This window comes from Anguilla anguilla, chromosome 2, assembly GCF_013347855.1.
Source record: "Anguilla anguilla isolate fAngAng1 chromosome 2, fAngAng1.pri, whole genome shotgun sequence".
Lineage (NCBI taxonomy): Eukaryota > Metazoa > Chordata > Actinopteri > Anguilliformes > Anguillidae > Anguilla > Anguilla anguilla.
The window spans coordinates 37,621,783-37,693,283 of record NC_049202.1 but is presented as its reverse complement, the minus strand read 5'-3'; the positions used below and the strand labels follow the sequence as shown (position 1 = coordinate 37,693,283).

The 71,501-nt window shown below is 45.5% G+C and overlaps 3 protein-coding genes and 2 long non-coding RNA genes across 7 annotated transcripts in view; 1 reads left to right on the top strand and 4 right to left on the bottom strand.

Moving 5' to 3' along the window:
* LOC118219456 (SH3 and cysteine-rich domain-containing protein 2-like) overlaps positions 1-14,948 on the bottom strand; it is a 47,145-nt gene extending 32,197 nt beyond the window's left edge. The window contains exons 1-2 of one of the 2 annotated variants that reach the window (XM_035402620.1): positions 14,853-14,910; positions 14,185-14,325 (exon numbers count right to left, since the gene is read on the bottom strand). In XM_035402620.1, coding sequence (XP_035258511.1) covers positions 14,185-14,274 — 90 coding nt within the window. In that variant the 5' untranslated portion in view covers positions 14,275-14,325; positions 14,853-14,910. Of the gene's footprint in view, positions 1-14,184 lie in introns of both variants that reach the window. The other variant, XM_035402619.1, reaches the window with a different exon arrangement.
* Positions 14,949-30,808: 15,860 nt separating this feature from the next.
* fbxl20 (F-box and leucine-rich repeat protein 20) lies at positions 30,809-49,063 on the bottom strand. Of its 2 annotated transcripts, none has more exons than XM_035405055.1 (15): positions 48,439-49,063; positions 45,841-45,902; positions 44,069-44,123; positions 43,723-43,797; positions 40,345-40,439; positions 39,191-39,259; positions 38,475-38,570; positions 38,032-38,158; positions 37,175-37,249; positions 36,193-36,323; positions 35,675-35,735; positions 32,643-32,687; positions 32,481-32,537; positions 31,772-31,984; positions 30,809-30,948 (listed from the first exon to the last, which is right to left on the bottom strand). In XM_035405055.1, the coding sequence occupies exons 1-15, from the start codon at positions 48,478-48,480 to the stop codon at positions 30,841-30,843; spliced, it is 1,311 nt and encodes a 436-aa protein (XP_035260946.1). In that variant the 5' UTR covers positions 48,481-49,063; the 3' UTR covers positions 30,809-30,840. The 2 variants fall into 2 exon arrangements, with proteins under 2 accessions (XP_035260946.1, XP_035260947.1); XM_035405056.1 differs by lacking the exon at positions 48,439-49,063 and adding an exon at positions 48,338-48,358.
* Positions 47,045-50,062, top strand: LOC118220804. Its single transcript, XR_004764012.1, has 2 exons — positions 47,045-47,131; positions 49,355-50,062. It is a non-coding gene; the product is annotated as an uncharacterized LOC118220804 (long non-coding RNA).
* Positions 50,001-65,607, bottom strand: med1 (mediator complex subunit 1). The gene is made up of 18 exons (XM_035405054.1): positions 65,593-65,607; positions 65,241-65,410; positions 64,462-64,568; positions 63,900-63,978; positions 63,499-63,553; positions 63,227-63,359; positions 62,273-62,301; positions 62,039-62,110; positions 61,345-61,419; positions 60,760-60,833; positions 60,176-60,265; positions 59,938-60,049; positions 58,818-58,942; positions 56,878-57,002; positions 56,055-56,256; positions 55,500-55,595; positions 55,021-55,126; positions 50,001-54,838 (listed from the first exon to the last, which is right to left on the bottom strand). Exons 1-18 carry the CDS (start codon positions 65,595-65,597, stop codon positions 51,034-51,036), a joined length of 5,460 nt encoding a protein of 1,819 aa, XP_035260945.1. The 5' UTR covers positions 65,598-65,607; the 3' UTR covers positions 50,001-51,033.
* A 3,160-nt stretch (positions 65,608-68,767) lies between these two features.
* On the bottom strand, positions 68,768-70,546 carry LOC118221454. Its single transcript, XR_004764109.1, has 3 exons — positions 70,009-70,546; positions 69,398-69,754; positions 68,768-69,138 (listed from the first exon to the last, which is right to left on the bottom strand). It is a non-coding gene; the product is annotated as an uncharacterized LOC118221454 (long non-coding RNA).
* Positions 70,547-71,501: the final 955 nt, after the last annotated feature.

The following is a 71,501-nucleotide window of genomic DNA, read 5'->3' as shown; positions in this document are numbered from 1 at the left end:
AAGAAAAAGTAATAAAGTTAACTTGTCATTTTGGTATCCAAAGTTCAACTCAAGTGCAGCTCCAAACGCTGCAGAGCAACTATTGCTGACCCAGTCAAAATGTATGATAGATTAGTCTCTTAAAAAGTTGCTTGAAACAAGAAAAAAAAGCAAATACACAGAAGGGCATGCTGACATTAGCAAAGCACACGTCATCTCCCAATTGTCCATATCTACCTTTGTGTAGCTTGCACTAAGTGCTACTTTTTGACAGCGACTGCCTAAAAAAACCAAGCTCGAGCAATGTGGAAGAAATGTGACTGTTCAGCGACATTTCCCAGCGTCCTCCTTGCACTGCAGCTGCAGGGCCTGAATTTCACTTTCTAAAAGAGGGAGCGCGGTTCTTATCAGTCGGCAAACAGAGCAGTCTTTCAAAATCTTGGGAACAACTACAGAAGAAGCTCACGTACTAAAAAATGCTTACGCAACTAGTACATTCATGAACATAACACGTATACGTTAAAACATTTTAATCATGACGTTACAGTGCATAGCATTACAGTTACTTAGGAGACGCTTTCATCCACAGCGACGTACACCAGTGGAGGACAAAAGTAATTCTGCATTACTGAAGTAAATTTAATCGCTCTATGTTTTCTTAAAAGCAGCCTTCCTTTTTTCCTGACGCACAGGCCCAAGACCACAGCTAAACGTTAGTTTTACATAACTTGAAATAGTCTCTCAAGAAACCTCGGATACCTCATACATATTAATCTCCCTACCTTTACGTTGCAGTTATTTTCGCTCTTCTCCTTTTCTCCTTTCTGTTTTCTTTCTTCTTTCCTTCTCACTCGCCTCCACTTGGAGGAGTGCATTTGTTGAGTTTCCATTATTCAGAGAAAGTGCAAATTTAAAATCCCCCCTTCCATTCCACACTTTTTCCCCCCAAAGGAGCACCGTAACACCGCGTGGATGACTTGTAAACTCAACTGCCGCGGTTAACGAGTTTTAGCCGAGCATTTGCCATCCATTCCGGTAAAAAGGCGCGTGCCCTCACCACCTTCATGCCGAGACTTTCACTACCAGCAGTGCTCACGTGCACCGGCACCTATCTATCACGCTGTTCTCCAGACGAGAAACGGTGCGCTTGTTTCACGCCCCGCGTGCTACTTTATTTAACTAGCGGCGACCTCACTCTTCTCGGTTACAAACCACGCAAACCATCAGTCGCTTTCAGCCTTTCCCCTTATCTTAACGACAAAAAATCATACTCAGATTAATTTAACTTCATCAACAGAACCATTCATTTCTCACTCACAGGCCACCATGCGCATAATGCCATGCTGAAAATAAATTAGAAATCGTAATTCGAAATTAGAAATCATAGCATGTTAAGGAATCTGTTTTCGAAAGATACAGCATAACCAAACGAAAATGTGTTTTCTGGGAGTTTCTCTCTCCACTACGGTCTAATGAGTGGGAATTAAAGATACCCGCACAGTGCTTTTTCCGTGCTCTTTAAATTGCTGGAGGAAATTAAATTATATGATCCCTTTGTTTCCCTCCATAAGTCACTGCAGAATACAGTAATAAAATAATCCTTCATGGCTGGCTTGTCATTCGATGAGCAGGAAGACTGCTTGAAAGGTAGGCTCCGGTTAGACAGTTCCTTTCATATACACTGCAGGTGTTGATAGACATGTCACAGAGTGAAAAGATTGTTGTCTGTAAGTGAGAGCACTTGAGGCAATGAGGATAAAACAAAAACCTCATTACTATGGTAATATAATGGGGCTGGTTGACATCAAAGAAAGGCTTGCTATTATTATAGTAGCCTAGCTTCAGCTACACCACAATCTGACCATTAATTTGGCTGAACATCTATTGTATGACTAGAATATATCAGATATAGAATTGGATCATCCTTTCGTTTTAATGCATTTATGCTGGGAATATTAGCTTACTTTTCAAAATACAGGAGTACAGATAATTCATTAGATAATTAATTTTTGGGAGTCTTATTGTACCAAATTAAGCTGCGCCAACTGCATGAAAATTTGAAAAGCTCTTTAACAGCTGCCCTGAATGGCTGGGCAGAATAAATAATGTATTCTCTTGGCGTACTGCTGGGCTTGCAGGTGGAGGACAGAGAGGCAGAAACAGGCACTACTTAGCCCTAATCTGGGGGAGTGTGTTTTATCACATGGTTAACGAGTCCTCATTAAAGTATTGATGTAGCTTCCAAAAGTCCTAATTGTAAACTCTTGACATTCCACAGAGCACGCTGACATTGACTTTCCACTTAAACCCATTTCACATGGGTCTGATATTGTCAAGCTTTAGTAGAACACCGCTATCATATGCCATGCAAATTCAAAAAAAGACAACAAGAAAGACCAGCTCAGCATATTCTTTCATTAGCAATGTACTGCTTTGCTAATGAAGAATGTGGAAAATTATCATTTTAATTGCGCTTGGATTTTAGTAGGCAGGTGACTGCGGAGGGCATTTGCCTCTTCATTGTTCTGAAATCTCTGGACTTCGCAGAAGTGTCAGTTTGTCCTTTAATTAATTTCCTGCCTCTTCAGCTCTTTCTCCTTCTCCCTTCTCCTTTCAGCCAAACGGTGAGATGTTTAAAGGGTGAAATTGACCTCTTCTGACAGATGCTGTACCACAAACATTCACGCCCTGAATGTGCTTTGCGGGTGTGCCCCGGAAAGAACTGGGTACAAACTATTTTTTACAGTCCCTGGGTACAAATGAAAGACTTTTCTTCTCAGCTATGTGGTTAAAAGCTATATGCTGCTATCATCACTACCATTGACTATCGTACACCACGTTCAAATTGGAATCATATGAACATGCAGCTTATGCACGGTTCCTGCAGGTTTTATTAAGTGCATTTTAAGACTTCTTAAGCCTTTTTCGATTCCACACAAAATTAACTTCAAGGCCCATTTTTCTACAAAAAAAAAAAAACAAGTGAAAAACCAGTATTCACAACTGAATATACGAAAGGTTCTGAAATTACTGTCAAGAACAGCACAAGTAAAAAGACACCAGTTAATTATAGTTTTGGCCAAACAGGTTGATTAACGTTGGATGTAGATTCAACACATACTACACCACACATACATGCTGTGACAGTGTAGAAATACGCTCATAACATCTGCCAGCATGTTGGTTACAATATCATGCTATTGCTGTAGGTCAGGACAGGTCTGGATAAAAGAAAAGGTGTGCAGTAAAACACATACTAAATCCTATCACCCTGCAAGTCACATTGAGTCCCAACAATGGGAGAGGCAAATTCACAGTTAAAGAATATAACACAAAAAGGGCAAAAACAATCTACAATTATATTCACGACCAGATCCTAACGTGCCGTTTTTGTGCCACCATGTTGTGCGACTTGGAGCCGGAGTCTGCGCAGTGAGGAAAAGGGGGGACCCTTATATGGTCATGAAGTCTGGGCCGGGTCCGGGTCGTCCGCTAAGCGCGTGACCCAGGTGACGCGGCAGTGTCCCTGATTCGTCCACAAAACATAAAAATATTTTGAAAATGACGCAGTTAACTCAACAAATCAACACACGAGGAGGCACGTGAAAGATCTATTTGTTGATTCATTCATGGTGGCTGAATGCTGTAAAGCCATGAAACATGAACGAAATATCATTTGTGTCTTTTATATCGGATCACACCGCGTATTGAAATCTCTGGCCTGCCGATCAAGGCTTATTTTCCCCGCACAGCCTGAAAGAGCGGAGCACGATGCATGTGCGGAGGCCTTCTGCAGCCGCTGCGAAAACCTGGCGGGTAAACAGAGACCGATTCTGCTCAGAAATCAACGGCGGCGGCTGCGTGTAGCGCATCGCGGCGCGCAAGCTAACCGCGCCAGCTGGAGCCCCACGTTTCTGACGGGCAGAGACACCTTCCAGACAGCGCTCCTCGTTACAGACGAGCGCGGCCCCACGCCGTCAGCCGAGACCTCGTGGAGAGAGAGCTCCGCCGCCTGCCCCCCCCTCCCCCCGCCCGAACGGCTTAAATCAGGTCCCCGCGCTCTCCGAAAAACCAGGGAACAGCACGCGTGGAGTTTCCAGCATTAGGGCTTGCGCTCCATCTTGCTTCTTCTGCACTTGGTCTGCACAGGTTTTTTTCAGCGATTTCCCCCATCTCTGTTGTCGAACCTTACTTCTGACTGTGATGTTTTCAGACCAAGCATTGAGCTAAAATTGTTTTCTAGACTTCCAATTCAAAACAAAGGCTAGACAATTTTCCACTGCATTGCCTCTCTCCTTAACCGTCATGGTAGAAACTGTAGAACAGACACAGCCTTGACTGCGGCAGTTATTTCAAACTGTGGCGCAAGACCATGTGACCTGAACATCACAGGTAACATTATCCTTTTCTGCTGCTAGCGCTGCAGCGCGCGTTGCTAGCTGCAGGTGCCTGCACACGTACACGCTGGCTGCTTCAGATAATACAAAGTACATCCAGGATAATCCCTTTTCCATTAAAATATAAATGAAATTCAACGGGGCAGAAGGAAAGTCATACCCTTATTCAAATAAGCACGGAGCCTTCTGTCGCATCTTTTGGTAACCCGACGTGCATGTGTTGAATAGATGAAATCACACGTTGCTCAAAACGCACGTTTTCTCTTTTTGAAACGCGCGTGAAATTCTAGCCACGTCTTGTAGAGATTAGAAACGCCCAGCAAACTCCTGTTCGGAGTTACGCTTCATTCTCGGTGGCTATGTTCCAGGGTACCTGGTTCACAAAATGTCAGCCCAAAAGCCAAACCAAACTGCACTTTTCAATTTCATTTCTAAATCTCCATTCCATCTGCATGGCAGGTCAGCTGGCCCTCGTACCAATATGTGAGATTCCTGAAAATTTCACATTGTCCTGACCGGTCGCTGAAAAGAATTTGGGTTCGAAAGTTTGTTGAACGCAGAGGACTCCTTGATGAAGGCAATGAGAGAATTAAGATACTGTCATAATACTGGCATAATTTAGTGTGAACCGCAGTGGGCTGTGGAGAGTGTGTTGATTGCTGACTAATTGATTACACACATAAGTTCTAGGTACCTCTGATTAGGTCATCAGCTATTAAATTAGACTTCATTTGAAATGCAAGAATAGCTTCACAGCAAGGTATTTAGAAATCTGTTCAAATCTGAACCTTCGAGCAAATGAAAGGCTTTGCGTCCAATAATCAATGCTGTTTCATTTCTTATAAGCCCCAATGGTCATTTAAATTAGACACCGGCATCTAATAATAATCATTTTGAACAGGGACTGAGGGAGAAAAGGGGTAAACGAATGGGCATTAAACCTACTATTACCCCGACTCAGCTTTCTGTCAGTAGACCCCACAATAATAACCTCAAATATGGCTGGACCAGCATCCAAAATATCAATTCCAATGAAAACAAAAATGGCATCATACACTTGGCTGTAAAAGAAAATCTGAAACATAACAGAAGGGCAAAGTCATTGTGGTTCTATATTTAATTAAGAAAGCTGGGTGTAGTCTATCTCACAATCCACCATTTTGGGATGAGCACAGGTAGAGCGGTTTCATAAGTGGAGACAGCTGAACTCTGATGTGATTCCTTGAGGTCTTCATTTAAAAGACAAGTGATTACACCATCTTCACAAATTAGCTCCTGTCTCCTGAATGCCTTCTATCACTTCTATTCAGCCATCAGGTTTGCTACTCCCGAGCTCATTTTGAATGGCCAGAGTACAAATGCGCTACAGGAAGCACTATTCGTAGGTCCTCTGCATTGCGCTCTAAGAACAATGTTGATGACTGTTACTCCACAAAACATTGTGTGGTACATGACCTGAGAGTATTATGTTTCTGCTGCATGAAATAAAAATATTGACATACAAAATAAAAGCTCACCATTTAAAAAAAAAAAAAGGAATTATTAAATTGAAATTGAAAGTCCATAACCCTATATATGAAGCATGGTACAAAGGTCATGATAAATGCTTGGTGTATAGCAATCTGTTTCTGGCATACATAAAGCTCACATACCCTTGAAAGATACTCTGGGGCCACATTGTCCGGCCTCTGTAAGACAGTGGAGTCAGCAGCCCAATCTGTACACACGCTCACCCCCAAAACACACTGACACACACATACACACACGCACATGCACACACACACACTCTCTCTCTCACACACAATGCACACAAACACCCACACTCAAATACACACACACACGCACACACACACATTCTCTGTAATACAAACATACTTATGCACACACTCGCTAAGACCAACACACTCATGCAGACACCCTGCAATACACACACACACACACACTCTAATACACATACTCATGCACACACTTCGTAATACCCACACATCCATGAAGACACTCTGTAACACACACACACACACAATTTCTCGCTTACTGTCTGCCCGTGGGGCACAGGGTGCTGGCTCACTATAACACACACACACACACACACACACACTAATACACACATACTCAAGCACACACTCTGTAATACTCACACATTCATGCAGACACTCTGTAGCACACACACACACACAACTTCTCGCTTACAGTCTGCCCGTGGGGCGCAGGGGGTTGGCTCACTATAACACACACACACACACACACACATACACACTAATACACACATACTCAAGCACACACTCTGTAATACTCACACATTCATGCAGACACTCTGTAACACACACACACACAACTTCTCGCTTACAGTCTGCCCGTGGGGCGCAGGGGGTTGGCTCACTATCACAGACAGCGGAGCTGCCAGACTGCCTGCTCACCACGGCCCACGTCTCTCTCTCTCTCTAATCAGTCAAATGGAAAAAAAAATCAGGGCAGAGCGGATGACTAATCACCCTGCAGACCACGGCAGCGCCACACAGGAAGCAGACCTTGGACACCTGCCACCGCTGAGCAAGACTGATACCGCCCGGAATCAGACCGCAAACACGCGCTCCGCAAACACGCGCTCCGCTCGCGAGCGCCGTGGAAACGGGGCGCGGGCCCCGCGTGGCCCCCCGCGGGAGACGGCGAGCTCGGAGAACCCGGCCGCGCGCTCGGCCCGCTCGCGAGACGCTATCAAAGGGAGCGATTACCGCGCGCTAATTAGATTCACGCGCGCAAGCCCAAAAATCAAATAGACCGGCGCCTTATCTGAGCGCCGCCGCGAGATCTTAATTGCAACGCTTCCGCGACTCATTTGAAAAGCCCCGACACGGATGAGATTCGCTCGTGCCTTTATATCGCGGTCAATCAGCGGACTGATATTAAATTAAAGTCGGCCCGTACGCTTAATGGGTCGTCTCAGTTCAGGCTGAGTAAGAGGATTCCCCTTCCTGATCCACTGAATTTCCTAATTCACTCACAGCCAAAACATTTGAATATAATTCCACCCGAGAAAAAAATGAATATGTTGCGATAGGTTACAACAGTACTCTTCTCGCTATATATGCTACCACGTGGCAATATTATCCGGGCACAAGGCGTAGAGTTCCACTGTTATGCGGACGATACACAGATTTATATTTCAATGAAACCTGGCGAAGCACTGCCGCTTGCACGGTTAGAGGCCTGTTTTGTAGATCTCAAGGTTTGGATGCTTTCAAATTTTCTGCTCATGAATTCGAATAAGACCGAAATGTTGGTTTTAGGTCCCAAAATATTAAGGGAGAAAATGTCTACTCTCACCTTAAGCTGTGATGGTTGTTTGGCTGAACCTAATATGGTCGTTAAAGACCTTGGTGTCACCATTAATCCTGATCTAACCTTTGATACGCATATAAAAAACATATCCAGAATTGTCTTCTTTCAGTTATGCAACATAGCTAAAACCAGGCATTTCCTATCAGGTGGGGACGCAGAAAAATTGATCCATGCATTTGTTACCTCTAGGCTAGATTACTGTAATGCCCTGCTATCTGGCTGCCCTAATAACTCATTAAAGAGTCTCCAGCTTGTGCACAATGCAGCTGCTCGTATCTTGAACAGAACTAAGAAGTGTGAGCACATTACTCCAGTGCTAGCGTCGCTTCACTGGCTACCCATTAAGCATAGGATAGATTTCCAGGTTTTGCTCCTGACCTTTAAAGCTCTGCATGGATGTGCACCTGTGTACATAACTAACCTGCTCCTACCTTATAAGCCCACAAGGTCACTCCGATCCCAAGACGCAGGCTACTTGGTAGTCCCAAGAATCTCCTAAAACCTAAAACGTGGTAGAGCTTTCTTCTACAGAGCCCCACTACTGTGGAACCGGCTTCCAAAATTTATAAAGGAGTCAGACTCAGTCTCAATATTTAAATCTAGATTAAAAACACACCTCTATGCTCATGCTTATAATCAGTTATAGTCTGGAGACAGGGTGGGAGAAGTCTGTAGTCATAGAGCATTGTGAGGTGGCAATCCTTTCCTTACTGTCACCTGTCAGTCAGCTGTGACCCGACTTTACATAGGCTGGCTCTTGATAGGCGGGTATGGTTGTCCCCCCCTCATGACTGCATGGGCTATCCATCCCTGTCCTTGTAGCTATGCAGCCATATATTACTCCTGGCGGGGTCCCCCCAATTCATGCTACTGCCACTTTACCCACTGTCTGTTATATTGCAAATTCCCTAATTGCCGTTTCTACCCTCTTCCCCATGCTGCCGGCGGGGCTCTTGCCCAAATCTTCGAGAGTGCTTTGAGAGTCGTCTGGTCTCCCCCACCACTGCCCACATCTGTCGCCACCTGCTGTTCCCCACCGCTGCCACCCAGCCCCGCCCATCATCTGAGCCACATCATGGACTGCATTTATATAGCGCTTTTATCCATCATAAACTCTGTAAACCTGACTGACATGTTGGTCACCAGTCGGCACCCTGAGCCGACAAAAGGAGGATGGGTTTCCCCCTTGAGCCTGGTTCCTCCCGAGGTTTCTTCCCATCTGCCACAGGGAGTTTTTCCTTGCCACTGTTGCCTTAGGCTTGCTCCTGTGGGGATTTAGGCCAGGGTTGACTGTGACAACTGCTGTAAAATATGCTATACAAATAAAATTTGATTGAAAATTTGATTGAATAGGTTAACGTTTGGTTGAAAAGTTAAAGTTTTCCAGCCGACAAGGACATAGCCAGGCTGTATCCGGGTAAGGCCCGAGCTAAATTGGAGCTAACCTAGTCCATTTATGTCAAAACATCTCTCAACAACTCTGGATGTCTAGATTCTGTCTAGGGTTCTGACTTGTGCTCACTGGCTGGGCCTAAATTTTCTTTCTTTAGCAAAATTATAGAATTTTCTATTATAAAACTACAGAATTCAATACCTGAAAATAGGAGACTCCAGCCAATATGTCTGCTCGAACTGAAGAAGACACAGAACAGTGGGATCTAACAGTCAGGGTCAAAGCTATTCATAGTTCATAGCCACACTATCCGCACGAGGCCCATTTGAATTACGACCTTTAAAAGCAATACTATGCGTTACAGAGCAATTCAGCAGAAGCAGCTCCAGTCTTCAACACTGTGCTTAAGACCACGTTCAGATCAAATTGTTCAGAAGCCATTGATGATGAGTCATGCGGTTAACACTCGAAGGAGGAGGACAGAACGCAGCCTGTCATTCTAGCACTAACAGTGCCGATGGTTCATCCGACAATGACATATGGTACAATCACTTTCTCGGAACCGTTTTGCACTTGATTTTTCATCATCGCCGCAGATCATTTCAACAACATTCTTGTTATCGGGATACGTTACTTTTTTGTCGAGACAAAAGTAAGCCTATTAATCATCCAAGGCTGGCTTTCACTTTTGTGCCGATGCGTATAATTGATGGACGGTTACTTTTTAGAAAAAGGTGTGGCTGGCAAAGGCAGGCTGAAGAGCTGCAGGGGTCATACCTTCTGCAGGGACACCTGTATGATCCTTCTGAGGCTCACACGAAGACGGGACTATTCGAGCCAGACTTGCACAAATACGTGACTATTCGAGCCAGACTTGCACAAATATGGGACTATTCGAGCCAGACTTGCACAAATATGGGACTATTCGAGCCAGACTTGCACAAATATGGGACTATTCGAGCCAGACTCACAGAAATATGGGACTATTCGAGCCAGACTCACACAAATACGTGACTATTCGAGCCAGACTCGGACAAATATGGGACTATTCGAGCCAGACTCACAGAAATATGGGACTATTCGAGCCAGACTCACACAAATACGTGACTATTCGAGCCAGACTCGGACAAATACGTGACTATTCGAGCCAGACTCTGACAAATATGGGACTATTCGAGCCAGACTCACAGAAATATGGGACTATTCGAGACAGACTCACAGAAATATGGGACTATTCGAGCCAGACTCACAGAAATATGGGACTATTCGAGCCAGACTCACAGAAATATGGGACTATTCGAGACAGACTCACAGAAATATGGGACTATTCGAGCCAGACTCACACAAATACAGGACAATTCGAGCCAGTATAGATTTGTCCTTATATAAGCACATATTACTCTTACTAACATGTCAAGAACTTCCACTCCCCAACTCACAAACCTAACATACTTGGCTATCTAACAAGCGGCTTCCAATCAAATTTGTGAAAAAGAAGATAATTCCTAATTCATAACCAATTCAAGTTAAAACCGAATAAGTTTTAGTTTAATTTACATCATCAATACGTTTTATTCATTTTAACAATAGGCCCATATCACAAAGGTCACAAGATGACATTTATCACAAATATTATGCACATATATTGCGATGATAGAATTGCATTTCACGATTAAAAATATAACCCCATACGCATAAGAGTTTACACTCCCTAGATGTAAACTTCCCTTGTTTGCCATTTAAAGTTTCAATTTGTGACATTTAAAAAAATGAAAATAAACTTATTCATTTGTTCTGCTGTCAAGACGAATACAAACGCAGCATTGCCTTAGCTGTGACTGTAGATTCCAAATGCATGTTTACAAATGAATAACAAACAAATCTGCATGCATGCAATTTTATGGAAAGATAATGTGTCACCAAAAGTTTGGCATGATTGCATTGTGAAGAGTATATGGAGATCATACAAAAAGGAATGAACCTTAAGTCCAATCACATACAATAACCCTGTGTAAACAGTATAAATGAGAAATGGCTGCATTTGACTTCTGGTTCTGGGTAGAAAGTGCTCCAAGGCACTGAAGCATAGTCTTCTAAATCAAACTTTCATTATTAGCCCAATCTTTTCATGTAAATAGGTGAAAATGACCCAAGGTCATTGCATATTGCCACTGCCTTGCTCTCTCAAGGCTTCTGGCTGCTGCTGCCTTGCACAGCTTAAGCTTTTTTCGTGTAGTGAAGACATAAGTTGCTGTGCTGACTTCATGGGAAATATTTGGGCAGCACAATGTCTTCGGTAGGCTGTTTCTGTCTTTTGCTGTGATTATCATCTGTACCAGAGGATGATGTTTGTTGACGGAAGGTATCTTTGCTCTAAAATAAACCCACAGTTCCCTTTGGAACAGGTCCTTTTTATGAGTTATCTCAAAATGTGCACTGGCTGTCTCAAAAACTGAGCACCGGGCATATATTACCCTTTCCCGTGGCGGCACTTCACTGTGAAACGGTGAGACTGCCACCCCAGGGTGAGTCTCTGCAATATAACCGGAGCTGGAAAGCCTCCAGTCAGCCCAATAAAATCATGTAGTTCGCTCTTTATTGCCTCTAGTTGACAGTCCATAGCCTGTAATGACTAATCAACCCTTAGAAGACAGCAAAGCAGTGAATGCAAGGATAACGCTAAAGCACAACGCTATCCAACGCTATCACTCGCTCCACTAACACTCCTCCACAGAGAGTTAGCACTTAACCGACCTGTAACTGTCATTGAAGGGATAGTTCAGTTTCTGGTGTTTTTAAGTATTATTTTCAGATTTGAGAGTGTGTTTTCCATTGGCCCGAGTAGTTATTAAGTTCCATGAAGGATATTTTCAACATTAAGCAGAGTTTCTAACCACCTACTGACTGTACAATGCCCGGTATAGGTCATTCGGGGTTTATGCTCTAAAGCAAGAAAGTACACTTACTGTAACTCCAGATTAATTTAATAGATCTCAGGTTGCATATGTCTCCACCCTCAGGAGGCATACCATCACTTTAAGGCTACAGGCTATAACACTATTTTAAAAAGCCTAAAACAAAAACTGACTGTAGCACAAATCCTCACCCTAGCTCCTGAACATAACCCAAATTCTGCCTGAGTCATAACACTAGCCATATTCCTAACCCCAATTCTAGTTACAGCCATAATATATATATATATAACTATAAAACTTACCACTAAAAAAAGATGCTAAAAATATGAAATGCAAGGAAATAGGAGATCTTGACCTTGTTAAATGTATTCGGCAGCTGCTCACTCTGAACTCCCCTTTCTATCAGTACCTCAACTAAAGGTGTTTATAGAAAACATCCAAATATATATGCAGCAATTGATCTTACATAATTGCTTCGGCTGGTGCCCCACCTGTGAACTAGGTTGAATTTGCTTAAGCTGAATGACGTCAGAACGTCGCCCAGAAGACTGATAAGAGCTGGTGCAGTAACGCCAACTTCGCATCCTTTTTCTTCTAGAATCTTTCAGATTCAAATGGTGACACGACATGGATTTATAATTCTCTGTCCTCTGTTGTTCAGCGTGGCATAAATACTGTACCTCGTGTGTGAACTTACGCTTAAGACCGACTAGAATAGACACATTTAACCGCTAAACCGGCTATGCTTCAGTCGTATTAAGAACTAGGGTCCAACGTATAATGTCCCTCCCGTGTAAATAAACACGTGACTACAGCAAAATGTAAACTATGTTACCTGCGAGTGTCGGACTGCACAACACAGTAAGTGCAAATCGTAGGATAGTATAATAGTCTCCACTGATGCAAGCAGATTCTGAAGTGTTTCATTCTCAGCGTTAATTGCAGAAACATACAATTAATTATAAAAACTGACATAGCCTAAATGTAACTTCATATCTGGTCCAAAACATGCTTCTAAAATCCCTGTTTTCTCAGAGCAGCGAACATGGTGGGAAAAATCACTAAGGCAAATTAGATGCCGAGGCGCCTTGTGAAGACAAACTCAGATGACGACTCTCTAGACTTACATCAGGGATCACACCCTCCGACTCCAGTTGTTACTGTATCATTACATACTATAGCCTATACTTAGCGCAGAAATTGTTCACCCAGCATTTCTAATAAGCACTAATTTGCGGGTATCATGATGAGTAACAAGCGAACGGTGTTACCTCTGTCTTTAGAATGAAGGGGCATAATCCTCATTTAATAAGAATTATGTGGTTAACGTTTTACTAAATGTAAACGTAGACATTTTCCCCAGGAAAATCTATTTAAGGTAATAATAAAATCATAAAACCGAGATCGTAAATGGCTTTCTACAGTACTGTGGAGACTGGTCGAAGCTTATATATAGATGTATGTTGACATGATAGACTGCTAATAATACAAAAATGCTTTATTCTCCCTTTTAGTGACACTGACTGACAGAAAATAGGCCCACACAGAGAAGATTTTACATACACGGAACTCACAAAAAGCATATTTTAATGTTGGTTTGTTGCTATTAATATAATTAGCAAATATCAGGCATGTTGGGGCTGTTCTGTAGGCAATTATTCATAAAAGCGTAGCATCTTTTTACGCCCGAATAATTAGGATAGTAGGCTCGTTTTGATAGTGATATATTGAAGAAGTTATTGAATCTCTAATGACTTATCTGTATGCGGTAATTTCTGTAAAGAATTGCCTCCAATAGCCTACTCTATGCCACTCTTGAATGTGTGCTTTCAAAGTATTAAAAAAGAACATTTCCGCAACACAACTATGTGAGGCAATAACCAAGAAAAACACAAATGCACAACAATTTCTAATTTCTTTCCTGATTGTATTCTTCCAGTCGTGCAACATACCCGGGTAGCTTAATTCACTGAACTTTTACTCTTGCATTCACAGTGACTAACCAATACTAATAGCGTGGGGACCCGCAGTTACACGTCAAACCCACCAGGTAGTAGGCTACCAACATAGTTACTATCACTGGGAAAGACAACGCACTACTGTAGGACTACTCAGCAGTATCGTGTGGCATACAGCAGTATAGATACCTATATGGTCTTACCTTGGACTCAGGCTGTACGGACATTGTTCCAGGCGACCGCTGGAAGTCCCGGTTCTGCGGCTCATTCTCCTTTTCGTTGTTTTCCGTCATTTTTACTTTTGTCGGGACAAAGAGTAGAACTTGTCTGGTCCAAGAGAGGGTCTGTGGCCAAAACGAGATGTCGCCGTATTCCCACCTTGTCTCCACTTGGCATTATAATGTATACATTAGTGTTTTCCCAGTTTCCTTATTCATAGCCAAACTGTGAAATAAGTTCGTTAATAAATAAGGTATTGTAGCGATATAAAAACTGAACGGGTACAGACGCAACGGGTTGATGTGCTTGAAAAGCAGGATAAAGCGAATGATTCGATTGTCTCACGGCAGACAACACTTCTACAAAATAATCAAATTCTTATTCAGTTGCATGTTTTACAGGCTCTGACACCTCAAAATGCTAGAACACAAACCGAATATCGCCTGATACAAACAGATCAAAGCAAATGTATTTCGATCTAAAATAAACTGTAACATTTTCCCTGACCCTGAATGAATCCGATTTTTCTTCAGTGATACCGGCTGGCATGAACAAGTCTGGAATATGCAGCCGTCTTGATTCAGTCGGTCCTTTTCAGGTGAAGTGCAGGAGTAGGCAAACCATGTAGCCTAGTTGATCCGCGGTCACTTACGCGCCTTTGGAAAGAGTTTGATTCAATATAACGTCAGACTATGCCTTCTTGTACCCCCGGATAGTCTGATTGGAGCAGGCTACTGTTGGGACGTTATTTGTGACGTTGTTCAAAGCCAAGATTGGCTGAGGTGGGAAGACGTTAGAACTGGGTGGGGCAGAGGCGCAGGTATGTTTTGTTGGAAATTTAAGGTAGAACGGATTAAAACGTATTATGGATTTGTTTCTAAAATTCTGTTTCCGGTTCTTTTCTGATTCTCTTGTTTCAAATTCTGTTTGCTGCGCATTGTGCTATTTAAAGTGACATGTAGATTTACAGTCTGCATAATATAGCCTATATGTGGTGGAAGAGACAAAGAGACAATTACAATGGCCAAACAGCGTGGTGTTCAAGTAGGCTACTCATGCGTTTCAGCACCGGAGATCTGGACAGAGCCTGTGTTTCTTGTCTTGCGCGGAAAGTTCATATCGGTAACACCAGTTTTAAGAAATTACAAGCATGCAACTCGAGCCTAATTTCTTTTCAGTCTTTTGTCCTGAGACCAATAATTTCCCGTGCTGCTGGCACGCAGTCGCAAAAAGCGACTTTCGCTTAAAAGCGAAAGGATTCGCGATTCGACTGCATTGCCATCGTCGGTTCCACGAATAGCTCCCGTCTCGCATGTAATCATATACCCCCCTCCGAGGGGGTCTTTAAATATGCGCCCAATGACTCAATTCTGCACTAAGTATAGAAGCCAATGAATCGAACACAGGATACGAAAAAAGCACAGTGCCCACACAAAAGATCTGAATGCACTTAACTTATATGGGATAGGTAATCAATTAAAATTCTAAGCAAAAAGCCATGAAGTAACGCCCCAGGCATTAACTTTTTATTATCATATAATGAACAGCTCGGTCATTGACTCATAGGACTTAAGGCACACGTTTGACCATATATTTGGCTATAATTTTTTTATTTATTAATAATTAAAAGAATTAAAAAATCGGCGTGTGGAAAACTGACCGGAAATAGATGGATGGTGATTGCGCTGTCGCAGGTGAGCTTTCATTAATCTCCTGGGCCGGATGTGAGGGAAGCTACATTTTCACCTCCTTTTGATTGACAGATATCATCAATTCTAGTAGCACAGTTGGAGAAGCATCTAGAAGAATTGACAACAATTACAAATAGTTATAATGTCTATAGTAAGCATTGAGGGGCGCTATAATTCCCACTTCTATGACTGAGCAGACTGAACCAAATGAAGATTTAAAGGAGTAATAATGCATATTCACTGTTTTTTGTTAAATAACGAAATCGCACCAGGGAAGTCAAGCACCCATTTTTTAAGTACAAAGACAGACTTGATTGAATAAAAGCTGGCAAAATATTTTGTCACACTAATCTGCTGCTGAGTATAATGTGCAAGCTGTCCTAATGTGAACCTGTGACCTCTTGAAGCGTGTGTGTGTGTGTGTGTGTGTGTGTGTGTGTGTGTGTGTGCATGCGTGCGTGTGAGCATGAGTGTGTGCCCACGTGTGTGTATATTATAGGTATTGCTGGCTAGGGGAAGATGGAAGATTTGGATGACTGTGCTGGTAGGGGGTGAGTGCTGAGCTTGGGGAACAGAAATCAGGGTGGTTATATAAAAAGCATGTTTTATTAACTGCGTGTGAGTGCATTTCTTTTCATGTGTACTCTCTTGCTTTCTTTCTGTACCCCAATAGCCTTGGAGCATTTTTGCTCTCTTCCTGGGGAATAAGTCATGAGAGAAATTTGTAGTACTCTGGGAAGTCTATTATTTATTTATTTACTTATTGAGGGGGGAGGCATGTGTATGAGTGAATTGCTGAATATAAGAGAGTGTGCGATACAGAGCTCTTTCAGATACTGCAATGATGCAGTAGGAAAAGGCAAGGATTAGGCAGCCAGCTCAGGAAAATAAGCGGGCTGAAAGCCTTTGAAAATACCTCATCCTCTTCCCCATTGCATTAGCATAACACCCTATCCCCCACCCATCTCTCTCTGTCTCTCTTTCACTCTCATTCTCTCCCTCACTCTCTGTCTCTCTCACTCTCTCTCTCTCTCTCTCTCTCTCTCGGGCCCTTATAGCATAAATGTGCTGTTATTTCTTCTCCAGGGAGTGACTTTATTTATTTAGGTACAAAGAAGCCATTTCACAAACAGGGGCATGTGATCAGACAGCGAGCGCCAACCCCTTCTGGCTCCAGGCGGCTTTAAATTTTAATGGCTTTTTTTTGTTTGTCATTGCTCTGCGAGGGGAATTGGTTCCGCCGCGCGTGTTTATATGTGCGCCGTTCACCCCTGCGCCGTGCCACACGTTCCTGTTTCGCCACGTTCGTCTCCGCGTCGTGGAACAGAACCCGACAAAGGATCCGGACGGGTAGCGCTCCTCGGCACGCGTGTGGGTTCACGCTGCCAGTCTCTGAATCAATCATTTTCAGGTGCGTGGCTGTTTGGAGGGGCTCTGCAGCACATTGCCAAAAACGTCCACGCCCGCTCGGAGTCTGCGACAACGTATCTACAAAAAAAAAAAAAAGAATTTCTGTGACTTAAGCTGACAAGTCTGCAGGGATTTCTGGGATCAGCCAGCTCTACATACAGTCTCCAGGCTGGTATTCAAAGTCATCAACCAGGAAAGTGAAAACAGATTGAGAGCACCTCACGCTCAATCGAACAGGCTAATTCCGTCCCTCTGTCTCATTAGCTGCCGTTTGGAGACTGCAGCCTGCGACGATGCAACAATTGCTGTTATTTTCCTTTGATGTTTTCCAGTTGATCCCTGCTCTCCCGTAGCCCCGCGGGGCCTCGATCAGAGCAGCTCTCCTCTTCGCCCGTTACGGGCACTTGGGTGCCAACAAGCGGACGGCGAGATCGCGGGAGCACCTCTGGACGCGCTCGGCGGCTCGGACGGCGACGTGAGAGGGCTGCTGCGCCGGCCCGCCGGCCCGATGCTCCCGGAGCTGCGGACCGCGTGGTCACGTGACCCCTCAAAGGGCTGCGCTGAAGACAGATATGATTATGTGACAAACGCTTGGAAGAAAAAGGGTCTGAGCGGCACCTGCAGTATTATTTGCTGTTCCTCTCCTCAGGTTGCGTCCCCTGGTCTGTGTAAGAGAGATGAATTGACTCTGTGACTCCTTTAGCTTCCTGCGGGACATGTTTCAGATTTGTATTTCCACATAAAGGAGCAGAGAAATATTGTTGTGCTGGGTTTCTCTGCTCACCTGCACAGGACAATAGAGGCTTTGTCATCTCTGCCCTGTGTCCCTCGGGTGTTGTGATATGCTTCTGCTTCATTGTGACGCAGACCAGAAGGCCAAATTCTCAGAGCTTCGATAGATAAGAAGTCCTGCTTCTCCACAGACGGGTTCCTGTTCTGTTGCCCCAGTAGAGGCACCCGGCTGGTCACATGGATGCACAGAAAGACAAATTTGCTGAATAATCATTGCTTAATAAGATGGAAAATGACTGTTGTCTTATGGGCCCTCATGATCTCTGTTCATTGGTCGAGGCTTTGATGAGCATTCAGCTCATTGCTTGGAGCCCATGGTTAAAAGGGGCTTGGATTTCCTCCACATCTTCTTGACAGTGAATGGCCAACCACGGCTGAACTGAATGTCATGCAGTTACTAACATCCCTGACTAACCGCCTCAGTGGGTTGAAAATGCAAAAGCATTAAAAATATATATTATCTAAACGATGTAAGCTAATCGCAGAAGGGCGATTCATTTTTTATTTATTGCTTAGAAATGTTTTTCACTGGCGGAAAATGGTACATGGGGGATTTGGTGTCCCATTTTCATCCATATTCTGTATATATATATATATAGAGAGAGAGAGAGAACATAAAATGCACATATTTGCATTTATGTTTAAACATGAGTCTACATATAATTCACATGATTTTGTTTTTGGAAAAATATTTTATTTATAACCAGAGGGGGATATTTACCTTTAAACTCATTCAAAAGATTTCATTAATAAAAACAAAATGCAAATAACATGTTGAGCACCTAAAGATAAACATATCAGTAGGTTAAAAAGTACAAAGATTAATAAATAAGTAGTTACATTCCCTATTTGAGAACTAATCTGGTCTACAAGTTAAAGTTTTCTTCCACAAAATAACAGTACACATTTGATATTAGGTTTTGTTTGTAAGTGCAGACAGTGTAGAAAATTGCTAACTGGTATTGGAAAATTACAGAGTATTATATTGAAAATCCAGCAAATTTCTCTCTGCCTTTACAAACTGAGTTCTTCTCATCAAGCTTTTGCATTGTACTGCAAGGACTGACCGGATAGTCAAGGTCACCATGTAACAATTAGCGGCACAATTGTGTGCTCAGCAAATTAACTAATTCAGATGAAGTGAAAAGAATGTGGCCAGCATATTTAAACCTGTGTCACAATGCTTCACCATATGTCACAATCTGTTCTGACAAGATATGGACTTATTAATTACCTTAAAATTCCCATGCCTTTGTAATTACGTAATTGTACTGGTCGTTTATACCTAGCCTGGCGACGTCCTTTTAGAAGGTCACAGCTCATTTGTACGTGGTTTAAAAATGCGTCGTTTTTACGTAACTCTGCCGACGTGGACTAGATCCAAGAGTAGACGTTTAGTTTTTTTGTTGATCTGGCCCTTTCTGCCCCAGCTGCTTCCCCCTCCTGCTGTCGGCACTGACCCCCCAGGCTCTGGATCAGGTTCAGGCAGTCAGCTCCTGGGGTGCTGAGCTCAGCGTTCTGCACTCCATTAGCCAGGCGCTGCTAGCGAAGCACGAGCATAGAAGAGAGCACACGCGCTATAAACGTGGAAAACGCTTTCCGTTTCTGCCTACAAAACGCTTTTGAAAATACAACGCAGAACATCTTCAATTATGTGCAATTTTGTCACAATAAAATTGGAAATAAGAGCTGGAGAAGGTCATGGGTATGTGGGTGCATGTGTGGGTGCTTGTGTAAGTGTGTGAGTGTGTGTGTACACATCTTTCCTGTTTTATGTACGAATTTACCATCTTTGCCTGCAATAAAATAAAAGCTAATTCCCTCAAAGAAATGTATAATGTGAATGCGAGAAATGAGTAGTAAAAGATCAAGCAAATTACATACCCAAACATATCTATCCATCCATCCATTATCTATACCCGCTTATCCTGGGCAGGATCTTGGGGGGTACTGGAGTCTATCCCAGCCTGAATTGGGCGAGAAATGGGAATACACCCTGGATAGGCCGCCAATCTATCGCAGGGCACACACACCATTCACTCACACATACATATATACATACAAATGCATGAACAACCATCATTAAAGTTCCCTAAATCCTAGAGAGTCAATCACAAAATTGTATTAAAGCCTTTGGAAAAACCAATATAAAATGTTCTCCTTAAAACATAAATTGCTTTTGACAATCTGATGACATGAACAAAAACAGATATTTATATTTGCCATTTCATGTAATTACGAATGTACAAGAACATTTGGATCGTAAAATCGCATTGCTAAAATATCCTCTCCTTCTGTCTTGGCGGCGTGACATCACAGCACAATAACAAGCTCTCGGGAGAAAAGATCTACAAGGCCAGCAGTGACAAAGTGAGGCGACGGGGAAGAGAAAGCGAGAGACCTAGATAGCAACCGTGCTCGCTCTACAAATACGACAGCGTTCTATATTTAGCTCTACTATTAGATTTGCTTTCTGGGCTCAGTCGGTAGAGACGGTGGGCGAGCGGAAGCTTGCGAGCGCGTCTTGGCTTTCGCGCGTGCATTTTCACGCATGATGCATAGCTATATAGGTAATAGCATTTCTTAACTGAGGTGCTCTTCCGTAACGATCATTATGTGTGTTTAAAAATCAAGAGGGGCTCAACACATGCGGTTTTATGGGGAGCTATTGCGAGGACTGTAAGCACTTGACCGCATGGCCATCTGGCCACAGAACTCTTTTACCATTCCTGCGATTCAGACCATTATTCTGATGAGAAAAGTCGTAGCCCAAACACAGTGCGCTCAGTTACTTTGTGCCATGTTGTGAGGTGCAGTTATGTGAAAGGTCCATTGCATTAGCAGTGCCTCTGTGGAGCCTATGAGAATGCGGCAGACGAAAGTGTTTCACACGCGCAAAGAGGTTTCCGCGTGTGAAACACTTTCGCCAAGGGAGCTGCTGACTCAGCGCCAGGGGATTATCGAGATGGCAACGAGGGCAAAATGGCCGTGATGAACAATTCATGTATCAGCGTTCAGAAAAGCCATCGCATTGAGTCCAATGATGGGACCGGTACCTGCATCAGCGAGTCAGCTTGATTCGCCAGAAGGACGGTGTACGTGGATGGACATGCGTGGGTGTATGAGTTTGTGGTATACTAACACTGTATACAGTGAACTTTAATTGTATTGATGTTCACATGATTTCGAGTAAACAAGCGCGAATCTGCAATAGCTGCGACCGCACACGCGCATGCACCCACGTGGGCATGCATCCACGCACACACCCTCACATAAACACGTGACCTCTTGTTTGGCTCATGACCAACCTTTCCACAAATTCTTGTGCATATCTGTGAATCCATTCGAGAGTTATGTGCCTTCTTGTGATAGGCCACGCCCATTGCCACTCCCCCTCTTGGTCAATCGGCCTGAAAGTTACTCAGCTGTACCTTCCGGTCATAACCAACGTCCATGCCTCCTGGGGCGAAAACTGTGGCCGCTACGGGGTGGGACACTTTTGTGGACCAACCGAGCAACCAAACGACCGACCGACAGGCAGAGCTATAGAGCTGCGGTCGCAGCTAATAAAACTGGCTACGGACAATAAATTAATGCATTTATTCACCGGCAGCATATTGCATTGCTTCAGAGCAGTTACCTGTTAATTCACTGACAGTATATTGCGTTACTTCAAAATTGGTACCTGTGTAAACACCCAGTTTTGGAGGAAGGGGACTGAAGGTGCCTCAGGTGGTTCCTTTCCAAGTCCCCCAGTGATGCTGAGCAAACAGTCTCACATCCATAACTCCAAGCCAAATAGCGGAGGGGCAGGGCAGATCGATTTCTCTCTGTCATCTAATAGCCTGTTTTGCAGTGCCACTCCAGAACAAACTGGGAAAAAGAGATACACAAAAAAAAAGAATAATAGATCTGCATTTGTTTTGCTTGCTAGGGGGTGTCTTTTTATGTGGGGGGGTTGGATCCAAGACGCTCTTCTGACACCCTGGGGATGAAGGGGAGGGACGCCCGTCATAGGCAGGGCCGAGTGGCGTTACCCATCATCCTTCTGCTCCGCGCCTGTTGAACAGGCACGCACATTTTTGACTCGTCTTTTTTTCTCTGGCTGATTTTTTCCAAAGCCTGCAGTTTTAACATTGCAATCTGCAGAGCTTCTGTGATTGTTTCGGTCTGGCACAGCTCTGAATATAATAACGTGTGGAGACCGCGCAATCCGAAAGTACTACTTTCCCCACTCACCCCCCCCCCCCCCCCAAAGGCTAGCACTGTAAAGCTTAACTAACTGGCAAATTGCTCTCTCCCTGATGTTCCCTTATGGCACCCATAAGCTTTCAAAGCACACCGGCTTTCCTTCTCCTCAAGTCCTTTGCCAGCAATAAGGCAACGTTTTTAACGCAGAACACATCAGAGGGTTGGACTAAAGCTCGGCTCTGATCTGTTGCAACGCATTAGACATCATTGAGATATTATCATTCGAAGAGCCGCCGCAGTCGTGTGTTTGGCTGCGCAGTCAATAAGAAAGCGCATGTGTTCTGTCTTGGGAGCGCAGAGGCTGAGTCGCATTTAGACAGCACAGACACAGACCTGATATAAACTGACTGACGGCTGTATGATACTTCCCATAGGGTAGATGCCAGAAACTCACACATCATCACTAACATCCGATTTAATCTGCAGTATAATGCAACAAATACGATATCGCCAGCATTACAGAAATAATTGAAAGCCAAAAAAAAAAATGCGAGAGCAGAGCTGAATATAGATGTGATTCGGATGTGAGGAGCAACACGGGAGAGGTGAGGTGGGGGAATGTTGGATGTTGGAAGAGGTTAAGAGAGAGAGGACAATAAAACGGGAGTCAGACAGCGGGGGAAAGAAGCGGGTGACATAACCTGCAGTCTCCGTGATTTAATGATGCGGCTCTCTGACAGACGGTTAAAAGGATTGCGACACAAATTAACCGCCCGGATGCCGTGACACGACGACAGCCCTGAGACAAGGCATGCGCGTATGCGCGTGTGCATGCGTGAGCGTGTGTGTGTGTGGCGCAAGATTTATGTCTCAATGAAAGAGAGAGCGAGAGAGAGAGAGAGTGATGGGAGGTCATGTGAACTGTGCACATGCATACGTGCGTGTACCTGTGCTGGGAACAACAAGGGCCGCCTCTCGGGCTGCGTATACCCGCAGGTGCGCGGACGGAGCGTGACTGCTTTGCCAAGGTGGCGCATCAGAGCGTCCTCTGGCTTCGTGAGCGCAGGCAGGGGGTTAACCCTTCTCTATTACGCGACAGGAAAGGAGCCGCGGGGCCGTGCTGGTTTCCTTTTGGGCTGGATGAGACCCTCGCGGGTTTCTGCCGCATTTCCTGTAGCAGCCAACTTCGGTGGAACACCGGGGACCCGAAAAGACGCCCGAAACGCAGAGGAGCGTTTCCCCAAAGATAACGCCGAGTCACCGTGCTGCCGCAGCATCCCGAGTGACTGCCTGCCAAAATGGCTCCCCCCCCTCGCAGAAATAGCTCGTGCTCCTCAGATTACACCAGTCCAGCAGAGAAAAATGGCGCTCCCTTTTCTCCTCCGACTCTGTGGTACATTGGTGCGTGCGGTCAATGAGCTGAAAATGCATGACACTGGTGCTCCCGTTGACCAGGGCTGACCAGTTCCAGTCCTTCTGGTCTTGTAGGTCATGGTAGACAGAGAACTTTGTCGTTTGTCCACGTGGGGCAAGAAATAATCTGATTTGACTGCAGCTGGCCTCAAATACATTTAATTAGACATTTAAATAAAAAATGTGCACTTGTCAGTGTCTGCTCCTCGTCTGTCAGTCCGCATGGCTCCGCTAACGCTAGCGAGCTCTTGCTGTGATGCGAGTCTGTTCCTGCCTTGTGAAACTGGTCACCACGGGCAGTGTGACCCTACATCATCACTGCACTCAACAGATTTGTAGACACAGCACACATGACCTCAGGAGACCTGAACTAGACTCTCGTCCCAGGATTAGGGGCCTTGTTAAAGGATCTCCGCCATAGACCAGGCATGTCAAAGGAGCATTTCTCTGAGCTCTTACATAAGTTCAGATGTACTTTACCACTGTCAGCCTCCCACAGTATAATCTCACAGCCCTGACAACAGGGACCAGATCTGCTTACCGAAGTCTGTATAAATAGACCAGGATCTTATACAAGCACCTATTCACTACAGGAATTAAGTGCTCAGTGCACCATTAGGAAAGATTATTTTTAACCTGAACGTGAGGTACTTAAATGGCATATTTTTTTTAGCTGCGAACTCTGATGCAAGCACATGCGTGGACCAGTGGACCGAATTCGGGCTATTTGTTTTTTGTTTCTTTTTGCCTTTCTAGTCTTAGAGACGGCAATAACAAATTCAGTGTCAATCTTTTTCCTATGAAAGGTGCAGCTCCAGGTGTCTCAGCACCAGCTGAACTGCTACAGTAAGCAAAAAATAGCAACAATAGGACGGCACTGGCAGCAGCGCTCCCCGGTGGCGTCTGAAAGGCTCGACTGCGTCACGCCACGCGTCACCTCGTTGTCGCCCGCTGTAGCGCCGGACCAGTTCATTGGCCGTTTGACTCTGGTCACGACCCGGCGTTGCGTCACAACATTGTGGAAACAAATGAAACGTTCTCTTCATTGTGAATAATAATGATGATGAAAAAAATAAAATAAATAATAATAATAAAACAGAGAAAAATGTGAGTGCGCGTCTTTCTGCCTGTCGTTAGGTTACCTGACTCGCCAGTTCTTGCTTGTCGCGCGGGCTTCGCTGTGCTGTTCTTCGCCGTCGGCGTCTGAACACGTTACCTACGGCGCTGACGTTCAAGATTCATCCCGCAGTCCATTACTGACACCATCTGGATTGTTTGTGCATTGCAGATACCACCCAGGCCTGTTTCCAGTCAGCTCGGAGGAAAATGAAGGAACTTCATCACGAGATTACAGGGTAAACAACACCGCTGCTCCCCGGAGCCCCCGAGGCTGTAACTGTGCATCATCGTGACGGTTCAATTGCTGCTTGTCAGCAAGCGGAAAAACGGTACCTTTTTCCAATCAGGAGTAGAGTGGACAGAGAACCACTGAAATACTGATATACATCACAACGAGCTATAACTGTACAACCTCTCTCTCCCTCACACACACACACACTATATATATATATATATATATATATATATATATATACAGGGAGCTCCATAATTTTGCTCCCTAATGTCCACTTGTGTGTACAAAAATAACAGATCCTGGTCAGCCAAGGAAGACCTCTCCAGTGAATACAATGGAGGGATTTGCTTGAACTTGAGCAGATGCTTATGTACACTTCAGAATTCATTCTGCTGCTATCATCAGCACTTACATCATCAATGAAGACAAGTCAGCCAGTATCTGTGGCAGCCACCCATGCTCGCCAGTTCTTGGCAGCCACACATGCCCAAACCATAACACCCCGTGCCACCATGTTTCACAGATGAGGGGGCGGTGGTGCTTTTGATCTTGCGCAGTGTCCATTGGCGTTTTGCTCTTGCCATCACTCAGATATCCACAAGACCTTTTTCCAGAACTCTGCAGGCTTTTAGATACTTCCAAGCAAACTGTAACCTGGCCATCCTGTTTTTGTGGCTAGTGGTTTGCATCTTGCAGTGTAGCCTCATTATTTCTGTTGGGGAAGTCCCCCATGGACAGTAGTTACTAACACATCCACGCCTGCCTGCTGAAGAGGACAGCCATTTGGGTTTTTTTTCATTATGGTGAGAATTCTACAATCATCAACTGTAGAGCTCTTCCTTGGCCTAGCCTAATGTTTGGCCTATGTCTCTAACTGTTTATTTCTTATTTCTCAGCCTCATGATGGCTTCCTTGACTTTCACTGGCACAACTCAGGTCCTCATGTTGACAAACTCCAATAACAGACCAAAAAACGAAATCAAAAGGCTAGAATCAAAACTAGGTACTGAAAGTTCTCTATACCCGCACTAAGGAAGCATCACCGACTAATCATTTGTCCCAAACATTATGATGCCCTGAAATGGGGGCACTATTAAGTGTTGCAATTTCTACACGGTGAAACCAAAATATATAAAAACTCCCATAAAAAAGGCTGAGAATGCGCACTTCAACTACATGTGAATTGTTTGATTACAAATTGTGGAACACAGAGCTAAATCAAGGGGGGGGGGGGGGGGGGAGTCTTTGTCCCAAACATTATGGCGCTCACTATATTATCACACACACATATTCACGCATACAGCCACGGGGCTGTATATATGCGTGTGTGTGTGTGTGTGTGTAATAATATACATGTATGAGTATATGAACTTGTAAAATACTGTATTTCGCTGTTGGGTGGTGTGTAAGTTTATGGATACAGCCCCAAGAAATGCGAGTTAATTTCTGTTGTGGAAAGGGCACAGTGGATCCACTAAAGAAATATTTTTAAATTTTCTGCTAAGGCTCTAGCAGTACATTGGATAAACTCTAGAGCCACACTTTGCTCAACCCAACAAATCACATGGCGGAACACAGAGAAATGAAAACAAAGATCTTAATAATATAGTTATATATTTATTTATACATATATTCATTTAGGTTGGTTAATTGTAAAAAAAAAAAAAAAAGAAAAGAAAAAGATTTACAATAATTATAATATCTATAACTGTTGCAGATGATCATCATACCCCTGTTCATCAGCCATACAGGTCCCAATCTCACCGTGGTGCAGAGAACGAGTCACTCTGGATCTACACTGAAACCACACTGACCCAGGATCACAGGCTTCCATTCACACATCCGCAGAGGAAGCTGCACCTCCCTCCTAGCCAGCCAGAGTAAGGAGTGCACGGATCACACTAGAAATTTCCAGAAAGTAAATCTGCTGAAAGTTCTTGTCGTTACACCTCGCGAGAGACCCACAGAAAAGGCATTCACTCTGAACAAGTTACGTGAGCAATACTTCTCCGTAGCGCACACCGTGTCCCATGAACAGCAACCCTCACGAAACAGATTTGTGCTTTTGCCCTCATTTCTTTAACGCTCTACAGCAGTGAACTCTGTACTAATTAACGGGCAGAGCAAAGGGATCCGTCCTGGAGAGGTAAAAACCAAACTGTGACTGCCGAAGAGGAGAGAGGAACGGAAGGAGGGGTCAAATCACCGGCAAGAACACGATCATCCAATTGCGGGGGTCTCGCTCACGAGATCGCGCAATCCGTCGAAAATTAACGGAACCGCACGAGCCCTGCTTAGGCTTCACTACGGTTCAGACCTGCAGTTAAACGGAAGTACACTCGAGAGGTTTTTCCATTTGCCTTGCTTTCGGCTGTAAGCTCAAGGCCCCTCTCTATCTGCAGGACGTCAATAGCGATCTGTTGAAGGCGTTGCATTATTTCAATAGAGCTCTGATTTAAAAAAGGATTGTGTAAAAAAAAAAAAAAGACCTTTTGTCTGTGAGGTGGGGGGTTTGGGGGGAGGTTGTCTGTGAAGGTGCCTGCCCATCGGTCTGTCTAGCTGCATATCTGAAAGAGACTTCTTTCCTTTGTCGTGAGGTTGTTGCCATGGAATGGTTACCATGGTGAGCAGCTATGGGGTGGGAGGGTGGTGGAAGGGTTTTGGGTGGGGTCTGGCAAGTGCACACTGAATACATCTCCTCTGAAACCCTCACATTCAACAGACCGAACCAAAAATCACAAGCCAGTGTTTGTTTTCCCCTCTGCTGACAGGTTACCTCAAGAGTCATTTAAACAGTCTTTTGTTCAATTGTTTTTTTTTTGTTTAGTTTTTTTTTTAAAGCAGCCCTTCATTCAAGCCAGATGAGACTAGATAGTTCCACTGGGAGTAAACAACACCTTGTGTTTGGTTTCTAAAGGTTTTGTCATAAGCACTTTTCTAATCGTCCTCAAATTCACAAACAATGAGGTAAAATACAGACACGCCAGGAGCCTCCTCTCACGCTGTCTCGCTGTTAGACCCAAGGAAGGAAGATGGATATTTCCACTCAAACCCTTAAACCCGCATATTCACCCAAGGACAACTTGAAGCCCTGAAGAAAGCCAGCACTTCTCCAGAGACGATCGGACTCAAAACACATTCAGCGTCACGTATTACTCGAGGGGGCGATAAATGATAAATGATTAAATGCAGGATTGCGCAAGAATCACGGCCTGGGAAATGGCAGCCATTTAAGGGCCTAGGTCTAGGCCTCCACCCTGACCTTAAACCCCATGTTACAGTATAGATGCCCAACTGGCTCTAAATGACACGAGCAAGACAATCGACGGTAGCAAACATTTCCCCTCCTCGCTTCTCGTCACAGCTAACAGTTACAGGGAAGAGAGACGCAGCTAGAGTTCTGAAGCTAGAGACCATTCTCTAGAGCACTCGTTTCAATCCCCCGAATGTGGAACGGAGAAACAAACAAAAAATATTGGACGCTGAGAGGAAAATGTAGATTCGGTGAGAAAGCGCAGGAGATGACTCAAATTCAAACGCGTAACAGGTTGCCAGGTAGATCTAGAGTCCGCAGAGCCATAACCTTCAACGTCTCCTCTACGGCGAAACAAAAAGAAATGCTCTTGAAAGAACCGTGCACAACTCCTGATCAGTATAAACGTTTGTTAAATCATACCTGCTCTGTCACCGATTTTACAAGGTTTTCAAATGCAACATTACATCCATGTTCACACACAGCTGGGTCGCATTTATACCAACTTCTCACTGGTTTACATGTTTTTTTTCCAAATGGGGACCCTTGGTTTTTTTTGCTGCTGCAATGTTCCAAGCTATCATAATTTTTCTTCCTGTTCCTTCCCATTTCTGTTTCCATTCTACCTCTGGCCTTCAATCAGGAGAAATCACACCTGCAGAACTGAGAAAAGGTGGGTGGGGACACCGGAATGGGATTCGACCCCCCCCCCCCCCAAGCCTCTGTTCCCCATGAACCAGCCGAGGGGGTCCTCATGATGTTCCATCCTTGTGTCCTTTCAAGTTTTCCTCTTTGCATCGCTGTCCACTCCCCCCACTTCCTGCCAAATCACAACCTCTAAAGGGGGCTGCCTTCATCTGTAGCCGAAACGACGTGACCTCCGACCTCTCCCTCCCCCCCTACAGGGTTACTGTATAAGCAGCTTACAGCAGGGACAGATCTTTCTCTGGTGTCCGTGGGAACTAGGGATGTTCTTTAGTCCACACCTGCAATGTGAACGAAAGCCAGCTCCTCGTTTCGGCTCCGCTTGCGCCACACACACACACACACACACATCGGCGTGGGACACTTCTGTCCGGGTGCAACGGTGGCCGGGCGGGGTTCGCCCGAAACCTCGCGGGGCTTCGCCGCTTCGCTGCAGTAACTAGTGCAAATGTGCCTCTCCTTTGCCGTCAAAAGCACCACACCTCCCCTTGCATGTCTCAGTCCTTTTCTTTCTCCTCCGTTAAAAAAAAAATCTCCTCAAAAAGAAAACAATGATTGTGTTCGGGTCAAACTTTTTTTTTTTTTTTCTTAAACGAGGTGAAGATTCGGTTGTCTTCCCTTCAACCAAGCCCACCTTCAGAGACGCGAGAAACAGCCCTCGTGGGTCAATGGGGCTGCGAGGGACATTCAGAAATGGGTTTTTTAAAATGGCGGCCACCACGACCTCTTTGAAGCGGCCAACTCTGAACCCAGGCCCAGTTCGCCATCACCACGTTCAGCCACTTTGACCCGAGGCGGCTCTCTCCATTCAGCTCCTGCCTACAGTATAGCATTCCACAGTCGGGTAAACAGCTGGCAGAGATTCCTATATTACTTACATATGTACACATTTATATTTAAAAAACTAGAATTGTAACATGCAACATTTGGCATCTCAAGAATCCTCCTTTCTTCCTCCGTCTCGTTTGTTGTCCGTTATAAAAAATATGATTTTCTTTTTCTTTCTTTAAGCACTATGGTGCTTCAAGTTGAGGATGAGGCGATGAGCAGGGCAACGATGTTCGGAGCATGGTGTGTGTGTGTGTGTGTGTGTGTGTGTGTGTGTACGTCTGAGCACGCGCAAATACGCGCCTGTTGTTAAAAAAGGTACCGTGCACTGAAGACATGGGAATCACACAGTTTTGGTTGATGAAGGGCACAAGAAAATGGGTTGGGGCTTACATTCCACTCTCTATAAAGAGCCACAGGACCAGTTATTTCACAAAGATAAAGACTACACCTGATTAAAGGCTGTGTGTGTGTGTGCACACGAGTGTGTGTGTGTGTGTGTGTGTGTGTGTGTGTATGTTTGTGTGTGTGTGTGTGTGTGTGTGAGTATGTGTGCGTGTGTGTGTGCGTGCATGTGTATGTGTGTGTGTGTATGTTTGTGTGAGTGTCTGTGTGTGTGTGTGTGTGTGTATGTGTGTGTGTGTGTGTGCCCGCGCGTGTGTAGGTGCATGAGCGTTTCTTTGGAGAGGTAAACTGAACGGGAAGCAGTGTCGTTGCCCTCGGTGACTCCGGGGTGACGGGGAATGTCGTGACGCGGACCGCAGTCCCGCGGGGAGGGGCGTGTGGGGCTCAGGAACGCTCCAGGCGTGCAGTCAGTCAATCGCATGCCGTCTTTCCACAGCGCCTGGGGCACCCAGCTGCCACACCACAGAGAGGGGTGGGGGGGTGGGGGGGGGGTGCAGGCAGACTCATGGATTCAGTGTCTCAAAATGTGGAGGGGTGGGCAGAGGTAACAGGGAGGGGGAGGGGGGAGGGGGGGAGGGGGGGGGCAGTGCCTTCAACATCATAGCAGGATACAGCAGCGACAGAACCTGGGACGACTTCCTCCCACGGAGGGGGGCGGAGTGACGGGTGCGAAGTAGGCGTGCACTTTGATATTGGGCAGGTGCGTCTGGACAGAGAAGCAGAGAGAGACAACTTCAGCGGGCTCACAATGGCGGCGGTCTGACACTCGTGTGCAAGACCGCATTAACGAGGACGTGGATGTCACTGTAAAAGTCAACTGAGGTCTCACCTATACAGTTACAGCCACAGAAATACTTAAACACCCTAAAATTAATTATTACAGTATACTGTACGGCAATTCGTTGGCATATTGATTGGGTAACATCATGTGATAGCATGATGGTATGGTCATGTGTGGTGACAGTGCATAAGTGTACAGCAATATGAACCTGTGAGGGCAAGATGGTTGATGTTGTGGGCTGTGGGGGTGATTATGATGACATGTAAACATTACGACAGTGTAACGGTTTGACAATGACAAAATGGGGCAAGTGGGGACATTATCACAGTGTGTGAGAGTGTGCAACTGTGCAAGAGTGTGAGGGTGCAAACATATGACAGAATGAGGTCCTGATTGACCACGGTCAACATGAACCCACAGCTTGTGCCAAGCAAAGGAGGATGGGTTTCCCCAATTGACTCTGGCTCCTCCAATGGTTTCTTCCCATTTGCCTACATAGGGAGTTATTCCTTGCCACGGTGCCCCTACACTAGCCTTTGTGGGGGTTTTAGACTATGTTATGCTGTGTATCATGCTAGGACGTATATTACATATAAATCCCTACATAGATACATTTGGTTTGAGGTTAAGTGATGATGTCACAGTAGCGTACGTGAGCGCGCGGTCGCGTGACGGTGCAGCGGCGTACGGAACGGGCGGGGCCAAGACCCGCCGGCCGCGAGAGGACGAGGGCGAGGGCCCCGCTCACCCGCAGCCTCTTGATGCCGGCGCGGGTGATCTGCTGGCAGTCGTAGAGCTCGATGCGGTCCAGGCTGTGGCAGGTCTTCAGGTGCTCCAGCGAGGCGTCGGTGATGAGCGGGCAGTTGTCCAGCTCCACGACCTCCAGCCGGTCGTGGGCGCAGGGGCCGCTGCCCAGGTGCCGGATCCCGTCGTCCGTGATCAGCTCGCAGTGGGACAGGCTCTGGACGAGACCGGGGGGGTGGGGGGGGGGGGAGGGGGGAGGAATGGAGAAGTGGGTCACCGCGCGGGTATGTTACTGGGATATTCGAACAATGCGTGGCATCTGAACACTCCCCCTGAATCAACCACGGCCGACCTTAAATAACCCAAATCCCGTGGGGCGCGTGCATAGCTGCATATGTTACTGGCGAGCCGATTTAAAATAAATCTAACGGACATTCTGGAATTTTCCACCAGATGGCGCTGCTGTCTCCCGAACGACCCCCCCCCCCCACCCACCCCCCCCTTCACTTTACTAGAATTAGAATAGGCGAAACAGCCACCGTTGGAAGTCTGAAACCGCTGAACCGGTTTCCGTCACGTGACTTGCCATTCGGTCGGGATAAGCTACGCCGAGCGGCACGTAGCAAGTCTATTAGCGCGGCCCCACTGTGCCTACGAGCTAATTGCCGGGCTGGAGGGCTGGAGGGCTGGAGGGCTGGCCGCTGTGAACTCACCAGGACCTGTAGCCTCGGGCAGTGGACGGACAGCTGGATGAGCGTGCTGTCTGTGATCTGAACAGAAGGACAGAGAGAGAGAAGGGGGAGAGGGGGGGAAAGAGTCAAAGAGCTGGACTCACTCCTTATGAGTCAGATCCAGGGGACACCGTAGAAGCTTACCTGGACACACTCCTCCAAGTCCATCTTCTCCAGCTCATGGCAGTTCTGATGGAGGAGGAAAAAAGTGAGATTCAGTACAGAGATTCAGACACTATAAAATGTTAAAGAACAATGACAGATTAATGGATCACTGAGCCAAGCTATAACATTTGTGCTAAAACTGAAGTGTCAATGTGTCTTTTGAGAGTTTTATGGACTCCACGTTACCCGTGTCCTTCCCAGATGAGCCGTACTATGATCACGAGTATGATTTTTGAAGGTTTAATGATGAGAACAGGCAATATATCCCATCTATGCTAATTGGTCATTTTCCCTGAGCCCTAGTGCGTATGTACGACTGTTATCAATCCTGGTCTCGGACACTCCAAGGGTCTATGTCTCCATTACAAGGCCTGGAAGGCTATTTAATGCTTTTACAGTCCCTGTAAAAAAAAAATCAAAGCGCTATTCACTTTTAAATCATTTCTTCCAATGCCTTCCGGCTCTGCTAACAGAACACAGCCTCCGTGCCCCACTATCAATCCCGTTTAAAAATGTAAACTCAACACCGAAATCCTCCTTCACCCTCTTTTTGTTGGGACACATTCGACATAGCTCAGGAGGTAAGACCGATTGTCTGGCAGTCGGAGGGTTGCCGGTTCAAACCCCGCCCTGGGCATGTCGAAGTGTCCTTGAGCAAGACACCTAACCCGTAAACCCCTAACTGCTCTGGCGAATGAGAGGCATCAATTGTAAAGCGCTTTGGATAAAAGCGCTATATAAATGCAGTCCATTTACCATTTTACCATTTACATTCGCATGACACCGACAGCAAATCTCGCGGCCCTTCCGTGTAGTTTTTAATGTTTTCGAGTGCTTCTATGGTAATAATGTAGTGCCCAAAACTGCACACAACTCAAAATCCTCCCATTTTCACTCATGTGGTTCAATGTGGCTATGATATATATCCTGATGTAACCTTGCAAGGAGTCATTAGGTTATGTACCCTGAAATAACCTCACAATGAGTCACATGATACTTTGCGGAACATGTTTCGAAATCTCACTCCATGTATAAAATAGTTCACGGTAGATGCAAGTTAAACCAACTAGCCTGCACTTTTTTTGGATCTATTATAGTTTTACACTTTTCAATACCCTCTTATGTATTACACGTTCCTGTCTCCAGCCATAAGGACCATCAATAAACTCCCCTAGATCTTGAAAGTACTCTTGGGTCCACACAAGCAGATCCTTTTGACATGTTCATCTTCAGTTTCTGAAATGTTTCCAGTACTGCAACCAGTTCAATATTATCCAGTACCTCATCGCCATCTGGGTATGCAATGTAACGGTAGGCCCGTTCATAACAAAGAAACTCTCAAGAGAGACAGTGGAGAATACCTGCAGTATCCTTACCGCTACAAAACGAAGCTCTGAGAGAGACAGTGGAGAATACCTGCAGTATCCTTACCGCTACAAAACGAAACTCTCAGAGAGACAGTGGAGAATACCTGCAGTATCCTTACCGCTACAAAACGAAACTCTCAGAGAGACAGTGGAGAATACCTGCAGTATCCTTACCGCTACAAAACGAAGCTCTGAGAGAGACAGTGGAGAATACCTGCAGTATCCTTACCGCTACAAAACGAAACTCTCAGAGAGACAGTGGAGAATACCTGCAGTATCCTTACCGCTACAAAACGAAACTCTCAGAGAGACAGTGGAGAATACCTGCAGTATCCTTACCGCTACAAAACGAAGCTCTGAGAGAGACAGTGGAGAATACCTGCAGTATCCTTACCGCTACAAAACGAAACTCTCAGAGAGACAGTGGAGAATACCTGCAGTATCCTTACCGCTACAAAACGAAACTCTCAGAGAGACAGTGGAGAATACCTGCAGTATCCTTACCGCTACAAAACGAAACTCTGAGAGAGACAGTGGAGAATACCTGCAGTATCCTTACCGCTACAAAACGAAGCTCTGAGAGAGACAGTGGAGAATACCTGCAGTATCCTTACCGCTACAAAACGAAACTCTCAGAGAGACAGTGGAGAATACCTGCAGTATCCTTACCGCTACAAAACGAAACTCTCAGAGAGACAGTGGAGAATACCTGCAGTATCCTTACCGCTACAAAACGAAGCTCTGAGAGAGACAGTGGAGAATACCTGCAGTATCCTTACCGCTACAAAACGAAACTCTCAGAGAGACAGTGGAGAATACCTGCAGTATCCTTACCGCTACAAAACGAAGCTCTGAGAGAGACAGTGGAGAATACCTGCAGTATCCTTACCGCTACAAAACGAAACTCTCAGAGAGACAGTGGAGAATACCTGCAGTATCCTTACCGCTACAAAACGAAACTCTCAGAGAGACAGTGGAGAATACCTGCAGTATCCTTACCGCTACAAAACGAAGCTCTGAGAGAGACAGTGGAGAATACCTGCAGTATCCTTACCGCTACAAAACGAAACTCTGAGAGAGACAGTGGAGAATACCTGCAGTATCCTTACCGCTACAAAACGAAACTCTCAGAGAGACAGTGGAGAATACCTGCAGTATCCTTACCGCTACAAAACGAAGCTCTGAGAGAGACAGTGGAGAATACCTGCAGTATCCTTACCGCTACAAAACGAAACTCTCAGAGAGACAGTGGAGAATACCTGCAGTATCCTTACCGCTACAAAACGAAGCACCCTCCCTACTTCGACACAGGCTTCTCTTAATGTTCTTTGCCTACTACGATACTGAGAAAAGTGTTCCGGACTACTTCATGAATGTTGAGTGCTCTGTTTCTGAGAACGCGTGGGTGAACGGAGGGAATTACAGGGGAGGTAAACGGCATCATTTCAAAGAGCACGGTCTACGTGCTGAACAGGAGCACTTGGATATTGCGAACGACTGTTTTAGAGATGTAAATGGGAATCGCACAAATCTAGCAGAATGGTGTAAGTGCATGCCTATTCAAGCGGCTGCTGGTGTGTGTGTGTTTGTGTGTGAGTGTGTGAGTGAGAGAGAGAGAGAGAGTGGACCAGGAGGGAGACTCACCCGGGCTAACGTGGTGAAGCCCACATCTGTTAGCTGGGAACAGCGAGCCACCTCAAGTATTCTGTAAGAGAGCCAAGGAGTAAACAGTTAAGAGTCCTCTCTAACCTACAGCGCCTAATGGGCCTGATACCTGTGCTGTGGGCCTCAGGTTGGCTGGGCCCCCACGGCCTTGTGAATGTGCTGGTATACACATGCTCTAACGAGGGCCATCTGTATCCTTGACGACTCAGATGTCGGGGCGGCGGACAGAACGGGCTGTGGACATGGTCGGACTGGCCGTCTGGAAATTCTGGCACTTGCCGGTCCAGGATCCCCCCCCCCCCCAAGTCCGTAATCGCAACCTCACCACCCCACCCCACCCCGCCCCCCCCCCCACCCGAAACGACGATTGTAGTAAATCAGGGTGGGCCGGTACACCTGATTGTATCTCTCCCAGCCCGGCGCTGGCTGTGGATGCACGTGTGTGTGGGGGGTCGATGGGGCACAGGGGCAGTGTGTGTGTGTGTGTGTTAAAGTACCTGAGGCGCGGGCAGTTCTGGCCCAGCGTGTTGAGGATGGCATCTGTGATGTTGGCACAGCCGGACACGCATAGCGACTGCAGCCGGTGGCAAGCGCGGCAGATCGTGATCAGCCCCTCGTCTGTGATCTGCTGCTCGTTGGGATGGACAGAAAGGGGGGGGGGGGGGGGGCAGGGGGGAGAGATCCATTTGACATTAGTATCTGCAGTGTACAGCTGAGCAATTAGCCGCAGTATAAGTATCTGCGTAAACAGAGGTATAAGAGAGAAATACGAAGAGTTGGTGATGTCATATTTACATAAAAACATTTATATATGCATCAAGAAAAGAAAGTGAGAAGGTGTGAAACCAGAGGAGTAAAACACTAATAAAGGAGACAAAGTGAAAATACAAGAAAGAGAAGTGATTCTGAACTTGGATCTGGGAGTTTGTGCATGTGTGTGCGCGCGCGTGCGTGCGTGCGTGCGTGTGTGTGCAAGTGTGTGTGCGTGCATGTGGATAAAACGTGCCGATAAAACGCCTGTTCTGTGAGGCAGAATTAAGGAGGAAGACAAACTGAGCCCGGAAAAAGAACGTGTTGTTTCACTCGCTATCGGCCACACGGGTAAGATGGAAAATGTCCGCTGCTTCAGTCAGCCTCTCAGCTCCCCTCTGTCACCGAGCCTGACGAACGGCCACCCGATAAGGGCCCCGCGCAGCCGGCCAGATTAAAACACTGACTGAAAGCGGCCCGTTTATCACGCAGGGACGGACGGCAGAGCGCACCAGCTCCGACGCGCAGGGACACCAGACCCGCGGAAGGCACGCCCCCCCTTCCGTACTGCCAGTTACTGAACACGAAGATGACGGGTTACTACACAGAACGGGCAATGCGTCGATACAGCAGGTCCCCTCCCTACGTCCGATTGGGGGCGGGGTGGCCCGGTTCAGAACCCTGACGCACTGCGGGGCGCCCCGTGGGTCCGCCGGGTCTGGAACTTACCGAGCACGTCTGGAGATTGAGAGTGACCAGCTCGGGACAGTGCGCCCCTATGTACTTCAAAGCTTCATCTTCCAGCTGCACAGGGAAAAGGGACAAAGTGAGATATGGGGTGTAACAGCTGAGGCTTCTACATAACCTACATAAGCTGTACTGCAGATGCCCCAACATGTTAAAACCCATGCTTGAGCAGCCATTATAGCTGAGTTACACACCGTCACATCCCTCAGCCTTCAGTGGGGGGGCACTGGCTGCCACGAGGGTCGTAAGGAGCCTTATTTATCAGTAAGGAGCCTTATTTATCATTACATTACATTACATTACAGGCATTTAGCAGACGCTCTTATCCAGAGCGACTTACACAACTTTTACATAGCATTTTACATTGTATCCATTTATACAGCTGGATATATGCTGAAGCAATTCCGGTTAAGTACCTTGCTCAAGGGTACAACGGCAGTGTCCTTACCCGGGAATCGAACCTGCGACCTTTTGGTTACAAGCCCAGTTCCTTACCCACTGTGCTACACTTCGTCCTCCGTCCATCATATCAGAATTGCGCAAAATTGTTGGAGGCCTTTGTAAAGACTTTCTCCGGAGGAGCCAGAGTTCTACTGGAGAATTCTGAGGGCGGTCCCTATTTACTTTTCTCTCAGCCGTAGGGCGTACGGTTGTTCCTATTGTCTTAAGTAGCCTTTGGCTTTGTTATGTTTACGGTGGCTGTGGTGCAGCCTTAACACACACTTTGCTTACTCAGAGATACAGTGGCACTGTCCCACCTCAGCCAAATCTGCTGGTTGCGGATTGGCTGAGGACAAAGCGGAGGACGTGAGTTCCCAAGCAGCGCGGGGAGGCCGTACCTGCGTGCAGCCCTTCAGGAAGAGGCCCTTGAGGCCGGGGCAACAGCGCACCAGAGCCTGTATTCCGTCCTTGGTTACCTGGTCACACCAGGAGATGTTCAGCTGCTCCAGCAGGGGGCACCCCTCACTGGAAAGAGATGGGAGAGACATCAGTAAAGCGCACCTCTGCTCAAAAAAAATCTTTTTTCAAGTCTGGTATCTAACCAGTCTATGTTCTAGAAACACACCATTGTCCTATGTATGCATAGGTAACTTGGATACCTATGGGGAGGTTCACAGACTGTCAAACAGATGCACAGGTGCTGTAAGTCTGGTCTGTGCCTACAGTCGTGTGGCTGCCCTCGGTCATTCTGCAGACATGTCCGTCACGCGCAGGTGACACCGTTAACTGAGCGGGGCTAGCGGCCAATGAGGGCCTTGCGCTCTGCAAACGCGCGGCTGACCTGAGCGCTTTGAGGGACAGGTTGGTGATGGAGGTGCAGGAGGCCAGGTCCAGGTGCTTCAGCTTGGGGCAGAACTTGCTCAGGCTGGTGCACGTCCTGCGGAGAGAGGGCAAGAGGGAGAGGAGAGGGCGGAGCGTCAGACGCACATAGGATTTTTTATTTATCTGAGGGCAGCATTACACGTCACTGGTTCCATCAGGCACCCAATGAGGAAAAGGAGGAGGCGGGTCATTTGCAGTAGGAAGTGCAAGCCTGAAATCTCATCAAGATATATTAATAACATAAATATATTATGTTCAGGCAATGACCCATTCTTACGTTTGTTAGACAAGGGACATCGCTGAAATTTAAATTAATGAACAAAAATGACAAAACAAAGAAAAATTAAGATTGCCTTCCCCCAAACCCCATTTTCTTGGACTGAACTGAACAATATCAACTCAAGCATTTTGATGCGTCATCGTATCGCTTCAAAGTCTATCACACTAACCACTACACTAAATCTGCAGAGTACTAAGGCTGCCACTTGGGCATATGAGGCTGCTGTCCAGGCAGAATAATGACCCCACCTCCTTCTTTTTTTGATTGGACGCCGGATAGAACCAATCACATGCAATGCAGCCCTCAGAAGGCATGCCGTTAAATAAAACTCCAGCCAGCGCGTCAGACGCAGCGGCGAAAGTGCGCTGGGCGCGGCCGCTCGCGAACGCACTCACGTGTCCGTGATCTTGGTGCAGCCGTTCAGGCTGAGGAGCTCGATGTTCCGGCAGTTCTGGGAGAAGGTCCTGCAAAAAGCACACGAGGGCGACGAAGGTGAGACCAGCGCACCGCTTTGCGGACGACCCGCGTCCTCCGTCTTTAAAAACGCAAACACGCACACCTTCTCGCTCGTGTCCTGCATGAACACCTTCACGATGTAGATGAGCAGGCTGTCCATACCACAAAACAAATTTACAAAAGGATGGGGAAGGAAGAGGGACAAGAGGGAATCTCTTGGTATTTACTTGGTATCAGGGCTGGCCCGAGCCAATAAACAAAGTAAACATTTGTTTAGGGCCCCGCATTACATTACATTACATTTATTTGGCAGACGCTTTTATCCAAAGCGACGTACAAAAAGTGCATTTCATGGTCATAGACAACTGCTAAACACAGGTTCAGTAAGGTACAATACTTATTTTGTACAGCTATTTCTAGCCAAGAACACAGTTCACACAGTGAACACTATTCTGACCTAACCTCTGCAAAGCCAACTAGGCAGAAGAATAAGCTACAGTATTAGGACAAATACAAATTACCAAAAAGTGCTGGGATGGGGAAACATGTAACAAGTGTCATGAAAAGGTTTTTTTTTTTTTTTTTAGAGTGAAATATACAGCGTGGTGGTGGTTAGTCTAGGTGTAGTCTGAAGAGATGAGTCTTCAGGCCACGGCGGAAGATGGGTAGTGAGGGCGATTGGTTTGGGGCCCCCTCCCTCCAAGATATATATAAATATATATTTTTTAAATAAATAATTGTGTTCCCTACGACAATGGCTTTTTCATTAAAATATATTTCTATTGGTGCCAAATCTTGCTGGCTGGGGCTTGGGGGGTGGTTTTCGACCGAAACAGAGGGCCCCATATAGACCTTTTGTTCAGGGCCCCCAAAAACCTTGGGCCGGCCCTGCTTGGTATATTTGAAGACCAGACGGCAGCTGGTCCCATGGCATAGTCGTGGAGCATGTCTAGCCCAGAGGGGGCACTCTCTATTTCTCTCCTGTCCCATCAGCCCCTCCAAGCTCCTCCCACTTGTCACAGCCATCTTCATCGCCTGCCCCATCCATTCCACCCAGGGGCTGAGCCACTCCCCCCGCCCCGCCCCGCCTCACCTGAGTGCGCTGTCCCCAACGCCCAGACAGCCCCGCAGGCTGAGCTTCCTAAGGAACCCTCCACAGCGCTTAGAGATGTTCTCCACCACACGGCCCTGCAGAGAACACACACATAGGAAACACGCAGACCCAGGCACACACACACACACACACACAGACAAACACACAGACAGACACACAGACAGACACACACACACAGACAAACACACAGACAGACCCACACACACATACGAACACACACACACACACAAGCAAGACAGTCAGCACACACCAATACCAGCCACGTCCCTGTGGTCAGCATATATGCAAGCTGCATACCGCCTCAGACAGCCTTGTAAACGCTAGTTAATTCTGCTTTGACAAATTAACTGCCTGATAAAGGCAGGCAGTCATTAATTTAAAAAACGCACTTGCTACGGCAACAAAAAATATACAGAACCAAATGAATCAGGTTCCTTCCACCACTTGTTCAAGCAAAAATCTGCTCAAAAGAGTAAGAAGTACAGTTTAACCAAGCCAGGAATTAACACAAGTCCTCCTCATGTACATCCTCCAATATGTACGCCAATAAATTACCCTTTTGTTGCATTCCTGTCCTTTAATGTCTTAGCTAAACATGTTGGCATTAAAACAATGTACTATCAACCACTGTTGACTGCCAATAACGTACGAATGAATGAATCCGCCTCTCTGGCACCCTTCCACTTGTCATTTTGGCAGCACCCCAGTGTCTGTCCATGTCCCGCCAACACGCATCGCTATCCACTTCTGTTTTTGTTCTGATACTGGTGTGTTTGAGATTTCATATAGAAGTCCCTTCGTCCTTCATCGTGAATAACCAGTTTGTACACTGGGAAAGCAAGTGCATGCTAGCAATGCATGTGGATGCTAAACTATGTATCATGAAAAAAAACGATAATCACCACTATGATTATATCCTGAAATTCTTATTGTACTCAGTTCAGCAAATTATCTTCAAGATTAAATGTAACGTTCCCTCAGGCTATGAGAACATACACCTAATGTCCAATGCAGAGTAAGAAAGGAATAATTCTCATCAGACACATAAAAATAAGCAGCACTTCGACAATGCTTCCTTTGTGCAAACAGAGGACTGTTCTAATGTGTGTTTAAGAACTATGATGAGGGTTTAAATGATTATTTACCAGGGCTAAAGACTAGTAGAGAAGCACGTGTACATGGATTTAGCAAATGTGCATATTTAGGTTCACCATCTTTTCCAAAGGAGTTCTCACCTACATTTCATTAATTCCTCAGCATGATGTTAGGAGAGAATGTTTTAGACAATGATCACATTACACCACATGTTCATACATGGTCACCTGCTGCATTCAGGGTGGTTATCAGAACCACAGACATGCAACGGTAACATATAGCATTGTGCTATATTTTTGTTTTATTAATATGTGTCAAGCAACCTACGTGTGAAAAGGGCAGTTATATGAACTGCACAAAAAATTATACAAAGAAGGCTACTCATAATAATGAAATATTTCGTAGTAGGTGTAGCCTTACAAAAAGGAATTTGATTAAAACAGATTAACTGAATTTAAATTAAAATGCAAGGTTTAAACTTTGTGATTTAATGCAGTCATGGCCATCTTTATGCATCAACAGAGTCGGTTGGAATGGAACAGTATAATTTTTTGTTTTCGGCACAATTTTTCAAATGATTTTCCTGCCTCTGCCCCAGAACTACCCCAGTGCCGCCGTAGGGCGGTTTTCTTGTGCAAATTTGAAAATGATTAGTTCGGAAGAACGGTTCTCGTCAAATCCTTTATTCAAGTCCAGGGGGAGTTTTGTCAAATCAGTTGCTGGTTGAAAGAGACACTTTTAGTGCATTGGGGTTGTAATATGCCGTCAGTTGCTCTGTAGCTTCTCTGAATGTTTTGATGCACTGCCATGCATTATTTTAACTGCACTGTGTGTGCAGAGCCAGTGGTATTGTACCCATTTTTAAATTGTCTATTCTTATTGCGTGCTTCATGTACTCCGATTTCTGATTTCTTTCCCCTCTCCTGACAGATCATCTCAACGAGGCATTTGCCATGTTCTGCCATTAATATGAGCTGTGACTCTAAACCCTCGTTGTACAACAACTCCCTGAGCTGTGCCAGCACAGCAGTATTTGCCAAGACGTCCTTCTCTAGGCCTACAAATCTGGAACAGAAATGGAGGAACTGGGAATGGGACAGCACAGCGGAACCATAACTACCCCAGCTCTTTTTGGATGGCTCAGCTGGGAGTTTTACTGGTAGATCTGAACCTTGCACCATTGTTATATTCTTAGAAGAACTGTGTGATGCAACTTTCTGCTTGAACAACACATCACAATCTTTTTTTTTTTTTTTTTTAACCTAACAAAACTCCCAAAAGTTTCTCAACTTTGTGGAAACTGGTTGGACAAATTGCCATTGCTAGTGCCAAAATGTGGGCATTGCGGGTTAAATGGACTGCAAATTACTCAATCAAGCCTCCGAGGGTTTTCTGGTGTGCTTTTTGACATGAACTTTGCATCACCCGAGACAAATGTAGTGCAATTGCAGTAATCCACCTCAAAGTCGAACAGGTATTTCCGGCTGCCATCCAAAACTGTACAGCAGTAATAAAATGAAATGAAACACGCAAAAGCGTAATTGTCTATGTCATCTGTTGACTCATTTACAACAGCAAACATGCCATTAGCTCGTTTGACCAGTTATTTCATACTTTCTATATGTGCAACAGCAGCACACGCCATGGACTTCTGTCTAAGCTGCCCCACCATTGATTAACATGCTTAGTGGGAAATGCACGTAATTCAGGGTTATCTGGTTTTTCTACTGGAAGGTTTGCATTAAAAAAATGCATCAGTCAAATCGTGGATGGTTTCTGTCCGCCATTCAAAGCTCTCGAGTGCCCTGCTGACAGATCATTCCCCCTTGTTGGTGACCTCCATATCAAGACTAGGTGATTAGTTTTCTTATTTCAAATTTTGTTCCATTTTTGTTTTGTGTGCGGATGTATGAACAGAATATAATTCATCTGTCTGTGTGTAGTGTACCAGGTGGATGCTGGTATACTTAGTCACTCAAGGACATTTATTGTTTGACATTCCACCATGTTTACTTTCCTTTCTCTCGAAGTGTTAGGAAAAAATTGCTTTTACGATGATGATAATGTTAAATCCCTGTGGGTCATGTGCTTTTGGAAAAAATGGTGACCCTAATAATGTTGGTATCTGTTCTGAACAGATTTAAGAACAGATGTGTAGTGCTTATCAATGGTGCCTGAAAGAACAGGAAAGAGAGCAGAGATCAAGAGACAGATCACGAGAGATGAAAGGAAAGATGAAAAAGAAAGAGGAAGGATACCGACCTCAATGTCCCTCTGGAAGTCAAAAAGGTCGATCCTCTGCCAGTTACTGCCATCCAGAGCCAAAACGTTCCAGGACTGAGAGAAAGAGAGAAAGGAGAGAAGGACAGTCAAGTTTCACACCGTCCTCTCAGACATGCATCACACACGCACGCACACACACGCACACTAAAATGTGAAGAGTTACACAAAGCACTTCAGCTCTACAACCTAAACTGCAACCCTGCTGAAAAACTAATTTTTACCATGGCACAAGAAAGCTCAGTTACACAATGATTAACAGAGTGATACAAAGAAAAGATGACAAACTGACAGATACACACACAGGCCTTCAGTCCAACAGACTCACCCTTGAGACCTGGGCACAGCGACACAACGTCACCACGTCCAAAAATGAGAAGATTCTGAAAAACAGAAGGATAGATAGTATACTACAGTATACCGAACTTTAATCAGATTCACTAAATGTAGTCACTGCCAATAAAGCATACTGAAGTAGACTGGCCTGAGGGACAGATAGAGAATAATAAAGATAGAGGATGGCATGAATTGGACTAGAGGGAACTAGGGTACATCTGAAAATTGTTTGGCCAATGTGAAGCCAGCCTATCAAAGAGAACTAGAAGGGACCAGGTCTGTAGGTACAGCTGCACCCCATTGAAATGAAACGATGATAGGTGGCAGCCAGCAGAAGTGATCTCCTTTAGTATTTATTTCGTCCATTAAAAGTCTGTCGCTAAACATCATCTGTCCCGCAAGTCATTAGACACACACAGTAAGCACAACCAGCAAAATCAGGGCGTGAATTATGTTTTCATCTTGTGTCTGGTAGGAGCCTTTTTTTTTTGTCTAATGATCGAAAGAATTAAAGCCAAAAAGATAATTACATTTTGAGATGGGGGGACATGTAAGATAAGAGTCACATGTAAGGTCCTCAATCATACATTTCCCTTTAAATGCACAAAAATGCTCTTAAATCTGTGATCTCCTCCCATGGTTTCTCATACCATGTCTATGCTGACGATACTCAGTTTTTCTTCTTTAATAAAGATGCGACAGGAGCGCTTACCCAGAGGCCTTCTGCTGCAAGAAGCCAAGGAGTATCCCTACATGACCAGCTCTCCTTTCCCCTCCACACAGCAGCAGCGAGTCAGCCTTCTATATTCTTTTTATATACAGCCTCCAAAGAATCTACACACCACCCAGTCCAGGCCCTGAATCTCATGCCAGAAGTGCCGAAATTCCATTCTCACCATTCTGCCCGTTTGCGCCACTAAACCCTCGCAACTAATACCGAACACAGCTGCACGACCTGTCCCCAATCTTCCCCCGAGTGTGCTCATATCACCCCCCCCTCCCCGCTCCCCCAACGCTCGCTTTACTGGCTATCCGCTCCAGCTCACAGGGAGCTTAAAACCTTGGCACCGGCCTACAGGGCAGCGAATGGAACGGCTCCACCATAACTCCAATCAATCTTCCGACCGTCCGGCCCGGCCAGATCTCGGCGTTTCGCAATCTCGAGGCGACTGGTTCTCCCCTCCCGACATGGCTTCTTATCTTAGTCAGGATGCCTGTCTGTACTGGCCACGTAGTGGTGGAACAAATTTCCCAAAGAGGTCAGGACAGAATCAATGGCTATCTTCTATCTCAATCCCCCCCATCCCCACCCCGTAGCACCTATTGAACCAATTCAGATTATAGTATTTTGTATAGTTATAGGTTACATTTCAATGGTTTGAGGGTTCTCTTCATAGGGCTTGATAAAAATGTAGTCTATAAGCTTTTAGAATGTGTACTTGGTTCTTGGTTAGCATAGCTAATTTGCACTCATGATTTAGTGTTTTTGAACACTTAGGCCTACTCACTGGTCTGGGAATGTTGTTAGTCAGGTCTAGCACAACTGCACATATTAATAAGGTGAATTACCTTACCTTTCTCATATATAGTAGGTCACTCTGGATAAGAGCACCTGCTAAATGAAGGCAATGTCCTATAATGTAATATCGTGGATGTGGTGTGGAGGAAGAGCACTCTTTCCCCCCCCCCATGACTGTGATGGTGCCCAATGCCCTATGCCCTAGCCATGGTGGGGTATCAGGGGAGTGACCAGGAACCACTCACCTCAACAGCAGCTCTTTGGGTAGTTTCTTGTTGATGACAGCCTCATCATTGTTGGAGAACATCTGCTTTCCCATAAAAAATTAAAAAAAAACAGTAAATTAGCCTAGAATATACAAGAAGCCACTTCAGCTTTTGTGCTGAAACAGTAAGCACCGAACGCACAGTAAATACCAATGGCATTAAACTTAATGCGCTAAAAGTTGTCTTCAATGTCAAACATTTTCTCTCAGAATGGGGAAAACTGTAAGCCTTCCTAAAGGTAGATAGTACATTTCTTCCACTCATATAAAACAATTGTACATATCAGTACGGTGACACATTCACACATGCACACAACTCTCAAAGGACTAACTATCAACTGGTTATATGCCCAGACATGTTGCATGCTGCGAGAGCCTGCGGGAGGGGGGGTTTGCCTTGGGTTAAGATTAGATGGTTCTCTGTGGCAGTAGTTCACAATCCAGCAGAAGATACTATTAAACAAACATAGAAAACCATGTATAGGCAATCTGTGGCAGAAAGGGAATTGTTTCATCCTTACTTTGTCAATCTGTGGTACGAGTCACACGGTTATGCATAAGACCACAAAGTACACAGGCCGAATGTACCGAATGGAGACAGCATGGAAACAGCTGGGCAACTGTGAGAAGTTGAGCATGGATAATTATTTATTTGTTTTTTTTTTTTTCATTGCGCAAATCTTGAGGTTACTTGGGCTAATCTTTTACTATGCAAACAACATTTTTTTAATGAATCAAAAAGCCAAAACAATTATCCTCAGCAACTTTGCCAACAGCAGAACACCAAATGCACCATTTACCTCTCTGCATGTCTAAATTCACAGTAATGGTCACCTTGATCAGTTTACACCTTACTACTCAAGACAAAACATGTCAAGAAATGTTCCACAGCAATCTTTCGTAAGACACAATGCTTCATTTAAAACATGCACCAGCTCTTTTAATGGATACTGCTGTGCAAAAAAGCACTTTCACTGCCCTTTTCTGATGATAAAAACAGAGAATGGCCAGTTTGTGTTTAAAAGGCAACACAATACAGGCCGCACAATCAAGCCAGTCTGGCAATACAACGTCCAGACACCAACACCCTGATGTCTGTATTAAGTATTAAATTAACATGTGTTCCAGTTGAGGTTTCACGTTAACGAGTTGGTTATCTGATAGGCTTAGCTTCCACTGAAATGAGTTTGACCATGGCCAAACAGGAACAGGAGGGCTTCAAATTGAAACCTTGTATGTTACAAACACGGAATGAGCAGTTCGTAAAAGGGGTAAGCGTACATTTCACACAAGCCAAATGCTGTACATGCAACCATCAACAGTATAATCGAAAATAGTTGTGTTGACTGAACGAGCTTGCTGTAGTAGCCATGTAACACTAGAATGTAACACTAATGTCTAACCCATGTAACACTAGAATGTAGTGATCAGTGGTCTTTTGTTTTATGCAGTCTACTTCACAGATCCAACATAAAGATCTACAAATAATATTGAAACAACTCCGATGACTACACGCTGTTAAATTATAAAATGTGAAAGCTAGTATTTGTTACTAATACTAATCACGTATCAGTCGGCCGCAGCTGTCGGGACAGAAGGTACGGCCTGGATCTTCTGAGCCGTCAGCTGTTGCACCGTTAAAAATAAATAAAACCACACAAATCCCACGCTGGCTGGTTGGGGATTACAGAACAGAAGTCAGGGTAGACCTCGACTGAGTACTGCATGGCATGAACAAACACATAGAGAGGGGAATATTCAAGGGATCTCGTTTAACATCATCATCCACTGCTGCGGGTAGCGGAGAAGCAACAGAGCCCAAAACAATAGAAAGTTTGACAGCTAGAATATCATAATGGCCACGAATTTATGGTAAATCATTTTTGTGCGTACACGAGTTTGATAATCATCTATCGTTACTTTGAATCAACTTTGAATTTTTCGTCCGCTGGTGAAGTTAAGAGTGTCTTTGGCCGACAATCGAGCAGGCTCGTTTGCAGCAGCCCGGAGCCCCGTAGCCGCAGCAGCCATTAGCACTCACAGTCCCATGCTCAGAAACAACACTCCGTCGCGGACTCTGTAAAATAGCCTACATCTGACGAAGTGGGGAAGGCCCAGTCGTCACCCTGCTGTATTACGTGCACATTATTAAATGCTAGGTCGTAAACTGTGTAAAGACTGTCGTTGCATTAAGTCTAGTGTTGAAACTAAGAGGAAGATTGTTTTTCCACAAATATTCATTTTCGAAGCTGTCAGTGAACATCATATTCGTCAAAAATGTGGAATTAAATCCATCACAACAACACACAGGAACAGTTGTGATTCAAAACAACACAAAGACAAACAACAGCGGCCGGGCTGCAGTAGGCTACTCGGAAGCAAATGCATAATTTACAACCTAAATATTGACTACGGAAGCAAGCTAAAACATGGAAAGGAGCAGAAAGTATAGTCTATCAATAAACAAAAGTGATTACGCGTATCCCGTCAGCCCCGCGCTACCATCCATAACCAACTATTTGTTCTATCTGTCAGTCATTCTACCATTGTCAGTCGTTTACACGGGCCAGAAACTCACCTCAAACCGGCTCCGCGACACTCCGTTCACCTCCTTCCCCATCGCGGACGGTGAATTACCCAATTCGTTCCGAAAAAATGAAATCCAGCGTTAAATACGCAGAAGTGCGCTAATACCAGTGGTCAACTGTCTGCCCCGTTTAACATTTACCATGCTATTGTTGTTGTTTCTGCCTTGCTGCTATGGGCTTGCTCGTGTTAAACAGCTAAAAACTGCCTCCGCTTTGCTACCCTAGCCATACCAGCCGACCTCTTATCTCATTTGCTCAGCAGCTCTCCCCTCCCTCTCTCATATGCGATGGCATTAGACTTTTTCGATCATCGGGACTATTAGCAAGCTTTATAACTACGTGTAACAGTTTGTAGGCTACGTCGTAAGGGAAACCTGCATCTCCGGTGTAACTTCTGTTTTTCTTCGATGTCTCTACTAGTAATTATGCAGGTTATGCCTGCCACGTAAAACCTACATCCCCCTTCCTCCTTTCCCATTGTGTACTAATATTATCAGGCCTAAACGGTCTTTATGTAATACAATACGATCTACATGTGGGGCTCAGGTTTTATTTTATTCTAAGGCCTAACCGACAGCACCGCAGTTGTCCGCGAATTATCTAGGAGTAAGCATAAAACAACTTAAATCAATTGTACCAGGTTTTTAGTTTCAATTTGCATTTGGTTTAAAGAAACAGTGTTAAATTAGCCTAATTCCAGTCAGTGGGCTACTGTATGGAAAAAAAAACATCTAACAAGGCCTGGTGTGCGAATTATTTTCAAAAACGTGTAGCTTTTGGTTTATGAAGACAACTACCATGTTAAATTACAGCACGGTAAGTCAACTATTACTCCGTATGTGCGCACCATGGACTCAGGGTAAATCAACCATGCATAATTACCAACTTTTTCTTATTTTATTACAGGACTTCCGCCTTTGGTGAGCACCGCCCCCAAGCAGCTGGAACCTATGAAAATGGAGAGCTACTGAATGTAATGACGTCATGACAGCGGGAGAATCAAGCATGGTGCTGTACACAAATAGAAGCTTCTCTCCATTCTTCAGTAAAATATCTCACGATTAGACTGAGCGCTACATGTTCATGTATTAACAGGTAAAGATAAGCTACTTTCATTCCAAATACATCTAGAGTTTGCTAATCGTAAAAATGTTATATCCGAAACAATATTCTGCATTCAGCAGTATTTCTACAGATAACTGAAATGCTTTTGTAACCGTACGAGATCCCGTGATTTTACTTATACCAAAAAATAATGAGTGCACGTGGTCATTTTTGAAATAACTCATCACATTGATTAATCTTGTGACACAAAGGCAGGGTGGTTGAACAGGGTTAGCTCTTTCATAAAGAAATTGAAACAAAGAGACTGCTTTAGATTATCTGATGCTGAAATTAATATGATGAAACGTGTAAGTGAAAATAGTTAGGTGAGTGATGAACGCATGGCAATGATTTTCGGTACAGTTCGAAAATAGGGTATCCAAAGGTGCAAAGCTGATTGTTAGATGCTGCTATTCAGAGAAACATTAAACCCATGTTGATTTTTGCAATGAAGTATTTAATTAAAACCAGTAAAGGTACTCATTTCCAAAATAAAAAAGTCTTAATATCGCTGATATAGCAGTGTAAAATACTTAAGAATCATTTACACAAATCTGTGCATAAAGGAAAATGTAACATGATAAAAGATTCTACGTATTAAAATCCAAAACCTCTGTTGACATTGAAATTACATGGGGAGGGGGGAGGGGGCTTAAAAGCCTTTAACACTGTACAATAATTTTGCTAACATAAACTATACAAGCCTTGAAATAAATGTCTGGGAAAAGGGAGAAAAACTAAAATAAAAAAACTTCTTTTTTTTTTCATATGACAGCATGCTAGTTTTTAAAAAAAATAGAGAATCATTCAGTAGTATTTTGATGAAAGCTCTCCTGACTAAAAATACAACAACAAAAAAAACTACTAAATCTGATATTTAGTATCATTATTAGCTGAGAGTACCATACACTTGAGTTATCACAGTGCAGAAAAAATTGGCAACACTGGGAGAGATTTAAAAATAAAAAAATAATAATAATAATAATAATAAAAACTCCCTTAATGAACACATTTCATTCAATGGGTCTTACAGTTATCCTGATTAGATTCACAGCGATTACATAGTAACAGGCTGCTCTCTCAACTTAATTCCAGCACAGTGGTTGTCCATATACTGTCTAAAACACTGTCCTGTTTTTAAATTGGCCACACTAATTATGAAGGGGGTTTAAAAAATTCTAATCGTAGTACTTCTAATTCTAATTCCAAAGGCTCCATCATTCTCTGAATGGAAAACAAAAGGGAAAGACCTGGAAAGATGACCCTTCCCCCTCACACCTTAAGAACAACTTTGGCTGGCCTGTTTAACACAGATGGCTTGTGGGAATATTCCCCGCCTGTCTTTGTTTCATGACGAAGCAGAAAACCTGCTATTGCCACCCTAAGTAACAAAACAGGATTTTCAGATGAGCTTAAAGCCTACCCCCAAACAACTGCACGGTGTGAAGATGGGTGGGCTACACAGTGATGAAAAGCTGCCTCTATTTGAAAGGTTCGAGGTTGCCAGTGAGGGCAGAATCCATGAGGTCATCGTCTTCAGTCCGCAGGTAGGCGGGGCTGGGTCGGGCTGGTCGATCCGACCCCAGCATAGACAGGGAGGGGTCAGGAGCCGAAATAGGCGACCGAGACCAGCTGTCGCCTTTCATGGGGTGCGAGGAGGTGGTGCAGGATGATGACGACTTCTTTTTTTCCTTATCTCGCTCTCGGTCTCTGTCCCGGTCCCTCTCGCGCTCCCTCTCCTTCTGCTTTTTCTTCTCCTTCTTGTGCTTCTTGTGCTTCTCCCCGGAGCTGACTGGTGCCGAGCTCATGTACTCCAGCGGAGGCTGCAAGGGCCGCAAGGCCTGGTCGTCGTCGGAGCTGGGGCTGTTCTGGTGGGACTTCTCTGCCACCGAGCTGCTTCCAGATTCGCTCTCGCTGTCGGGGTTCAGAGGCGTGTACCCTGGGGAACGACTGTGACTGGGAGAGGAGCGATCATGCTTGGGCGTGGACCCACTGAAGGGCGAAGCTTTGAGGCCAGAGTGCTGGGAGCGCATGGCATCGCCAGACCCCTCGCCTGGCTTCTGGAGGGTCACCGTGGTCTTGATACTGGGTGAACCCCCATCATGTTTGCTGATGATGATCTTGGCCACACCGGTGCTGCCCACACCTCCACCTTTGGAGTCCAGTGGCTTCTTGTCTCCTGAGCCAACCCCTGACATTGACACCTTAGACTTCCCCTCTTTTTCCACCTTCTCTCGCTTGCTCAGGTAATCTCCACCCTGTGATGACATCCCATGCTTAGATGGCTGAGGTACAATATTAGGGGGACCTCTAACCCCTCCACCTCCTCCCCCACCACCACAACCTCCTTCACTGCCCTCTTCACCCCCTACTCCACCCCCTCCAGCACCTTTCAATTTGTCGATGACGGCAGTTAGGGATGGCTTTTTGTTGCGGCTAGGAGACTTTCCCTTGACATTTGGGTTATTCCCACCCCCTCCACCTCCACCTCCACCACCTCCCCCACCTCCACTCCCACCATACTGGGACTGGGAGCCAGCAGAGAAGGACATAGAGCCGGAGGACGAAGAGGAACTGGAAGAGGATGAGGAAGAGGAGGAGGACCCAGAGGAAGAACCTCCACCCAGCTGCTTCTGAGACCCCATCCCACCCCCAGAGGCAGACTTGGATCCTCCTGAGCCACCGCCTCCAGATCCCATTGGAGATTTGGCCTTGGAGGACGGGGGCGTACCAGGGACCTGAGTCTGCTGGAGCTTCATGGGAGAGGAGAGCTTGTCAGAGCCACTGGAACGGGAGTGTGAAGGAGAAATGTTGGGCTTGATGTTTGGGTTGATGAGGGACCCAGGTGGCTTGCCCCCTTGAGGTTTCATCTTGCTCCCACTTCCTCCTCCACTGCCCCCACTTCCAGTCCCTGACAATCCATGCTTTGTTATGGGGGAGGAGCCAGGTTTGCCTACACCCAGCCCCTGGGAGGAACCCTTCGACTGTGAGCTCCCTCCTCCACTTCCTCCTCCGCCACCTGGCTTTGAGCTGCTGCTCTGTCCCATGGAGCCCTCAGACTTAGCCTTCATTTTGCCCGAGGATGAGGAGGAAGAGTGGGAATGATGGCTCTTACTTCCACCACTGACCCCCGTCCCCCCCGTACCTCCTCCCGCTGAGCTACTGGAGGTGTACCCCCCGTGGGAAGAGGTCTTACCCCCTGACAGTTTAGGAATCTGAATGGTGATTTTGGGTATTGGTGGTGTGGCACCCCCAGGGGGCGTCTGTGACCGCCCAGAGCTTCCAGGAGATTTGGATCCTCCTCCACCCACAGACCCTCCTGAACCTGCACTCCCACTCGGTGGCGTATAGGGCCGGCCCCCTGAGCTGTGTGACGGTGACTTTCCATCCGGGTCCATCTTCTTGCGCTTGGGCGGCTTGTCTTTTGGCTTTCCCTCGCTGGAGGGGGTGCGGCTGCGCTTAGCCTGTTTGGCATCAGATGAGATCCCCCCTGTCATACCTAACCCCGAGCTGCCCCCACTGCCGTTGTCCTCCTTCCCCCGCATCACCTGCTGCTGCTTGGCCTTAGAGTCGGCGCTTTTAAAATCGCTGCCCCCCCCTCCCATGCCCATCATGAGAGGACTCTGCCCACCCCCCGAATGAGAGGAGTGGGGGTCTCCCAGGTCGGGGGTCGGACCGAGCAACGGCTTGCCCCCTCCGCCGCCGCTCCCAAAAACCATACCCATGTCAAAAGGGTCCTTGAGGGAAGGGTCAGGAGTGCTGCGGCCATGCGGGGTGGGGTTCTGGGGAGTGCCCGATGGTGTGTTCTGCTGGCTGCTCCCGCCAAAGCTCTTCACAAGGTCCAGGTCTTCATTTGGACTGGAGGGGCTGTCGTCAAAGTAGGCTGGAGGGAAACCCTGTCCAGCTAAGAGCTCGGGATTGAAGTCTACAGCATCGGGGAAGAAGTTAGTGGAGGAGGAGTCACTGGTTGGCGTGGCTGCAGTGGCTGCCTCGGCAATGAGTTCTGCTGGGTCGCCAAAGGGATTCTCATTGCTGCCGGCATTGAACAGGTCGGACTCAAACACTGCGCTCCCCTGACCCGAACTGGAGGAATCTCGCAAAGGGGTGCCTAGGGGTCCCCCTTCCTCCCCACCCAGGTGGTGCTGACCATGGCTGCCGCTGCCCCCTTTCGCTGCCTGCTCTGGGAGGTCGGAGAGGATCTCGTTAATGTCTGCGCCGATGCTGTCAGAGCTGGACAGCCGAACCATGCGAGGGAGGCTGGATCCTGGGGGCTGTTGCGGCTGGGACTGCGACTGGGAGTGTGGCTGGGCGTGGTACGGCACCCCGGGGCCAGCCGGTGGCGTCCCACACTGGCTGGGCGCGGGAGTGATGCTGTGGGGAGTGTCTAGCCCGTCCCCCGGCAGGTTGACGTCGAAGATGTTCTGGGAGTCCACGTCCATGGAGAAGAGTTCGCGGTGGAAGTCATCTTCAGTGGGGTGGTGAGGGTGGTGGTGCTGTTGCATCCCTCCGCCCTGCTGCTGCTGCTGCTTCAGTCCCATCCCTCCCGCAACAGCCCCGCCTTTTTCTGCCCCTCTCGGGCGCTTCTTCTTACCTTTGCTGCCAGTCGCGGCACCAGCAGTGTCAGTACGGGGCGATCCAGAGGATGAATTCTGCCTCTCCAGGGGGCTTGAGCTGTAGAGGGTAGTGAAGTCCTGGGAGGGGTTGTCCTTCAGCAGGTTCATCAGCATGGGGTGGTTCTTGGTGTTGCTGGCAGGGGAGGATGTGAGGGGTGGGGTCTGGTGGGGCTGGGACCCTGAAGATGGAGCTTGAGGGGTGGGGCTTGAGCCCACACTTCCTGTGATCTGCAGCAGGCTGGTTAGGATGGGGTTCTGGGTCACTTTGCTGAAGTCATCCCCATGGCTTTGCTGCTGCTGCTGTTGTTGCTGCTGTAGCTGCTGCTGTTGCCCCCCGCCTCCAACCTGGCCCATACCCTCCCCCCCAGACCCAGAGCCCCGTGGCATATTGAACAACGATGTAATCGGGCCAGAGAACGAGCCACCTCCCCCGGCACCACCCCCACCGCTTCCTCCCGTGGGTGTGTTGCCCCCTGAGGGCCCGGGGAGGCCCATTGCGTTTCCGCCACCGCCGCCCGTGCCCATGCCGCAGCCGGGGCTGCCGGCAGGAGGCAGGTTCCTCTTCACCATGTCCTCCACGGTTTCGGCTATCAGCGACAGGGCCGGGGTGTCAGCCTGGATGGTCTCGGCCTTGCGGCGGATGGCCCGCATGGTCACGGGGATGGACATGCACCTGGAGGGAAACAGGCAGAATGTGAGAAGGCATGCAACCCGGTCTTCCTGGCCAACTTCCAAACGGCCCAATACGAGGACTGGACAGGGAATGCTGAAGCGGCTGGAGACGCTAAAGACAGGCGCGACCAAGTTCAGCGGTGAATGGAATCGGTCCAATAAAAACAAGGAAGGAAGCCACACCTCTGGACCACCTTGGTAATGAAGTCGTCAGTGCAGATGAGAGCATCAGACAAGCCCTTGTAGAGCTTACAAGACACCTGCCTTGAGTCAAGCACCTCCATTACCACTGCAGATAGAAAGAGGGAAAAGGACAGGAAAAGAAATAGAGCAAGAGGAAGGAACCAAGAAAGAGAGAAAACCAAAAGGGAGACAAAAGAAAAAACTGATTAGACATATTCTCAAATAATTCCAAATTATCTTTAAAAAGACACTGTAACAGATCTGAAGTGAGAGTGACAGGGTGGTATGAGGACTGTGGGTAGAAACTCATGAAACAGTGGTGCAGTGAGAATCTGTGCAAATGATTATCTGTGTACAACTGCGAGTGAGTGTTTGTGTATGAGTGTGCCTGGGAGTGTCAGGGTGAGCGTACGTGTGGACGAAAGTATTAGAAAGTGTGGGAGTGCAAGTGACGACGCAGCGCGTGATGAGATGCTTACCGCAGACCAGGGATTCGTTGACTGGGTGCTGGAAGGACACGCTGAAGCTCGAGTCCGTCAGAGGACACACCTCAAACTGCAGAAGCCCAGGCGTGTCTACAAGAACAGGACACCCATTCAATTATTCACCACCTACCTATTCATTCATTCATTCAAGAGTAACACCTGAAGCTGCAACGTTCACAACACTCATTCGTCCACTAAATCCCTGTGAGTAGTAAGTGCAATAAACTACCATTATGTGGATTACTTGCAGCAGGAAGTGAATCTCTAAAAGCACCTAATCCTACTCTTCTTATTACCATATTACATTCACTTAGCAGATGCTGTAATCCAGAATGATTTGAAATGTTAGAGAACTACTAGTGTGCAAATTCTCATGTGTAGTAACACAACGAATAAGTGCTTTTTTTGGAATGCACGGACACTGGTGTTTGTACTGATGTCACAGTATGTTTCTGTACCAGCATGTCTGCGTAACGGCTAATATTAGCATTGCTGCGGGTGTCCATGACTGTGCCTGTGACCGGGGGTGGCGCGGAGAGGGACACGTGCCTTCCTTGATGAGGGTGCGTTTGACGCAGCTCCCGATGAGCGTGTTGTACGCGGCCTGGTGTCGGATGACGTCCAGCAGCGCTGGCACCTGAGCCGGGTGCCGGAAAGGGATCTTGGATACCAGTGCCCCCTGCAGGCAGCGTCCGTCCTGCACCGGCGCGTCACGGTTCAGGAAGTAACAGTGCTGCTGGCCAGGCAGGGACTGGGGGGAGAGAGACAAGACAGGGAAATCAGGGGAAAGAACTGAGGTTTACACACAAAGCCGGGATCAATACCAATATTATAATACAGCCAGCTATTATTGTGGCAAGTCTGTGCTGTTAGTTATTTATTGATTTCTATGATTAACATGGACTCACAGCCAAGTAGCTAGAGCAGTGCCAGAATATACTTATTTTATTCCTTTTTTTCCCCCCATTCTCATTTTTACCAATTTGGAATGCCCAGTGCCCAGTCATAACTGTAATCCCTTCCAATCACTGCAACGTCCTCAATCTATCCTGCAGGCCACCAGCTGAGCTACACAATTACTGCAATGGAGGACAGAAGTTCACCAGTGGGCACCTACATGGTGAGGATTAAACTCAGACAGTGGGGTACATTCATTCCACTGGGAAAAATGTCTAAGCTGGATACAGGGTTCAGGAGGTCAGATTCTATTGCATTTTTCACACCCATAATTCTGTAAAATGGCGAGAGCAACGCAGACATAACAAAGTCATTCAGATCTGTTAGCTGAGCACGCTACCCGATTACCTCAGAGGACCGAAGAGGACGACGAGCCTCGGTAAGCAGACCGATAGCGGGCTGGAGAAGCACTCACCGCGTAGAAGCGCATGGCGTGCGTGTGGGGGGGCAGGGCACCCCCGCCTTCCTCCTGCAGCTGGCTCTGTACGATGAGCTCGTAGAGGGGCGCCAGCGCAGGAGGGCTCTCAAACACGGGGATACCTGAAAGGAGCGGAGCGCAACACTCTCAACCCGCGCTTACGTGCTACAAAACATCTCCATGTTGCACGCTAAATCCACTGGCAACTCGGCAATGGTCACGTTTGCCCTATACTCCATTACGTTAAAGCTGCAGTGGGCAACTTTCTCCACAGTCACTATGTTGTGAAAACATCTTGAAAATCATAACACCCGTTGGCCCTGCCCACAGAGAAAGAGACACACCCTCACCTCCCTGTTTCTCCACATACCTCGTCATGAACAACATCTCCCTACGACTCCTCGGCAAGGAGGATCACAGGATTACAGACATGCGAACATCAGCTACACTAAGAATGTCAGCTCCAACAGTCCAAGTGAAACAACAAAATCTCTTGTTGTTCCAGAGCTTACCAATTATGTCATAAACATTTTCCATTTAGTCACCAAGTTCAGTAGCACACAAAGTGATGATTTTGGTAAGTTCACTAAAGCCAATCTAAAGTTAGCGATCTACCTGAGGGTTCCCGGTAGCTACCGTTAGCAAAATATTTTTATATATGTAGCAGAATTGCTGAACAAAGGCCAATCTCTATCCCAGACTAATAGTTACCCAATACACCTAGCCCCAGTTCGGTAGTCTACTGGACGTTCTACGATAGGACCTTTCTGAGAGCAGAATTCTGCTGTCAGGACAGTACTTTCAGAAAGGTACAATTGTAAAATGTCCAGCAGAGTTCTGAATTGGGATTCCGATACACTCAAAGCCTTTCGACACTGCACAGGCCGTTATTGTAGGTTACTAGCTACATTGGCTACTTATTGTATGTTTCAAAGTAACTTCATCTCACGCTATTCCAATTGTGTAATATGCTGCTAAGTCAAACAGTTATGTAGCAGAGCATGTGTTGGGGCAGCTTTAGCTCTGATATAGGACCCTTTGGGAGTCAGGTCGTACAGACAGTTGGCAAGCAGGGTTTTAGAAGGTTCTAGCTAACATGATCTACCCGACAGGTAATGTCAGCTTACCTATCTAGCCTAGCCTTTACCTACCACACAGATAACATTAGCAAACCTTCCATTCTTCCAAGAACTAGCTGCCAAATTAAGTAATGTTATGAATAATAGCTACCAGGCTACTTCGGTGGCTAAATTCATTGAAGACATCTTAACTGGCTGGCAGGCAGAAAGTCCAGGTAAATTAATGTTGAAATTTAGTCCAGCAGAAATAATAAAAGCTCCGCCTCCGCAGGCCGCCATTGGTGAAACTCTTTCTTTCTTTCTCAACACGTCAAGCTATGTTTATTGTTATGTGAACACGCAAGGTCAGTCTCATTGTCGATTGGTTCCCGACGTGAACCAACCTATGTCTTTGGTTGTTTTATGTTGCAAACCACTCAGTTTTGTAAACAAAAACTTGGGCCAATTCCCTGGTTTTTGAACACTTAATTTGAGGGTATAAATACAATTTGAGGGTATAAATACAGTGTACGGTGCTGGGTTTCTCTCACTGCAGCTCTTTCTATGATTGCTGCCAATTAAACATGCCCATTCCCTGATGTAATTCTAAAATAAACTTACATACTGCAGCTTTAAGACAGTCGTACACAGACACAACCAATTTCAGCCTGTAAATGCAAAACCTAACAGGCCCACAGCCACAATTTCCCTTTCATAAACCACCATTGGGTCTCCACGCAACCACATCAAAACACACGGCAGCCCTACTTGTGATCGCCGATCAGTCTTTCGATGACCGCGTGCCCACACGAGGCAATTCCAACGGTAACCCTTCCTGACTCTTTAGCGTGGACGTCCCCAGCCACTCGTTCCTCTCACCTGTGGTGTTTCCCATCCTCTGTATGAAGGACAGCGAGAACGGGGTGGGCCGGTTCATTTTGAGGAAGAAACAGGCCGGCAGGTCAACACAGTTGGAGTTTGTCACAGAGGAGAAGGAGGGAGTCCTGAGTGTGTGTGTGTGTGTGTGTGTGAGGAAGAAATCGAGAGAGAAATTAAATGTTAGCTATGCAGGACCCCAACAACATTTCATTTTTTTCGAATCATTTGAACTGTCTGACTGCATTGCATCCATTCGCATTGTGAAAATGCTTTGATCAATTCAAAGCCAACCAGCATCATGTTTACCTTGGTCATGTCATGACATAGGTTAGCTAACTTCCTTTTGTGGTGCTAGGCTGCTATCAGTTAACATTAGCTAGCAATCCAAAAATCACGTTTCTTAAAACAAAAAGACAAGTGAAAGAAACAAAATGAAAGCAATTACACTAGACAGGTAATGGCCAAATGTATTAAGAAGTGAGATGAAATAGCAGTGCAGGCAGCAGGTGTAGGGAATGACAGCAGAGCCCTTGTCTACCCATGGCAAAAGACATAGCCTAGCTTGACCATAGCAGGGTCTCTGGGGAGACCACATTTACCTCAGTTCACATTTCAGCCACGAGGCAGAGCAATTTATTTTACTTCAACAGGCAGCAAGTCGTCTTTCAAACATTTTGGTGAGCATGTAGCAGCATAGAGGAGAAGAAATGCCAGAGTGTTCTTTCTCTTCACCAAGTACATGCAATATAGAGTTACACTTCTATGAAGCTGCCACATGGAGAACTCATTTTGAGACCTCGAGTTCCTGCTTGAAAAATGGTGTTCTGCTCTAAATGGACAATCTCTTTCTCTTCTTAAACTACACTTTCCCCAGTGATACAGCTACCAATCTTGGAAACTTACGATTATCGACTGTGAGAACTTTGCAAATAAATACGCTGTTGAAGGTGCTTGCATAATAGAGAAAAAGATCTTATTTTTGCTCATGTTGCCAACGGTTGCCAATATACGCATTCAATTCCACTTAGTACCATGTTAGAACAAAATGACAACACCTAAAAACAGGCTATTGAGATACAAGGCCTATGGTATTACAACATGATTTGACCGCGTTATATACCCTTTATTGTCCACTGGATGAGAGCCTGTAATCAGCGGCGCGATGGGGAGCTTGTACACAGAGCAGGTTCCTTCTACAGTCACCGACACGCTGACGCCCAGAGAGCGAGGGACTGCGGAAAACAAAGATAAGAGAGAGAGAGAGAGAGAGAGAGGGGCTATCAATGACAGCAACCATTACCTTCAGATAATAGGTACATAGTATCAATAAGCATGTCGTCCCCCCCGCTCAGACTAACCAGTAGAGTCAGTGAAGTTGAGCAGTGCTCCCGTCCCCTCTTCAAACACGTCGTATGGTGACACGTAACACTGCAGGGACACCAGATGACCTGCAAGAGGCGACGTGAATCAGCCATGGCTGCGCATGATAAACAAACGCCCCCGTTAAACCACAACTACTTTTAAAGGTCAAAGGTCATGTACATATGACTAGATATGGCCACACCTTATCTTAGCTGCAGATACTGTATAAGCATTTCTTATGGGTGTATGTAAACATACCTATTCAAATAAAATTCTATTTTAAGGTGTGGTGTAGTGAGGTCTGTTAATGTGTGTATGTGGGTGAGAGAGAAAGAGAGACAGTGGAGACAGGTGTTAGGCAAGCGGTATATAACAGATTCCTTCAACACTGTTCACATATTTGTCAGCACTTCAAAGGGTGTAATTTCGTTTGGTTGCATTTAGATCAATATTATAATGGTGAATTTTGTGTGCTGGGTTTTGGCTATGATTGTCAGTTTGATGTTGAGTTCAGTCTGTATGTACACAGGATTTCTGCAGTTTAGGATATTCAATTATGTTTTGTGTGGGGTGCAAGTACCTCCACTCCGAGCAGTCAACAGACCCACACTGCCATGTAGAATGGTCTCTACTGTGTTTGCATTTGTGGCCAACCTGTAACACAAGAACACAAAAATTAGGACACAACACATGGCAGACTAGCAAACACAAAGGTTGTGTATATTGATCAATTTAACATTCCACTAAGTACTATATTAAATGAAAACTATTTATGGCGCCTGAGAGTAAATGTTTTTTTTCCTGCGTAAATTACAACTCACTGTGAAGCAATCTATTCACACTCTCTGACAGGAATATAAACAAATTATCTCTTCTTTTATGCAGGGTTCTTCTTCTTGAATATTGATGAGAAAAATGCAACATTTTGCACAATTCTTTTCCTATTCACCACACATTTCGACACCCGATGAGCAATCCGCTGGTGATTTAATGCATAAACATTCACTCCAGTCCTTAACTGAGCCTAGCATCGACAACAGGTACGGTGAGAGAGACACACCAGGGCACAGATGGGTAAAACGCCATAGAGACAGACTGAAAAACAAAATGGCCGTTGCACAAGCGTGTGTGCAGATGACGAGCGAGCGGACGACTGCGGGAGCACCTGAACATGTGCATCATCTTGGTGAGGTCCAGCTCCAGAGACTGCAGCGCCAGGTACATCTTGGTTTTCAGCTTACTGCACGGAAGGAGCAAGAGGGGAGGGAAAGGAACGGCCATTTTGAGAACCGCAGTGCACAGCACGTCAAAAACAAATAGCAAATAAAGAAGTACTGTTAAGACAGTCACGATATGAAAGCATGGGATTCATTTCCTCCACCCAACACTACGCTGACAAATTCTCAACCCAACTTTCCCGACGATGGCAACTTCCCCATAAATGAGATATCACATGATCTGAATGTCATAAGAGTGTGTGGTTTGTAAACTCACTGAATTACAACATACCAAAAGGGTTTCGACCATTAAAGTTCCAGGGATGAACACTTGGCAGAAGCACAATTAGTCTACTGCAATCAGTCTATATAGACTCAAGGCCCTTTTACACCTACAGTTGAATCAACAGTGCCTCATGCGTTCTGTGTAACAGCACTCTGGGTAAAAGCATATCAAATTATTGTGAACTATGTTCATAGTACAAATTCTCAAGGTATACAAATTTTCTACGAAAGAGCATAATTTTGCAAGTATATTTCCATAGTATATATGGAAATCTTAATATGTAGAATTTCATATGTCCCAGCGACTCTGGTTTCTGGTAGAAAAAAGCACGGGGGCACAGCTACGGCAGGACTCACTTGTCTCCAGGAAGCTTATACAGGTTGACCAAACCCTTGAGATGTTTGGAGAACTCTTCAAAGTTTTTTTCTCTGAGAAAAGAAAGCATAAAAAACCCCAGTAAACTATAAACTTCAGCTTTAAGAAATGATAATAATTTACATGGACAAGATAACCACGACGGAATAGAAGTTGGTGAAACAGGGTTATTCTTCAGACAATGAACATGGCTATATACTTTCACAAGTCCCTACCTGAGATGTTGAACCAGCTCTGGACAGCTCTGTCACACCAGAAAAAGAGAGAAAGAGACCGCAATGAACAGAGAAAATAGGAAAATATAAATTAAAGATGTCCACTACAAAATCAGGGTTCCCACTCATTTTAAGAAATCATTTTCCAGGACTTTTCAAGGACAATTTCCATGACTTAGACTTACAGACATGAAACATGGACAATGGTAGCCCAAAGCCGGTAGTGGTGGGGGGGGGGGCAATGTGCAAGTACCATAACCATTCAAAACGTTCATGTTTACTTGCAGATTGCATAAAGGAAATTAAATCTGTGTGCCATGTACCACGCAGAGACCATTGTGCTGCCGTGTAACCTCAGCAACTAATGTGAAAAGCGGAGAAAAATACAGAAAAATATGAAATCTCAGCTCTAAATATACTGTTTAATAGCTTGACCTATAGCCTAGACTACAATTTCCCAGGACCTCACAAATATTTCCAGAACATTTTGAAATTTTCTCATTTTCCAGGTGTTTTCCATGACTGGAAAACTAGTCAATACATTTCCAGGTTTTCAAGGTTTTCCAGGACGAGTGGGAACCCTGAAAATATCTACCACAAATCAGTCCCCCATTTCCCGTCTTTGTCCACAGCACAGCTCCACTCTGGACATATTTAAGGGTCCTCGCACAGGGCTTTACTGTGCTTACTTTGTCCCAATCTCTTTGGAATTTCTCCACCCCTGTCCTTTCTTTGTGGGGCGATATAGCTCAGGAGGTAAGACCGATTGTCTGGCAGTCGGAGGGTTGCCGGTTCAAACCCCGCCCTGGGCATGTCGAAGTATCCTTGAGCAAGACACCTAACCCCTAACCTCTAACTGCTCTGGCGAATGAGAGGCATCAATTGTAAAGCGCTTTGGATAAAAGCGCTATATAAATGCAGTCCATTTACCATTTACCATTACCATTTACTCACCGCGGGGTTCTCTCCATGATGCGCCACCTTCACGTCCACCAACTGTCCCCCGGCGTCCAGCTGCACCTCCACGTAGAACATGTCGGAGGTGATGTAGCACTCCGTCCCAGAATGGCTCAGGTGGGAGCCCAGCCTATCGGAGAGACGGGAGAGGGAGGCACGGAGAGCACGGTTACAACTCACTATTCAACCGCACTGGGTCACACTCGGCACAAACACAACAGGACAAAAAAGCGAGGGGGGTGTGGGGTGGCTGCAGGGACGATGCGTACCCGTTCTGTCGAGCGATGGACTCCAGGCGATCGGTCATGGACGGCAGTGAGGACACTGTGAGAAAGAGAAGGGGAACTGGTGAGCAGCTAGGTCTTCCCAGTCTTATACTGGCATTATAAACACAGTCAAGGAGCCTTAGGACTGGTAACACAAAAACAATGGCACCGCCACAGCAAATTGCAAGCGCAAGGACGTTTATTTACAGTGCTCCGTAAATGCCAGGCAAAATGAAAGAGAAACAAGGGAATTGCAATATTTGTAGGAGTCAAAGCATTTTCAGATTTGCTAAATATACACATTTTTGCTGTTTTGGCAGACTATGCAATCTGAGGTGAGAATGACTCGTATTAATCCCCAGGCTTCTGTCCTCCTTTTCTTCCCTCCCTCCGTTTTCTCTCACCCTTCAGCGCTCTCTGCAGCGTCTCCAGGCAGGTGAGAAGGAGCTGGTGTCCGGCAGCGTTCATCACTCCGCGCTTCTCCTACAAGGAGGAGAACCTTTGAGCATGGCCAGGGCATTCCTCCGAGCCACTTCCTCATTGTGGTGCGGAGCACCCACTGCATTACATTATCTTATATTACATATTACATTACAGGCATATAGTAGGCGCCCTTATACAAAGCAATTTACACAACCATACATAGCATTTACAGGGCATCTATTTATATAGCTGGATATACACTACAGCAGGGATCAGCAACTCACGGTCCTTGAGGGCCGAGAACTGCTGGTTTTCCACCCTCCCTTTGCCTGGGAGTCAGGTGTGAAGACAGTCTGGCCAAGCAGTAGCACTAATTACCCGGGAGAAAAGAAAACCAGGGCTGGATTTGGATTCGAGGGCCAGAGTTGATGATCCCTGCACTAAAGCATTGCAGGTTAAGTACTTTTTTCAAGGGTACCCAGCACCCCCTTGAAAGCACCCCTATCCCCTCCCCCTCCCTCTCCATCTCCTCCTCCCCCTCACCATGGCCTGCCGCACCACCTTGCTGGTCTCCTGCCATGGCCGAGCAGCGTTGTGCTTGGCGTGCAGCTTCTCGAGCAAGACGTTCACTCGGCTCTGCTTCTCCGCTTCTGCGGAGAGGGAGAGCATGTTAGCCTCTCTCTGCTACAAACTCACAGACAATTTGTTCACTACTACGCTATGCAATATATCAAATGGACTGTTTATATCATACAGACTCCTGAAATAGAAAATGCCATATAGTGTCAATTCCAATTCAGTCCTGTGAACAGAATCTTGTCTGTCAATGCAATATTTGACTAAATATTAATGCATATTCATTACCACTAATTTATTGAACACATACTATGATAACATATTATCAATACGAGCTAAATCAATGAAAAAGAAGAATTCTCGTGCCATACATGTGGCATGTGTTCTGGATTAAATCGAATCTGCGGCTGTGATGTCCATTGTAAATAAATCCAGCCAGCTCGTCAGCTCCCTCTATGTACCAGTGACTTACAACAAGTAATAACTTTATCCGTAGCTTAGTAATCAACAGACTTTACTTTACAGAATGGTACACGGACTTTTGCTGCACTTTTTCATCCACAACAAGTCTAGTTAGCCAACCAACTTCTGTACAGTGGTTAGCTAGTCGCCTCGTTAACTGGGTTTCGTCATGACTGCCACCATCTATTCTAGTCTAGCTAGCAGCTAGCTAGCCAGCTAGCTAACGTTAAGTATGCAATTTAAGAAAACCTGATTGGCTCCGATTGTACAGATTACATACATACCAGTCCCTTCCTCTACTTTTACCCGATCTCCGGTCGCCGGTGTTCCCCCAGACTGTGCCCCAAGAGCAAGCTCTCTTGCCGGACTGTTGCTTTGCACCGAAACCCCAGATACCGCCGCCATCTTCGGGATCTTCCGTCGCCTAGGCAAGAGCTTCCGAGACAACAGAGCGCTACGGGGGCGACAGGCAAGATGTGACGACACTAAATTCTATTGGTTCATATGATAATGACATAATCAAACGGCGACACTAGACAACAACCACTGGTTTCGTTCTGTGACAGCAATGCTCATCAACTAAGATTTATTTCTAAACCAATCCGAGTGATTTAATACAGCCTAAACTTGGAGTACCTCATGAAGCAGGATTGTGTTAGCTGGATTACTGCGCTGAGTAAAATCGCTCTTTTATACTTCAGTCCATGTTCCAGTTCTGAGAGGGCTCCAGGTTTTGCTCAGTGAAATTATTCAGCTATCTCAGTAATCCTGCTTCGTGATACAGATCCCTGGTCAAACTGGTTTATGCTGGGTGTTTTTTTGTTTTACACTTTTAGCTGGTCGACCAGCTGACCTGCCTATAGTCAGCTATTCCACCAGTTTGACCACCAGCTTACTCTACCAGCTTAACCAGCCACAGACCAGCTAAGTGTCAAAAATTGTTTAAACCATATTAAACCATCATTGAATCGCAGTTGGTCTTAGTTGTAATTTTCAGCAGGAATACTATACATCTCTAGAAAAACAACACAACTTCTAAAAATCTGTCCGCAATGCACACCAATTTATTGATGTCAAAAATGATTCCTAACTTTCACAAATGTTTCACGAATGAAACAACAGCCGAAAGCAATGTTACCCATTTTTTATTGGTGGAAATGACAGAACCAAGAGACTTAAGTATATGGAGAGAAGAGGAGAGGACCAAGGACAGGGCATAAAGGACAGATGTTATGAGTTCTAGACACTGAATCTCCCGTGTGCAGCCTGGAAGGCATGACTATTGAGGTAGGAGGCAAACCAGTTCAGAGCTGTGGAATACACAGAAATTAGGGAAGGCAGCAGCAGAGGTGGTCAGTTGTGTGAAAAGCTGTCTTTACAAAACAATTTGCTGCTACTGCAAACAAGAGTTCTATGAGAGTACTGCACATGAAATAGTGAAACTGCATTATAACTGTGGTAATACTGCAATTAAGAAATGTGTTCAAAATGTTATCCAATAGTAGATAATACTGCAACAACGATCATTACAACTAGTTGAACTGTAGTTTTTTTTTCTTTCTGTACAGCATGGAGCTCCTTGTTGACTGTTGTCGTTTTAGTGGCCACCTTATATGGTCATGGCACATCAGACCTGGGTCAAATATGTATTTGTTTTGGATTCAAATATTTTTCTACGCTTTACTGATCTTGTCTGGTGTATTGGAACCAATGAAATACTCTCAAAAAGTGCAAACCCCACCTTCTGGTCATATTGGCAGGTTCTATTACATCAGCACAGAAAAGTATTTGAATCCAAAACAAATATGTATTTGACCCAGGTCTGTGGCACATATAACCTTGGAAACCATGATTGCCAAGCATGCACTGCAGGCGGACACCTACAGGAAGCCTTTGCATCATGCAAAGCGGTGTCTTGAAATCACCCTCAGGTCAATTCTGCTCAGCGCTCGCTGGAAGAGAGGGTGGAGCAAGAGAGGTTTCAGAGATTGCAGCATGCAGTGGCAGCAGGTTTGGGTAGCGGAGAGGGGGGCTGCTTTGTTCTGCCTGCTGGATTCAGCCCTGGGTCTCCTGGACCACAGTGTGGAACCCTCACATTTACATGTTGCCAATTAGCTGAACACTTTTTAACATACCCATCAATGTGTGCATAGGTAGAGAAGTACATGTGCTTAATGGTACTGGGAAATGAACCTGCAACTTCTAAGTAACAAGCCGAATTCCTGCCCCCTTGGTGATTATCATCATTATGAACAGTTGACATGTATGTCCATTCTGTACATTCTTCCATTACATTTCATTACTTTTCATTGGCAGATGCTTTTATCCAAAGCGACGTACAATGAGTGAATACTGAAGGACACTGAAACAACTACAAAACACAGGTCCGATAAGGTACAATACTCATTATGTAACAGTTATCCATAGCCATGAACACATTAAGTCGAGTTCACACAGTAAGCACAGACTAGGTCAGAAAGTTATGGTAAGTCACATGATGACGAGCTACAATAGTTATAAAAGGGCAATATAAGTGCTGGGTGGAGATACAAGAGTAACATGAAAATGCTGCAGGAACAAATTAGGATTCAAATGAGAGCCATGCTTGATTGGGAGTGCCCTGCAGAGTAGTAATAGTTAGTCCAGATACAGTCTGAAGAGATGCATCTTCAGACCACGGTGGAAGATGGGCAATGACTGAGCAGTTCGTGGAGGAACGTGGAGTTCATTCCACCACTAGGGTGGAGAAGCTCTGTGTTTGGGACAAGTGAGAACCCTTTACCCAGATGTTAGGGAGTGCAAGTCGCCCAGCTGCAGCAGAGTGGAGTGGTCGAGCTGGCATGTAGGGTTGAATCATGTCCTGTAGGTAGGGCGGGGGCTGTCCTGTTGGCTGCAGTGTAGGCCAGAGTCAGGCCATTGAACCTAATCCTGGTGGCAACTGGTAGCCAGTGGAGTGACTTCCGCAGGAGAGTGACATGCAAGAATTTAAGACAGTTTAAGACAAATTGGGAAGCAGTATTCTGAATCATTTATAGTGACTGCATGGCACAGCCTGGGAGTGAACCATTTCCTCTATTTGCACTTCTCTTTTCAAATATACTCAAGGAAGCAGAACACTACCATTTTATGTCCACTTCTAATCTATATTTCCTGGTTGATTCCACGCAACAAATGTGAATTGGATTATTAAATTATTTTCAATTTAAAAAGAGAGTACAAAACAAGGTATTAAAAAGAAACTCAAATGTCTTTTTAGTACCTCTCCTGTTTGCAGGGGAAAGACCAGTCAATACCTCTGAATGTATAATTTGTATTCAGGTATGTTTTTATTTGCATTCAAAGAAATTACAAATTGTGTTGTCCCTAGCTAAATTAAAAATCAAATCTTAGTGTGCCAATAAGGGAAATGTAATGTTACATTGTTTTAAAAAGGGTGTCTATAAGCAGCAACATATAGGCAAAGCAGCATTGTGCCTTTCTACAGTGAGAAAATGACAAAATATGTTCAAAAAATAAAATAACAGAAATATTATTTGCATTGAACTTATCGGTAAAACTGAAAGCCAATAAACACAATTAAAAAAGTAAAATAAAATAACAGGCCTACCGCATTACCTATACTTAAATGACAGGCTAAAAAACGACATACTAAAATTCCTGTCAACCAGGAATCAAATACATGTAGCCGAAGTGCAAAAGGTATCCACTAGGTGGCGCGTTGGACCTCCAAATCGACCCCATGTTGTCATCGTAGTGAAATATGAGGTCGGGAATATTACATTATGACTGTTTATTTTGACAACATTATTAGCTTTTGTAATAATTTGTCAGTCGCTGTATGGGGTATATTCAAAGGAATAAGATCAGGGCACCCATAAACAGGTTTGAACTCAAATCCACAGCGGCTTTGAAACTACTCAAAATAACTGATTTTCTTGTGGTTCATCTTGCGTCACCACTAGTGTGTCCAGCTGTGGAGTTTGGTTCAGGTTCTCGCAGATCATTTGCTGGACTCCCTTCCGCCCTGTGCAGTGGTGACCGGTCCCTTGAGTATATGTGCTCCAATTCGGCCCATGGGTCTTCCAGCATGGAAGGCTTGTAAAGTTTGGAGACCCCTGACTCAGACGAATCCCGTCGTCTAGCTGGACCCCTTACAGATCTTGGTGATGGAGATTGGTGCATCTGAAAATGCAGAGAGCAGTTATGAATTGTAAATAGGTGTTTATTTAATGAGTTAAATCTAAAATGTAAAATCCCATAAATCTGACTAGTATTCCGATACACTATTTTGGTCTAATACATAAAATTAAGAATGGTTCTATACAAAATAAATGAAATCAACGTGTGCGCGCGCGCGCGCAAACACACCCTTATAGGCTACATGTAGCGTTCGCGGCATAATCAAACCTCCGTGGTAGAACTAATGTGATCAATTTCTTACTCTTGATTGCGGCGAATAGATTGGGGACTTCTGCCATCTGTTGGACCCTCTCTGTAGGCGAGGTGACCATTCCGAGCAGCGCATATCTGGTCCCTGTGGGCTGCGACGGGGATTCCAAACGCCTTCATTTCTCTCCCGATAGAAGACGGGGCTGGGGCCACAATTTCGGCCTACAGGGCTAGATTGCCACTGGGGCGGTGACTGAGGCCAAGGCATTCGCCCTATAGCCCTAGATCTCCACTCATCCGCTGAGAAATGTGCGTTGAACTCTCTTGCCCGATTAGCACCATACGGCATTTCATAATGGAATACCCTTGGCCCTACCGGACTTTGTCTGTGCATCTTTGGTGTAGTTGCCTATACCGATAAAACATAATCCAACAAGTCTGTTTTCTTTCAAAACATTTAAATGAAAGCTCGGAATGAACAACATTCCATTCCGAGCGTAATTAGACATTGTAGGCTACAAAATTAAGAAAAATGTAAAAATAAATAAATAAGACTAAATGAACAAATGTAAAGCCACATATAACCTTCATGACATTTAGATTGCAGGCCAACTGTACGCTATGTTGTCTGAGTTAACAGAAAAACGTTCTTTTTTCTCTTACCGGAGCTTTGAAAGGTTGTCTTCTCTCAAGTTTTCTGCACTGACCGCAAGTTGTTCGCCAAAGCAAATGGGCTAGGACGAAACAATTTATGGAAGCCAACTGAAACGATTCAAAACCCATTCACTCAATGATTGGAGCTGCATACCCTGTACCCCTTGTAAGCATCTAGGCGTGGACACAGCCATTCACACGTCTGAATTTGATGATGTTGCCACTGAGAGAAATTACCGTAATAAAAGAAAGTCTGGAATGCTGAAAGCCAGTCCTTGATGGGTCTGTACCGTCTATTGTATTTGTAATCTGCGACCTCTTGAATAGCCTACGTTTTTATGCGCGTCTTCCCATAGAATGTCTAGTGGAACAATGAGTATAGCCTTCCGGTCTCGGGGTTCATGTAGGGAAACCGCGGAAAGCTACGGCCATAATTTATTGGAAGATTTAATTCTGGCACACTATGTGGCCTACTTTTAAATCAAGTCCTTCCTATAGTTTTTACTTGCCGCGCATTTGTATTTTTAGTTAGAGATTTATTAAATAAACATCGCGGGAAAAAATCGAGTCTATGACGGCGGTTCACGCGGGTCTACTACTGCAATATACACCTTTTAACATGACATTTATTACCAGGTACCCTTGAGTTACAGCTATAGAAGCGAGTATCATAAACGCGTTCCACGACCTTTCATGAACTGAGGAAGTCCACCGTGTGGAAGGGTATCATAATACAAGATAACATTTATTCGATATAAAAATAGGCAAACGCACTTCTTAAACATGCACCAGGGGTTGGGTGGATAAAATGCACTTATTGTGACTGAGCGCAGGCTTGAATGCAGTAAACGGCCGTAACCCTAACTGATTACAGCAGCAGACACGCATCTTCCATTCTTACAAAGGCTCTCTCTCAGGCGCTATCAATTGTAAACCACTTGCAGTTGCTTTCGTCACATGGCAATCCGTGCGGTCATTAACTCCAACCCGAATTTAGCACCAGTTTATTGAGAAGATATAAGTTCGCACACTCTGGATAGAACGTGTTGACTAATGGGTTTTCGCTGTGACAGGTAGCCTGGTATCATTTAGGAATCAATAAAGCATTATAGAATAAAAGTATCCTAGGCTACAGCGTATCACACATCCATATAAATACTCACTTGTGCCAGAAGTTTCCAGCGGAGTCAAACTGTTCTTGTGATGTATTAAAAATAGAAACAACTTTTCATTATCATTCAGCTGACAATTGGGAATTGAATAGTGTGATTGCGTATATACTTCACGAGAGGGAGACAAAGCGCAGAAATCCGCTGTGTAGCCTACTACTAGACCAATTAGACAAGTAAGTTTCGTTTTAAAACACCTATGCGCCCTATTCACCACACAATGAATAGGTTCGAAGAAAAACAAACGTTTTCGTTTACTAAATATACCAAAACGTTTTACTACTACAAAGAATTACATGTCCAAAACGCATTCAATCATAATTTAACTGCGGG

Excerpts from the sequence above, each read along its gene's own strand:
- fbxl20 (XM_035405055.1), bottom strand. The coding sequence starts at position 48,480 with ATGGGGAAGGAGGTGAACGGAGTGTCGCGGAGCCGGTTTGAG. Across the intron at positions 45,903-48,438 it reads TGTCGCGGAGCCGGTTTGAG|ATGTTCTCCAACAATGATGA; the intron begins GTGAGTTTCTGG and ends ATGGGAAAGCAG. Across the intron at positions 35,736-36,192 it reads CAGAACTGCCCGCGCCTCAG|AATACTTGAGGTGGCTCGCT; the intron begins GTACTTTAACAC and ends GCTCTCTTACAG.
- med1 (XM_035405054.1), bottom strand. Across the intron at positions 57,003-58,817 it reads GAGGATGGGAAACACCACAG|GTATCCCCGTGTTTGAGAGC; the intron begins GTGAGAGGAACG and ends CGCTCCTTTCAG. Across the intron at positions 55,127-55,499 it reads CAACGAATCCCTGGTCTGCG|TGGTAATGGAGGTGCTTGAC; the intron begins GTAAGCATCTCA and ends TTCTATCTGCAG.